Raw genomic sequence first — 70,837 nt, 5'->3', positions numbered from 1 at the left:
TTTTGAAATACCATTATTTTCCTTTTAGATAGTAGGATTTGCTTTACTGATGTTACCATAAGCTGGTACAGACCCATGACACCAGCCCTCTCAGATCTGGGCTGCTGGTGGCATATAAATAAGCCAGGCATACCCCTTCTAGAAACACTTTTACGGAACTTATCAAGGATATTTAACTAGAAAACTTAAAAGTCTTGGAATTTCCTCTGAGGAAATAATTCAAAGAAATTCAAACAAAAAATTATGGACAAAGATGATCAATAAAGGGAATGTTGAATAGCAAAAATATGGACGTCCAGATGCTCCAAAATAGGTGAATAATTAAATACATTACAATACAGCTATGTGATGACATAGCCCTTCAGTATGGTATTTTTGAAGAACGTTTATGCAAAGGAAAAAGAACTATAAAATATTAAGTGAAAAAAGTAGGCAGCAAAGCAATTGTATGATCCCAATTTTAGAAAGCATATGTACATATGAATGACGTGGCCGTATAGAAACATGACAACCATCAACCAGGTACATCTGTGGCAGGGGGGAGTAAGTCGTGATGCTTTTCCCTCAGGCACAATCTCTAAAGCATGTAAGCTGGCACTATCCCCTGTCCTCCCGAGGAAGGTGGGCATGTCATGAGACCATTTAATGTTTAAGAGGAGGGAGGTGGGGCTGGGAATGGGGGAGGAGCTTGAGGAAAGTTCCAGGGTGAGAAGAAAGTGCCTGGAAAGCAAGATGTTTGGGTGCCACCAGGGATGGTGATCCAGGTCCCAAGGTAGGTCAGGAAATGTCAGGACCAGTGGATCAAGAATAGGACCACTTTGAGGGGCATGATCCAAGTGGCCAAGAGGTAAGGGGGGCCTGACCATTGAGCTCAGGACCAGGCTTGGTCATAACAAAATGTCCTCAGCCCAGTGCCCCAGGAAGCAGGACACCTCAGAGTGGGAGTGGGAGGTATTCTCATACCAGTTCTTGGGGGCCGGATTGTGAACATAAGGGCAGCCCAAGCTGGTGACCAAGGGAAATGGACATGTCTCTCCAACATGTTAAGAAAAAGAGACCAAACTATAGTTATAATGGGTGATAGGATGAAAAGTGATGTTAGTTTTCCATGTGCTTTTCTGTATTTTCAAAAATTTATATAACAGGTACTTCTTGGCTTGGCCAGCTAGCTGCCCACCTTACGATGAGGAATTTGGCCCCCAAGAGAGGGGATCAGATTGCACATTCCAGAGGCCACCAAGGTCTCAGCCGTTCTCGGGCTGCCCCTACTTGAACCCCTCCCCCTTTCTGCATGACACCATACTCACCCTGCGACAGAGCCCCTGAGTCCTGGCAAGCATGGCAGCTCCTATCAGGGAGAGCCTGAGGGAGGAACGCAGGGACAGGATGGCCACACTGAGGGCCTGAAGCCAGCCAGCCAGGCTCTGTAGTTTACAGCTGCTCTCACGAGGCAGGAAGCAGAAGCCAAGCCTGCCCCATCACTGAAGAGCGATGTCTCCATCTACCCCCGTGTCCCTGTGATGCCATCAGCCCCTCCCTCCATGGGAGCTGCCAAGGGAAGAGAAACCTTCACCATCTTCCCAAGACAAGAAACAGCCCTCCTGTGGCACACCATCTCCTGCTTTACAGAAAAAGGACCAAGTCTTGTTTGAAGCCACCGACCACCACAAAGAGCCTCAGACATGAGCATGGCCACTGGCCCCCAGAGAGCCACAGCCACTCAGAATCTGGGAGCCCTGAGAATCAGAAGCTGTCCAAGGATTTAATGCTGGAGTGTTTGCTGTCAGACTTTTGCCGGGCTGCACATGCGGCCTGCTGCCCTCTGGCCCCTTGGAGCCACAGACTGTCAAAGGACAGCACAAGTCTGGCACTGAAGCCACACTCCCACCAGAGGCTGTAGGGGAGAATCCTTTCCTGCTTCTTCCAGCTTCTGTGGCTCCTGGTGCTCTTTGGCTTGTGGCGGCATCACTCCAGTCTCTGCCTCTGCGTTCACGTGGCCTTCTCCTCTGTGTCTGTCCTCTGTGGGTCTCTTATAAGGATACTTATTGAATTTAGGGTCCACTTGGGTAACCCAGGATGATCTTATCTCAAAATACTAATTTAATTACCTCTATAAAGACCGCATTTCCAGATAAGTTCACGTTCACAGGTTCTGCGGGTCTAGGATGTAGACTATCTTTAAGCCGGGCTGGGGGCACAGTTCAACCCATGACAAGTCCTTACATTACACATCCCAAGTCTTTACACAGACCCATGAGGCTCTGTGGAATCCGGTCCCTATCCAACCTCTGCACCTCCCATCTCACCTCACAGCCCCCAGACCTCAGCCCACCACCTTCCACCCTGCGGCCCCCTCTCCTCACGCCCCAGGGCTCCAGCCCCTCCTCTAGCATACCAGGCTCGTGCCTGCCTGGGCTTCACGGGTGCTGGTCCCTCCATCTGGGATGGTCTTTCCCCAGAGATCCACAGGGTTTTCTCCATCGCTTTCTGCAGGTTCAGTCAATGGTCTGTTACTGACGGGACCTTCCCTGGCCACCTCGTCTAAACTGTGACCCTCTCCAGAATGCTTCCTCTCTCTCTCCTGCTTTATCTTTTCCAGCACTTATCACCATTAAACATACATGCATTTCACTCATTTATCTTATTTGTCAGCTGACCCCTTTACTAGACGCCAGGGAGGTTTTTGTCAGTTTTGTTCACCGCTGTATCCAGCAGCTAGAACAATGCCAGGTACAAGTAGGTCTGGGTTGAATGAATGAATGAATGAATGAATGCGTGAATGACCAAGCCTCTGCTCAGGCTGAGTTGTGAGCTCCCGGAAGCCATCATGGAAACCCCCGGGGCCATGCTGACCCCACCTTCTTTGAATTCCTGGAACGCCTAGACTCTCATGAGGGCCCCGCAAGCCAGCCTCTGTGTCCTTTTCAATGCGTGAGTCTAGAAGTGGAGCATTGTTGGGTTAGCAAACGCTCCCTGAGCCCATCCCGAGAGTCAGCCCCGGGCCCTGGCCCCTTCCTGGCGCCTCCTCCCCCGGCCTGGCCCACTGTTGCTCTGGTCACATTCAGCCATGTGTGCACAGGGGCCAGTGCGGGAAGGGCAGGTGGGCCCTGCTGCCCCTGCCTGTCTCCAGAGCTACCATGGGGGTGGGGTGTCAGGCGGGGGCGTGTCGTCTTTCTGATGCACTGACGCCTGGGATGAGGGCCTCCTAAGGTTCAGGCCTGGCCCTGGGGCCCTGCAACACTAATTGTGGGAGGACCCCACCCCCAAAATACAGCCCCGCACATTTTTACACATTTGGAAATCCTTGACTCATAGCACCAGGCTGCCATTTCAGAAGAGGTGGATGAGAGGGGCTTCCCCGGTGGTGCAGTGGTTGAGAGCCCGCCTGCTGATGCAGGGGACACGGGTTCGTGCCCCGGTCTGGGAAGATCCCACATGCCGCGGAGCGGCTGGGCCCGTGAGCCATGGCTGCTGAGCCTGCGCGTCTGGAGCCTGTGCTCCACAACGGGAGAGGCCACAGCAGTGAGAGGCCCGCGTACCGCAGGAAAAAAAAAAAAAAAAGAAGAGGTGGATGAGAGAGCCCTGGGCCTGGCGATAGAGGGGACGCCACGCCTCTGCTGGCGACTGGCTATGGGGCTCGCACAAGTCCCCTCCTGCTGCCGACCTCCTACTGCCTCATCTCTAATCCTGGGCACTGAACACATCAGAGATGCTTAAAATAGGTGCCTCCTAACTACTGACTCAAATAGCTCTGTTGTGGCTGCCTAGAGCACAGTGTTGAGAAGGATTCTGAGGTTCAGTCCAGGCATAAAAGGAACCAAATGCAGTGGTCAATCAGTGATGTCTGCCACGGAGGCTGGGGAGAAGAGGGAGTGTGGAGGCATGTAAAAGCTCCATGAGATAATTTGGGAGGGTGCTACAGGCCTCTGTGAGTCTAGGGATGCCTGTGGTAGAGAGTGAATCCTGTGGAGGAGGTGAAGGGCTGGAAAAGAGTAGCTGGTGGCACCAACAATCCTTGCTGAGTGTAGATGGTGACTCAGAGGCAACTAGTGTGTGCTGCTGGCCAGGAAGTCCTCGATGACCCAGTGGAGAGACTGCTCCTTCCCTAGGTTGGGCTGGAGCCCACTGGACAATCAGCTGAGAGCCCTGCTCTGCATCTTGCTTCCCATGTGGCTGTGGTACTCGGCGGCCGAGGCTGGTCCCTGGCTCAGGACTTGAATCAACAAGGCCTGGAGCACTGGCTGGGCCTGGCCGGGTGCCGTCCGCAGCTGCTGGAAGTGAGGCTTCCCCAGAACAGCCGTGGACCCCAGCACAACCCTTCCCACAGCATGATGATAGCCTCACTTCCCCACCTGTGAGGTAGGGGTCATACCCGCCGTCAACTTTTCAGGCGGGACACGTGTAGCTGTGCTTTGCAGAAAGGCAGTGACTGCGGGGCCGAGTCGGGGCCACTCACCCTGGGGTAAGGCTGTGCACACCCAGAGAAAGGGGCGCCTATTCCCAATTTGCACAAAGGTTCCCCGTGAGCCAGTGGCATCTCTGGAGTTTCACGTCACACAGAGCCACTGTCATCATTACAATTACTCATGCAGGTAGGCCCAGTAAGAGGGAGTCATTCCCACTCGGCCCCAGGAGAACTGCATGGAAGAGGCAGGATTTGAGCTGGGCCTCACAGGGCCGTAACAACCAGTGATTCCATCCACAGCCTATGTCTGGCGACTGACTTCTCCCAGAGGGGCTGTGGTCTGCTCTGTGCAGCATGACTGTTTTCTTTCCTAGCTCTATTTTTTGGTTCCTGCTGACTCTTCTGTGATATAAATGCAAATGAGACAAGAGACACACCAACTTCAAAGCCAAGGGAGCCAGCAGCTGAAGTCATCCCCACCGGACCCTGCTGGGCAGGGAAGGTGGGCGAGGCGATGGCCACATCTGTTCATCAGTGGCTGCCCTCCAGGGCTCGGCCAGGTAGGGAGGAGGGGCCCTGAGTCTAACAAGAGGCAGCGGCCAAGAAGTAGAGCCCTGGACTAATCAACAGGAGCTTCTAGCCTGGTTTACAGCAGATTTCTCAGGTTGCGTTTTTAACCACTGGGAACTTAGTTCAGAGCGTTTCCTGTGTGGAGGCCCAGAATATAGAAGGAGTGACCCAGCTGTTCCCCCTGTCCACCGCTTCAGGGCCCTGAAGCACTCCCACCAAACCCAGGGCTCCAGTCGTTTGATGTGACCCAGATGTCTACAGCTCTTCATGACTTTCCCCTCCATCCCCCCCCAACACGGCTCCAACCCCACCTCTGGCCACTCTAGCTTCTTCCTGGTCCTGTCCTGGCCCTCATGTGTTTTGACACTCTCTGCTTTGTCATCCCGGAATGCCCAGTCTCTCTCCTCTCCTTCCCCTCTTCCTCCCATTCTCCTCATGGAAAACTCCTAGGCATCCTTCAAGACCCCAGCTCCTCTGAGAAGCTTACCTTGATCTCTCTCCTCCATGCCACCCACATACACGGGCAAAGTGGTCCCTTCTTTCTCTTTCTATATTCCATCATCCCTACCATAGAAGGGTTCCTCTCACTGTGTTGAAGTATCCAGTTCTCTGTTTGTCCCCACATGTGTCTGGGCTCCTTCAGAGCCTGGTATCTTCTCATCACTGCATTCCGTGGCTAGGTCCTCAAGGTGCCCCATTGGTGACGGCTTAACGCAGACCTGAGGCGTCACCAGGGACCTCAGCAAACTGGACTCTGGGTGGGATGTGAGCCACTTGAGTGTGTCTGGGGTCCAGCTCAGGGTCCCCCTCATGGTCACATAAAGGGGCTGAGCCTGTATCACCGCTCATCTCCACCTGAAGAGGGAGGCCCAGAGGAGGCAAGGCTGTGAGACCCGCCCCTCAGAGGTGCCTCATCCCCCCATCCCAGGGCCCCTGGGCTCCCTCTATGTTCATGGCATGGCCTTAGAAACATGGGATCCACAGGCCGTGTGCAGCACGAGGCCCTTGGCCTCAACCCCAACCATTTTCCCCCAGCCCAGCAGTAACTAAGCATTGGTTCCAGCACTCTGGAACAAAGGGTCACTTCCTGGGCCAAGGTAACCATGACAACATCTCTCCCTGCCCCCCATCCTTCCCCAGCAGCCTTGGATGAGCGAAGTGTCCTCCTAAACCCGGATTTTGTCTAAACTTACCGTTTCAGGGTAAGGAAAGTCTCGTGCTGGTTTTTGAGTGCTGGACAGCTTTCCAGGAGTCCGGGGCAATCTTGGATCTGCCGCCGACTTGCTAGGGGCGTCAGCAAGGCCCCGAGCCTTCTGTCTCCATTTTCTCAGCTGCAAAAGAAGGAAATTGATCTTGATGAGAGGTGATCAAAAAAGGATGTAGGCAGCTTGGGGATCCCCCAGACATTAGAGTCCTTTTGCCAAACAAAATACTTTGCCTGGAGAAAACTTCTCTGATTGATTTTTTTATGTCAAAACTCTGGGCAAGATTCTTTGCTTGAGAAAAAAAATTAAAGATTTTCATTGATTAAAAAAAAAATCCTAAAAACTACTGGATTTGATTCTATGCAATTGAGATACCTAAACAGTTTGCACTGAAACTGCGGTAGGTTCTCAAAGGTTAGGACTGGGAGAATTCAGGGGAAGAGAGCTGCTTTCCGTTTTCCAGCCCATAAACTGTTGTTGTTGTTCTCATGACACATTATCTTTCCCAGGCATGGCTAGAGGTCCTGCCATCCTCCTTAGCAGGGGCTTCACTGCCTCAATGCCTGGAGCAAGGCTTGGCTCCAGCTGGTTAGGGAGACAAAAATGGGGACCCCCGAGGTCCCCCACTTGGTGTGAGGTTAGGTGTACCAGGAAGGCCTCTTTCCACCCTATACTTGTCTTGAATGTCGGAATTTCTCTCATGTTAGACTAACTGCTTCGAATATATCATTGTGCAATTTAAACTCTTCTTTTAAACCTCCCTCTTCCTTCTCCAGGGGGTACTGAGATGGTCAGCTGAGCTTCTCCCTGGCAGAGGGTCCCTGATGCCTGAGAGGGAGGGAACTGATGCTGGGGAGGCAAGTTGGGGGGTGGGGAGTGGCGGGAATGGGTAGGGGTGGAAATGCAAATGGGCCCAGGAACCCAAAGTTTGAGCACTGTCCCTTGGGGCCTGCGGTCTGCCGGAGAGGTTGCTAAACCTGGTAGAAAAGTTTCTATTTTTCAGCTTAGACTCCTGGCATCCAATCCAGGTCAGCAGCAGAGGCTGTTTGGGTTCTGAAACAGGAAATGGGGAAAGAAGATGGGGGAGTGTCACAGCCCAGGGCTGAGTGAGGACACAGCAGTACCAGCACGTCCCACACTCCCTGACACCCTGGGGCCAGGGAAGTACATCCTGTGTGGGCAGTCCTGCCAGCCACTGCGAGCCACCTGGACTCATGCCCAGTTGGGGACATGGGTCTGCGTCACCCTAGCTGTTCTGGCCACCCAAGTCAAACAAATGAGATGTGGGTACTTTAAAGTCAGATTTGGATACCTACCAAACCAGGACGCTGTCTCAGGGAAGAGAACTGGGATTGGAGACAGGCCAAAAGGGGCTTTGTGCCTCCTCTGCAATGTTCTATTTTGGTTTTTTTATTTTTTCAAGGAAAATGTATTCATGGACTATTTGGGTAATAATAATAACGTGTACTATTTTTTTTAAAGACCAAACCTAAAAAACTTACTGTAAAAATATCAATTGTCCTACAAGAGATGTTCCTTTCCAGAACTATGGGTGGGGACTGCTTGGTTCAGACAGTGCTCCTGACTTGCCAGATGGTTTGGAATCAGATCTGGCTCCTTGGGCCTCAGTTTCTCCATCTGTATGAGGGGGAGGTGGACCCGATAGTCTCCAAGGTTGTTCAGCCCTGACATCAGGTAACAAGAAGCTTTGCTGTCTGGCTGGGTTGCGCAGGGCCTTCTCTGATCTGAGAGTTCACTTCAGAAGCAGAAGCTTGGGCCATCGTTTGGGAGTGGTCCCAGGTCTGTGGGGGGACAGCAGAGCAGCCCTGGAGCTCTGTGGACAGGTGAGCTGAGCTGCCTTCCTGGGGAGAGTTATGCCAGGCTCCAGAAAGCCTTCAGAGTCCCCAGGCCTCAGGGCAGTCAGACCAAATGCTGGCATCACGGCAGGGTTAGTCATGTCTCTCTCTGAGTTTGGGATTGAACAGCCGTGACCTGAGTGTGTCATTAAGACAGAAATGGTCTGGTTAGGGACGTTGGCCCAGTGACCCTGCCCCCGGCACCAATCACTATGACAACAGCTCAATAGGGTCCCAAGGGCTTAAGAATCCTGCTTCTACTGAGACCGAAGTTGGCTGAGGTCAGACAAAGAGGGATTAATAGAGCCCTGCTCTCATTAAGCCACAAAGCGCCATTATTACCAGTTGCAACAGCCCAAGAGATGCCATCATGCTTTCAAGTCACAGAGAGCCCAGTACACTAAAGAGAATGGTTCCAGCGTCAGCCTCAAAGTCACCCTGAGTGCAGAATCAGAGGAGGAGGAGGAAAACTAGAAACAACCCAAATGTCCAACAGATGGTTACATAAAGCATGGGACAGCCGAACGATAGCACAGATTTGTCATTCAAATGACGATGTCCATTATATTTATTACATTAAAGTCCTCATGATTGACAGAAACAAGGTCACAAAACTGTCAATAAGATGTCATTTTTGTAAAAAAAAAAATATATATATATATATATATATATATGTATGTACCCAGTAAAAATATAGAAGAAAATATTTCAAAACATTAGCAGTGATTATCTTTGAAAAGTGGGATCATGTGTAATTTTCTTTCTTTTGTTTTATCTGCATTTTCTCTGAGGAACATATAGTTCTCTTGTACTTCTAAAAACTTTATTTTCTTAAAAATTGGTTCAGAGAATTAGAGGGTGTTCATTCCTTCCCTCTGTAATCAAACTTCAGTTAATAAAACTCATGAGGGGGCTTTGTTTTGGAGAATCAAGTTTTCTTGATAACTAATATTTTATTAATTCAAGAATAAATGTTTTTTTAAAATTTTTACATCAACCAGTATATAAGAAAGTTATTCTAAACAACACCATATTCTCATGCCTTCTTACAACAGAGTACAACGAAAATAATTTATCATTAACTTCATCATTGTAAAGGGTCCAAATTCCAACTTATTATATAATAGGCTGATCTTCAGGGCTGTTGGATGAGCAGAAGTGTTTGTGCCTGCATTAAATGGCCTCAGATTACTCAGCTTATTGTGTATTTAGATTTGCTTTTCATAATTTTTCAATGTCTTCCACTGCTGATGAATTGGCAGTCTCAGTATCCCACCTGTGGCAACTCTTTTACACTGTTTTTAATTTGGTGCTTCTAATCTACTGTCATCTTGATAAAAACACATATACTTGTTAGAAGTGTGAGTTAACTAAGAGAACATAGATCTGAGTGAGGGCTTCACGGTGGAGGCACTGACAAGCTGAGATCCAGAGTGGGGAGGGGTTCAAAATTAATGGCTCTTGTAGGCTGGGGTTATATCACGTAATACCATGTAAGTCATGTTAAAGACTTTGAACTTCATCCCGAGGGCCATTGGGAGCTATTGAAGGATTTCAAGAAGGGAAGTGAAGTGCTCATATTTGTGTTTTTAAAAGATTATTACAACAGGGACAATTTCATTTATGGCAGAACTGATGTCAGGAAGAGATGTGGATCTGGAAACAGAAAGGGAAGGAAATTGGGCTGTGAAGAGAGAGTTTATTGGGGATTTTATATAAGTGGTCTCTTCTAGTTGATAACCCAAACATATTCTCCCTTTAAAAGGAGCCACAGGGGCTTCCCTGGTGGCACAGTGGTTGAGAGTTCGCCTGCCGATGCAGGGGACACGGGTTCGTCCCCCAGTCCGGGAAGATCCCACATGCCGCGGAGCGGCTGGGCCCGTGAGCCATGGCCGCTGAGCCTGTGCGTCTGGAGCCTGTGCTCCGCAATGGGAGAGGCCACAACAGTGAGAGGCCCACGTACCACAAAAAAAAGAAAAGAAAAAAAAGAAAGGAGGGCTTACCTGGTGGCGCAGTGGTTGAGAGTCCGCCTGCCGATGCAGGGGACACGGGTTCGTGCCCCAGACTGGGAAAATCTCACATGCCGCGGAGCGGCTGGGCCCGTGAGCCATGGCCGCTGAGCCTGCGCGTCCGTAGCCTGCGCGTCCGTAGCCTGCGCGTCCTGAGCCTGCGTGTCCGTAGCCTGCGCGTTCGGAGCCTGCACGTCCGGAGCCTGTGCTCCGCAACGGGAGAGGCCACAACAGTGAGAGGCCCGTGTACCGCAAAAAAAAAGATAAAATTAAAAAGGAGCCATAGGAGAAATTTGTTTCCAGACTCTGTGCCAGGAAAAGTAATGCTTCCCCTAAGATATAGATATATTTTTATCTCATGGGCCTGTGAATCTTATAAATAATTGCATTTTCCTCTTTGCTTTGGTCACTAGGAAGCTCTACATATGTAATTCTACACACTGACCTTACCCTTGGCTTCATTTCTGATACATATTTTCCTTTTGCCTAGAATTTTTTATTTATGGTATCCTTTTGTATTATTTGAATTTTCATAGGTGGCATCAAATTATTTTTGGAATGAAGTGGAGAATAATAAGAGAATTATTTAAAAGTCTGAGCTTGAAAAAACATAAAAAGAATCAATATCTCTTGCTATTTTGGTATGGCCGTATTTCTCTATGTTAAATGTTGCTTTTAAAAAGCTGGGAAGTCTATGACACCAAAAGCATAAACTGCCAAAGAAAAACTAGGTAAGCTGGATTTCATAAAAACTTAAAACTTTTATGCTTCAAAGGACACAATCAAAGAAGAGAAAAGATAGCCCACAAAATGAAAGAAAATATTTGCAACTCATTAGCAAGGGACTTGTATCTAGAATATATAAAGAACACTTAGGACTCAATAATAAAAAATATAAAACCCAATAAAGGGGCTTCCCTGGTGGCGCAGTGGTTGGGAGTCCGCCTGCCGATGCAGGGGACACGGGTTCGTGCCCCGGTCCAGGAGGATCCCACATGCCACGGAGCGGCTGGGCCCGTGAGCCATGGCCGCTGAGCCTGCGCGTCCGGAGCCTGTGCTCCGCAACGGGAGAGGCCACAGCAGTGAGAGGCCCAAGTACAGCAAGAAAAAAAAAAAAAAAAACCCAATAAAAATGGGCAAAAGGTCTGAATAGACCTTTATTGAAAAAAGATATAAAATGGCCAATAAGCACATGAAAAGATGCTTGGTATCATTAGTCATCAGAGAAATACAAGACAAATATAATGAGATATCACTTCATATTCATGAGGATGGCTATAGTCAAAAAGACAGATATTAACAAGTTTTGGGGAGGCTGTGGAGAAAGCAGAACCTTCATACACTGCTGGCAAGATTGTGAAATGGTGCATCTACTTTGGAAAACAGACTGGCAGTTCCTCAATAGAACTACCATATGATCCAGCAATTCTACTCCTAGGTATACACCCAAGAAAAATAAAGGCATGTCTGTACAAAAACTTGTACATGAATATTCATAGAAACATTATTCAGAATAGCCAAAAGGTAGAAACAACCCAAAAGTCCATTAACTGATGAAGAGATGAACTGTGATATAACCATACAATGGAATATTATTTGGCCATAAAAAGGAATGAAGTAGCATGATACATGATACAACACAGATGAGTTCTGAAAACATTATGCTAGTGGGAAGAAGCAAGCAACAAAAAGCCATATATTTTTACTCCACTGATCTTAAATGCCCAGAATGGGCAAATATAGACAGAAAATAGCTTAATGATTGCTTAGGGCTGGAGGGGCTGGGGGGATTGGACTGTGATAGCTAAGGGCTATGGGGTTTCTTAGGTGCTGAAAATGTTATGAAATAGATTGTGGAGGTGGTTGAACCACTCTGTGAATGTAATGAAAACCACTGAATTGTATACTTTAAATGGGTGAATTAGGCAGTGTGTGAATTATTTCGCAATAAAGCTGTTTAAAAAAAACTGCGGAGTCGCTGTGCTTGGTCCACTCAGTAGACTGAGTGTTAACGGAAACCCAGGCCTACCTACATGGCAGCACAGAGATGCGTTCAAACTCCAGCTCAGCCACTTCCCAGCCATGCAACCTCCTCAGACAAATAGCCTCGCCTCCCTAAAATGGAGACAGTGGTATGTGATGCACGGTGGGCTTGTGCTGGGTGGAAGGGGGCTGGCAACTCAGTAGTAACTGAATATATTGCTCCCCAGAGGGCCCTTCAAGGCCCCCGGCCTCAGAAGGTGCTAAACTTCCTAAATGAGTGGGACTTGCAGACTCTCTTCATGAGAATTGACTGCCATTGGCTTTGCTGATGTTTAGATGTTTAAATAATTCACCAGACTTTACAGGTCTGAGAAACTCAGGGAGCATGCTGGAAGGCAGGAGTGTAGCTGGGGCTGGCCCAGAGTGGGACTGGGTCTTGCTCTCTCGGGGATGGCCTGAGAGGAGCTGTCACTTGTACCCCCAGTGGTCCTGTAACGGCTTGACTCTCAGCTGAGGAATCAATAGCTTTTCAGTCTATACCCTGCACCCTGCTTCTCTCAGCTTGTGTACAAGCCACCCTTCTTTTAAACAATCCCCAGAGACAGCCCTGGATCTGCAGTTCTTAGTCATAAAATCACAGAAAGTCAGTTCCAGGCCCCCTCACGTTCAAGACACAGAGACTGAGGCACAGAGACGTGCAGGCCAGGCTGCAGGGCCTCTCCATCTCAGTTCTCTGGAGGATTCAGAAGCATTTACTAGCCTCTCCAGCGTGCCACACTCTGTGCCATGGTTCACGTGCAGCCCCTCACTTAATCCCAGCTACACACTTATGAGGTAGATATTATTTCTCCCTTTTACAGATGAGAACACAGGGAGTAAGGTCAAGGTCACGCAGAGAGTATGCAAGCTGGATTCAAACCCAGTTTGTCTGATGCCAAAGCCCATGCTCGTTCTCCTGGAACGAGTCCCCCAGTTTCTCCATTTCAGAAGTGGAGCAGGTCACAAAGAACAGAAGCCTCCTCCACCCCCTTCCCCTAAGAGGGACCCTGCTCCCAGACTCCGGATAGTCAGGACATTCTTGCGCGCCTCCTGGTTGTACTGCCTGCTCTCCTGCCCCCCTCACTTTTGCTCATTTCCCTCCCCAAATGCTGGATTCTCGGCAGCTCAGCCGCCTCCGGTTTGACCCTCTCTAAACACGAGCTTGGGAGCGTCTACTTAAACTCCTGTGGGAGAAAAGGAGAAAGAATTCTGGATGCTCCCAGTTGTAAGCCTTGAGTCTATCTCTCAGGATGCATTTTGTTGCCAAAGAAAATGAAACAGATGTCTTGGCAATAGTTTCAAACGTATCCTGCCAAACCAGGGGAGAGCTTGTCTTCAGTTTAGAAGCAGCCACGAAAGAGAAGTCGCAGCCCTTATCATTCCCAGGAAACAGGCAAACACACACGGGCTTCTTCAACCTGGGAGGCCTGCACTCCCAGCAGCCTCTCTCAACCAGATTCAGCATCAGCTGTGGGAGCATGCTGCCTTCCATCCTCCACTGCCCCCCAGGTTTCACATCAGCCCCTGCTCCCCATCATCCGGTGACTCCTGGGCCTCTTGGCCTGGCAGGGCAAGGCCACCTTCCTCGCTGGGCTTGCTCCCCATCATGTCCTAGATACACTTGTGTGTGTGTGCGTGCGTGTGTGTGTGTGTGTGTTGTAAAATACACACGATGTAAAATTTACCATTTTAAAGTGTACAATTCTGTGGCATTTCATACATTCACAATGTTGTGTAATCATTACCACCATCTACTTTCAGAAGGTTTCATCACCCCGAAAGGAAAGCCCATACTCATTAAGTAGTGATTCTCTATTCCCCCTGTCCCCAGCCCCTGGCAGCCTCAAATCTGCTTTCTGTCTCTTTGAATTTGCCTGTTCTGGGTATAGAACATAAATGGTACCATATAACATGTGGTCTTTAGTGTCCGGTTTCTTCTGCTCAGCTTAATGTTTTCAAGGGTCTTCCATCCTGGAGCATGTATCAGTATTTCATGTGCTGAGACTTTATGGCTGAATAATATTCCATTGTGTGGATATACACACAGTGTATATTTTGGTTTTCATTCAACAGTTGATGGACATTTGGGTTGTTTTCTATCTTTTAGCTATTGTGAATGGTGCCACTATGAACATGCTTGTACAAGTTTTGTTTGAAAATCTGTTTTCAATATGGGGGGCATATACCTAGGAGTAGAATTGCTGGATCTTAGGCTAATTCTATGTTTTAACTTCTTAGAACAACCAAACTTTTTTTGGACAGCAGGGGCACCGTTTTACATTCCTACCAACAGTTTATGATGGTTCAAATTTCTCCATATCTTCATCAACACTTGTTATATCCCAATTTTTAAAAAAATTATAGCCATACTAGTGAGTATGAAACAGTATGTAATTGTGGTTCTGCTTTGCATTTTCCAGTTGGCTAATGACATGGAGCATATTTTCATGCACTTGGCCATTTGTACATCTTTTTTGGAGAAATGCCTATTGAAGTCCTTTGTGAATTTTAAAATTGAGTTATTTTATTTTTGAGTTGTAACAGTTCTATATATAACCTGGATACTAGACCATTATCAGATAGATAGTTGGCAAATACTTTCTACCATTCTCTGAGTTGACTTTTTACTCTCTTGATGGTATCCTTTGAAGCACAAATGTTTTAAATTTTGATGAAGTTCAATTTATTTTTTCTTTTGCTGCTTGTGCTTTTGGTGGCATATCTAAGAATCCATGACCAAATCCAAGGTCATGAAGATCAATCCCTACATTTTTTTCCAAGAGTTTTACAGATTTAGCTCTTATATTTAGGGTTTTGATCCATTTTGAGTTAATTTTTGTACATGGTGTGAGGTAGGGTCCAGCATCATGCATTTGCATGTGGATAGCCTCTCTGGCACCATTTGTTGAAAAGACTGTTCTTTCTAAATTGAATGGTCTTGGCACCCTTATCAAAAACCAATTGACCATAGATATATGGGTTTATTTCTGGTCTCTCAGTCCATTCCATTGATCTATATGTCTATTTTTGTCCCAGTACCATACTATTTTGATTATTGTAGCTTTGCAGTAAGTTTTGAAATCAGGGAGTGTGAGTCCTCCAGCATTGTTCTTGTTTTTCAAAATTGCATTAGCTATTCAGGGTCCCTTGCAATTCCATATGAATTTTAGGGTTAGTGTTTCCATTCTTATAAAAACAGTCATTGAATCTGTAAACCAATTTGGCGAGTATTACCATCTTAACAATATTGTCTTCTAATCCATGGACATGGGACATTTTTCCATTTATTATTTCCATCTTCTTTTTTTTTTTCAGCAATGTCTTATAATTTTTGTGTACAAGTCTTTCACTTCCTTGGTTAAATTTATTTCTAAGTATTTTATTGTTTTCGATGCTATCATCTATGGAATTATTTTCTTAATTTCCTTTTCAGATTGTATATAGAAATACAACTGATTTTTGTATGTTAATCTTTTATCCTTCAACTTTGCTGAATTCATTTTTTAGCTATGATGGGTTTTTTTTGGTGGATTATTTAGGCTATTTTATATATAAGATCATGTCATCTGCAAATATAGTTTTACTGCTTCTTTTCCAATTTGGATTTGCTTTATTTCTTTTTCTTGCCTAATTGTTCTGGCTAGAACTTCCAGGACAAGGCTGGAAGAAGTAGTACAAGTGAGCATCCTGTCTTGTTCCTGACTTAGTGGGAAGCTTTCAGTCTTTCACCAAGTGCTTTCTTGACTCTCATTGGCTCATCTGCCCACTCTGTTCAGGGTGTCTGACTCCTTGCCCTCGCCCAATCTGCTGCCCCAAGGGAAACCACTCTTCAGCCTTTGTCACATCCTCCAGTTCCCACCTCTGCCCTCTGCAATCCAGTGAATTTCCCCATCCTTCAAATCAAGAGTTTTTTGAGGAGTTCTCTGAACCTCACCCATGTGGACCCAAATAGTCAATGTCTCTCCTCCTTGGCCTTCTCCCTCAGTCCTGACCATGAAGGAGACAGGAAAAAACCTCATAAATGCTGGGGTCTTGAAAAGCACCTGTTTTCCAAGAGCCTGAGAGGTCAGGCTTGCTGAAAAGAGCTATGTCTGGGCCTGCCTTGCCACAGGAAAAACAGATCACCGATTCCTGCTGGCCCGATTGGCAGGAGCCCAGAGAGAACTGATTACCATCCAAGAGGCACAGGTGTTCCAGGGCACCTGCTCCATAGCAGGTAGAGCCTGCCAACTTGGCACGGAAACCCTTGTTTGTGGGCTGGACCCTTTGCTCTCTTAGCTGAAGGGGAATCCTGTCAGTGACCACCCTGATGCCCATGCCCATGAGGCCAAGCACCTCTGTGAAGACAATAGCTTGAGCCACAAAAAAACATGCTTGGAACATAAATCCAGAGACAGAAGCCAGGCAAGCCCAGGATCATGAGCTCCTTTGGCTAAGGTGAGGTCATATCCTCATGAGAGCTCTCAGCCTCTCTGAGACCAGGCTAGAGGCTGCTGGGGACCCTCAACCACAACTGACATTGAACAATTCCCAGGAGAACTGCACAAAACCATCGTGACAGTGGGAGTTTTACAATCCCCCCTCAGGGTCAAGTGCATCCAGAGTAAATAGGGATACAGAATTCTGAAAAATATAATTAATACTTTCAAAATTATATATATATATATACATATATATTTTTTCCACAAATAGAATAAATATTTTAAAATATCTGTTGAACATTTAAAATTTGGTTATATCCTAGATGCCAAGAAAGATTTTTAAATTACAGAAATAGCAGCCAAATAGATTCCCATTCTCAGATCATAATGCAATAAGACTAGAAATGAATTACAAAGAGATTGGAAACTTGGAAACAAGTTTCTAAAACTTGGAAACAAAAGCACAAACATACCAACACTACTAGTATGTAGAATAGTTTTTCAGTTTTAAATAGGAAATAAAACTACAAATTTAACTTCTTGAAAATTAACTAAAATGAGAACTTTATGTGATAAAATCTATGGGAGGGGGCCAAAACTCTTCTAGAGGAAATTCTGTAGCTTAAGTGTTTTTAAAATTAACAACTAAAAGGAAAATAAATTAAAAATGTGATTTAAAAAAACTAAAAGGAGAAATGGATAAAGTTAAAATAGAAATGAATGAATTAGATGGAAAAAATAGTAAAATAGATCTTTAAAACCCGTAACTGGTTCTTTGAGAAGATGAAGAGGATAAATTTCTGATGAGTATAACCAATTAAAAAAAGAGAGAGAAAAACCCTAGAAATGAAAATTGGACTATAACCACAAACATGATGATAATTTTTAAAGTTATAAGAGAGTATGTTATGTATTTGAAATCTGGATGGAGTAGACAATTTTCTAGAAAAATATAAAGGATCCAAACTAACTTGAGGGGGCGGAGTCAAGATAGCAATGTGGGAAGACATGGAGTTAGTGTCTCCCCACAACTAGGGCACCTGCTGGACACTGATGGGGGACCCCGACGCCCAAGTAGATAGGAAGAACCCCCAAGCGAACTGGTAAGACGTGGGGGGACTGAGTGGTGAGGAGAAGTGGGGGCTGGACAAGACCAGTGCCCCTGAGGGGTGGCTGAGAGGGGGAGGGGTTCCCACACCTGGAGGGACCCTCGTGGTCTTGGATCAGCGGTGAGCTTGCCCACCGATTCCCCTGCCCATTCAACCGAGGAAGTCTGCCTGGGTCTCCAGCCTAGGCCCTCAGAGGTCCCCTGTGGGCTGGGTTGGCCCTGGGGGCATAGGAGGGAGGCAAGGAGAGGCCGGCGGGAGGGGTCCTCCAGGATGGGAGGAGCAGGAGAGGAGTGGAGGGGGTTTGCCACACCCACTAAGGCCTAGGGAGCCTGCTGGGCACCCAGGTGGGGTCCCCCACCCTCTGAGACCAGAGGCTGGAGGAACGCCTGGGCCCCTGCTGTTCTGTTGAGCCTAAGCCCCACCCCGCAACCCCCCCCCCCCCGGGCCGTTTCCAACCCTGTGGGCTCTAAGCACAGGCCCTGCTCAGCTCACCACCCAAACCTTGCCCCTGCTTAGGCCCCGCCCTCCACAGCCAATGCCTTTTCCACTTCTTTTTTTCCTCCTCCTCTTTTTTTACTATTGTGGTTCTGTTTTACCTTCTGGTTGTTATTTCATCAATATTTTTATTTTTTATATATTTTTAACATATCTGTTAGTTTCCTAGTCTAATTTTACTTTTTACTTTGTTATTTTTTCTCCTTTTTTTTTTATTGGCCCCCCAACATGGCTTGAAGGATCTTGGTTCATGAGCCGGTGGTGGGGCCAAAGCTCCTGCGGTGGGAGCTCCAAGTCCGAACCACTGGACTAATAGAGATCCTCAGACCCCAGGGAATATTCATTGGAGTGAGGTCTCCTGGAGGTCTTCATCTCAGCACCAACCAAAAGATACAGACTGGCTGAATGGATACAAAATCAAGACCCATATATATGCTGTCTACAAGAGACCCACTTAAGACCTAGGGACACATACAGACTGAAAGTGAAGGGATGGAAAAAGATATTCCATGTAAATGGAAATCAAAAGAAAGCTGGAGCAATACTCATATCAGATAAAATAGACTTTAAAATAAATACTGCTACAAGAGATAAGGAAGGGCACTACATAATGATCAAGGGATCAATCCAAGAAGATATAACAATTATAAATGTTTATACACCCAACATAGGAGCACCTCAATACATAAGGCAACTGCTAACAGTTATAAAAGAGGAAATTGGCAGTAACACAATAATAGTGGGGAACTTTAACACCCCACTTACAACAATGGACAGAAAATAAATAGCGAAATACAAGCTTTAAATGACACAATAGGCCAGACAGATTAAATTGATATTTATAGAACATTCCAAAAGCAGCAGAATATACTTTCTTCTCAAGTGCACGCAGAACATTCTCCAGGATAGATCACATCCTGGGTCACAAATCAAACCTCAGAAAATTTAAGAAAATTGAAATCATATCAAGCATCTTTTCTGACCACAACACTATGAGATTAGAAATCAATTACAGGAAAATAACTGTAAAACCCACAAATACATGGAGGCTAAACAGTGTGCTACCATATAACCAAGAGACCACTAAAGAAATCAAAGAAGAAATAAAAAAATACATATAAACAAATGACAATGAAAACACTACAACCCAAAACCTATGGGACTCAGCAAAAGCAGTTCTAAGAGGGAAGTTTATATCTCACCTCAAGAAACAAAAATCTCGAATAAAAAAATCTAACCCGACACCTAAAGCAACTAGAGAAAGAAGAACAAACAAAACCCAAAGTCAGTAGAAGGAAAGAAATCATAAAGATCAGAGCAGAAATAAATGAAATAGAAACAAAGAAAACAATAGCAAAGACCAATAAGGCTAAAAGCTGGTTCTTTGTGAAGATAAACAAAATTGATAAACCCTTAGCCAGACTCATCAAGAAAAAAAGGGAGAGAATGCAAATCAATAAAATTAGAAATGAAAAAAGAGAAATCACAACTGACGCAGCAGAAATACAAAGGATCATCAGAGACTACTACAAACAACTATATGCCGATAAAATGGACAACCACAAAGAAATGGACAAATTCTTGGAAAGATACAATTTTCCAAGACTGAACCAGGAAGAATTAGAAAATATAAACAGACCTATCAGAAGTAATGAAATTGAAACTGTAATTAAAAATTTACCAATAAACAAAAGTCCAGGACCAGATGGAGAATTCTATGAAACATTTAGAGAAGAGCTAACCCCGATCCTTCGCAAACTCTTCCAAAAAATTGCAGAAGGAGGAACACTCCCAAATTCATTCTACAAAGCCACTATCACCCTGATACCAAAACCAGAAAAAGATATCACAAAAAAAGAAAATTATAGGCCAGTATCACTGATAAACATAGATGCAAAAATCCTGAACAAAATACTAGCAAACAGAATCCAACAACATATTAAAAGGATTATGCACCATGATCAAGTGGGATTTATCCCAGGGATGCTAGGATTCTTGAATGTGCAAATCAATCAATGTGATACACCATATTAAAAAATTAAGGGATAAAAACCATATGATCATCTCAATAGATGCAGAAAAAGCTTTTGACAAAATTCAACACCCATTTATGATGAAAACTCTCCAGAAAATGGGCATAGAGGGAACCTACCTCAACATAATAAAGGTCTTATATGACAAACCCACAGCAAACATCAGACTCAATGGTGAAAAACTGAAAGCATTTCCACTAAGATCAGGAATAAGACAAGGATGCCCACTCTTGCCACTCTTATTCAACATAGTTTTGGAAGTCCACAGCAATCAGAGAAGAAAGAAATAAAAGGAATTCAAGAAAAGAAGTGAAACTGTCAATGTTTGCAGATGACATGATACTATACATAGAAAATCCTAAGGAAGCCACCAGAAAACTACTAGAACTAATCAGTGAATTTGGTAAGGTTGCAGGATACAAAATTAATGCACAGAGATCTCTGGTATTCCTATACACTAGCAATGAAAAATCAGAAAGAGAAATTAAGGAAACAATCCCATTTACCATCACAACATAAAGAATAAAATACCTAGGAATAAACCTACCTAAGGAGGCAAAAGACTTGTACTCAGAAAACTATAAAACACTGACGAAAGAAATCAAAGATGACATAAACAGATGGAGAAATATACCACGTTCTTGGATTGGGAGAATCAATATTGTGAAAATGAGTATACTACCCAAAGCAATCTACAGATTCAGTGCAATCCCTATCAAACTACCAGTGACATTCTTCACAGAATTGGAACAAAAAATTTTGCAGTTCATATGGAAACACAAAAGACCCTGAATAGCGAAAGCAATCTTGAGAAAGAAAAACGGAGCTGGAGCAATCAGGCTCCCTGACTTCAAACTATACTACAAAGCTACAGTAATCAAGACAGTATGGTACTGGCACAAAAACAGAAATATGGATCAATGGAACAGGATAGAAAGCCCAGAGATAAACCCACACACATATGATCATCTAATTTACAACAAAGGAGGCAAGAACATACAGTGGAGAAAAGACAGCCTCTTCAATAAGTGGTGCTGGGAAAACTGGACAGCTACATGTAAAAGAATGAAATTAGAGCACTCCCTAACACCATACACAAAAATAAACTCAAAATGGATTAGAGACCTAAATGTAAGACTAGACACTATAAAACTCTTAGAGGAAAACATAGAAAAAACACTCTTTGACATAAACCACAGCAAGATCTTTTTTGACCCACCTCCTAGAGTAATGGAAATAAAAAGAAAAATAAACAAATGGGACTTAATTAAACTTAAAAGCTTTTGCACAGCAAAGGAAACCATAAACAAGACGAAAAGACTGGGTGAATGGGTGAAAATATTTGCACATGAAACAATGGACTAAGGATTAATCTCCAGAATACACAAACAGCTCATGGAGCTCAATATCAAAAAACCAAACAATTCAATTAAAAAATGGGCAGAAGACCTAAATAGACAATTCACCAAAGAAGATATACAGATGGCCAAGAGGCACATGAAAAGATGCTCAACATCACTAATTATTAGAGAAATGCAAATCAAAATTATAATGAGGCCATTCTCACCTCCCACCCGTCAGAATGGCCATTGTCAAAAAAATCTAGAAACATTAAATGCTGGAAAGGGTGTGGTGAAAAGGGAACCCTCCTGCACTGTTGGTGGGAATGTAAATTGATACAGCCACTATGGAGAACAGTATGGAGGTTCCTTAAAAAACTAAAAATAGAACTACCATATGACCCAGCAATTCCACTACTGGGCATATACCCTGAGAAAATCATAATTCAAAAACAGTCATGTACCACAAAGTTCATCGCACCACTATTTACAATAGCCAGGACACGGAAGCAACCTAAGCGTCCATCGACAGATGAATGGATAAAGAAGATGTGGCACATATACACAATGGAGTATTACTCAGCCATAAAAAGAAACGAAGTTGAGTTATTTGTAGTGAGGTGGATGGACCTAGAGTCTGTCATACAGAGTGAAGTAAGTCAGAAAGAGAAAAACAAATACCGTATGCTAACACATATATATGGAATCTATAAACAAAAAAATAAAGGTTCTGATGAACCTAGTGGCAGGGCAGGAATAAAGATGCAGACGTAGAGAATGGACTTGAGGACACGGGGAGGGGGAAGGGTAAGCTGGGACGAAGTGAGAGAGTGGCATGGACATATATACATTACCAAATGTAAAATAGATAGCTAGTGGGAAGCAGCCCCATAGCACAGGGAGATCAGCTCGGGGCTTTGGCTTTGCGATGACCTAGAGGGGTGGGATAGGGAGGGTGGGAGGGAGGCTCAAGAGGGAGGGGATTTGGGGATATATGTACGCATATGGCTGATTCACTTTGTTCTACAACAGAAACTAACACAGTATTGTGAAGCAATTATACTCCAATAAAGATCTATTAAAACATAATTAACTTGAAAAAACTTAGAAAAACCTGCGCAGATGAATGTTCATAGAAAAAACAGAAATAATTATCAATGAGCTAAGTCCCTCCAAAGACCAGGCCCAGGAAGGATTACCTTTGAGTGGCAGGTGAAGATGAAGCCCCTGAGGGGGAGGAGGGGGAGGGGCAGGCTGGGGGAGCTGGCTGGAGAGCTTGTCTCCCAGCTCTGTCTTTATTATGGTTGGTCTGCTGTCCTGTTCTCCACATGAGCCTGGAGCCCCAGTTCTTGGATTCAGGCTCTGGGATCCCTCCTCTTCCCTCCCTAAACTTGGAACCCTTGAACCTCAGGGGGTCCTCCTCAAGCCCAGCCCAAAGGCACCAATGTCAAGAAAAAAGTTGCTTCAAGAAAAGGCAGGTGACTCAGCAGGACTGCTTCCCATTGATTAGCATTAATAACGCTTTAGACTTAGATTAAGGAGAAATGAGGTGCTGTGTGTAAAGCTCCTAGCAGGTAACCATGCAGTGCGTCTATTCTCATGTCACCATGGGACAACACAGAACAACTCACCCATCTCTGATCAAAGCCTGCAGCCCGATGAGCCCCTGCCCCACACCAGGACCCCGATCTGCTGCTCTAACAGGGCTTCGTGAGCAGTCTTCTGGTCTCTAGCCCTCGAGAACCCTGCAACAGCACTTCCTTATTCCCAGTAAGCAAGGATCTGTGCACTTTCCAACCCAAAGGGAGAGCTGGTGGACAGCTTTGGCAGCACTGAGACTTCAAAGCTTCTCCAGGGGTCCAGGTGGACCATTGGGTCTCCTCCCAGGAAGCCTCGTTCCCTTCAGAGCCCTTGTATCCCAAGCCCCTGGAGCTTGATGAGGCCTTTGGGAGCACCCTGGGTGTGTTTTCCTGATCCTGAGGCCCTCAGCCTTGTTCCACGAGGGAAGGGAAGAGGGAATCCATGGATCTGTTGAGGCCATCTCACCTACCCCCAAAAGGTACCACCTTGCAATAAGTCCTCTGCATCTGCCTGCCCAGGACAACACAGGGCAACTACAGGAAAGAAAAAGGAAAGTTGGAAATCATGCAGTGGAGAGAGGTTTTCGATGAACCAAGGCCAGTCAATGCCCGGGGTTTCCAGGGCTTGAGGATTTGGACCCCTCATTTCCCCAGAGGACTCGGGGGCAGGTCCTCCTTTTCATCAGGTGTCCCCTGCTCCTTCCCTCCGTTTTGCCCATCTGCTGGACCAGAAACCCCTTCCACCACCAAATGTTTGCTGAGCCCCAGCTGGAGCCCAGGGCACCTGAAGGCTATGGGGGGAGCTCACTGAAAATAGGGCATGGTCTGCTGAGGCAGAGCTGGCCTCCTGGTGTGCTGAGTATCTTCTGGGCTAAGGAACTTCCTCACTGTGGCTCCTTTTTAAAAAATAGGTTTTATGTTTATATGTTATAAAAGCAGCAAACAGTAAAATTGAACAGAAAATGCAGAGTCCCATGTACCTGCCGTCCGCGAACACTCCCAGCTTCCCCCACGATCAACATCCTCCACCAGAAAGCGCATTTGTTATAACTGATGAACCTACACTGATACATCATTATGATCCAAAGTCCATAGTTTACATCAGGGTTCACTCTTGGTGTTGCACATTCCATGGGTTTGGACAAATGTATGAGGACATGTATCCACATTATAGAATCATACACAGTATTTTTACTGCCCTAAAAATCTTCTCTGCTCCACTTACTCATCCCCTACCTCCCAGACCCTGGCAACCAGTGATCCTTTTACTGTCTCTGTAGTTTTACCTTTTCCAGAATTTCATAAAGTTAGTATCATTGAGTAAGCCATCTTTTCAGGCTGGCTTCCTTTACTTAGCAATATGCATTTAAGGGCATGTTATGGTTTTCTTCGTGGCTTGATAGCTCATATATTTTTAGCACTGAATAATATTCCATTGTCTGGATGTACCATTGTTTATTCATCCATTCATATACTGAGGGACATCTTGGTTGCTTCCTAGTTTTGGAAATTATGAATAAAGCTGCTATAAACACCTCTGTGCAGGTTTTTGTGTGGATGTAAGTTTTCAACTCATTTTGGTAAATACTAAGGAGCATGATTACTGAATTGAATGGTAGAAGTATATTTACTTTTGTACTGTGGTTCCTTTTTCAGCAGCTTTGTTTAGGTAGACTTTACAATAAAATCTCCCCATTTTAAGGGTACAGTTCAATGAGTTTCTTTTATGGTCATGCTCAAATTTTAGAATATTTCTGTCACCTCAGAAAGTCTCCTCATGTCTCCTTGGTGCCATTCTTCCCTCTCCCCTACCCAGCCCGAGCCCCTGGCAACCGTTGATCTGCTATAGTTTTGCCTTTGCTAGAATTTCATATAAGTGGACTCATACAGTATGTAGTAACCGTGTTTTGAGATCCATCTGTGTCATTATATCTACTAGTAGTCTCCTCCCCATTTGCTGAGTACTGTTGCACCGTATGGATGTAACTGCTGGTCTATCCGTTGCCTAGTTGATGGATATTTGGGTTGTTTCCTTTGGCTGGGGGTGAGGGTTGTTTTGAATAACGCTGCTATGAACATTTGTGTATAAGCCTTTGTGGGCGTGGCTTCTTTTCAAAGCGGGTGCTGGACACCCTCTGCCCCACTGCGGCCCGGAGTGAACAGGGGATGATGAGAAGTTGGAGTAGCCCCAAGGTGAAAAGAGGAAGGGGCATGAGTGCTGAGGCACCTCAGTCAGTCCAGTCAGGCCACAAGGCTGCCAGAAAACTCCCCTTGACCTTCCCTTCCCAGCTCCGCCCCGCCAGTTGCTCTGAACAAAAGGTCAGGGGCCGGGAGAGGGAAGCCAGTGGTGTTTATTTCCTTGTCTCCATGGTGCTGGGAGAGCTGCACCAGGTCTGGAGTGTGGGGGGCTGCTGGCATGAGCTCCCTGGGGCCACAGCCCCACTGGGGTTATTAGGAATATTCATCAGAATGACATCTTTTTCAGCAGCTCGTTTCCGGCCATTTCCATCTTCCTTCACCTTCCACGGCCCATCCAGATCTAGGGACCTGGTCACCTCCCTGGGGCCGCAGACACCAGGCCCCTCAGCGCCAGGGCCCTTTAGTGGGTCTCCGATGGTTTTGCATGTGTCATCTCTCATGATCCCCAGCCCGTGAGGCAACAGGAGCAGGCTGTGTTCGCTCCCTCTGCACACCTCGGCTCAGAGAGGCCGAGAGGTTGACATAGAGTGACCCACCCTCACACATGAGCCCCCCGGCGGCTTCCCTTTCTACCCAAAGGTCTGGCTCTCGGTCTTAGATCAAGAGAGGAATCCTAGAATTCCTTACAGCACAATAAACAACTAACAACTCAATGGAAGTTTGATTATTCACATATAATGTGTACCAGGTACTGATCAAAGAACTTCACAAACATTAATTAATTTTCTCCTTATAACTACCCTAACGAAGCAGGTACAATTATTACCCTCATTTTATAGGTGAGGAAACTGAGGCACAGAGAGAGTAAGTAACTGGCCTGGAGCCACACAGCGAGGAGGCTGGAGAGCCAGGGGTTGGCCCACCCTTCCAGCCGCTGCCCTCTGCTGCCCAAGGATTTTTTATTTGTTAGTTTCATTTTCCAGTCATTAATTTTCTTAACAGTTTTATGGGGGTAGAATTTAATGGTATAATTTAAAATTCACCCACGTAAAGTGTACAATTAAGTGATTTCAGTAAATTTACAGAATTGTGCAACTATTACAACAAACCAATTTTAGAACATTTCCCCATCCCCTCCCCAGCCCCAAAAAAGATCCTTTGTGTCCATTGGTCACTGTTTCAACTTCCAACTGAAGGCAACTTTTAATCTACTTTCTGTCTCTGTAGATTTGTCTTCTGGAAATTTCATATAAATAGAATTATGCAATATGTGGTCTTTTGAGTCTGGCTTCTTTCAGTGTAATATTTTTGAGGTTGATCCGTGCTGTAGCATGTGTCAGCACGTCGTTCTTTTTGTTGCTGTATAATATTCCATTGTGTGCCTATTCCGCATTTTATTTATCCAGTCACTAGCTGATGGACTTTGTGGGTGTTTCCACTTTTTGGCCATGGCGAATAAAGCTGCTGTATTTGTGTACAAGTCTTTGTGTGGACATGTTTCCCTTTCTCTCTGGGTACATTCCTGGGTGGGGAGATGTTGGGTTGTATTGTAAATCTATGTTCAGCTTTTTAAAAAACTGCCAAACCTTTTACACGAGGTGCTGCAGCATTTTCCATTCCCATGCCTGTGGCTTATATTATATAGAGAATGAGGCCAGTGTTCCAATCCTAGGGCCACCCATACAACCAGACTGAGCCTAACTAGAGCCCTCAACTGTCTGGTCAGTAGAAGGAAGCCCTCAGACCAGCACTGGGTTGAGCTGAGCCTCTGCTGCTCGTGATGGTCTGAGAGACAGGTAAACAAGAAGTTAGTTGTTCTACTTTCTACTCTAAAAATTGCCCTCTGGGACCGAGAGCACTTCTTAGCAGGAAATGAGCCGAGTGACTATTAAGCCAAAAGAAAAAATAGAAACACATGAATGGAGAAGCCAAGAGCAATCTTGCCAAGGGAAGAAAACCAACCTGAGAAGGCCGAGGCCTTGGGAGGCCCCCTCGGGCGCCTGGGAGTTGGCCCGCAGGTCTCACTCTCTGGAAGCCTTTTCCATCTTCCTCAGGGGCCCAGAGAGAGGATGGTGGGTGTCGGGGGGAGGGCAGACACCTGGGAAAGCCATCAGGCCACTCCTGAGCCAGGGCTCCGAGCAGGAGGCAATGTGGGTCCCCAGAAAGACCTCTAGAGCCCTGCGACCCTCCAGGGAGGGAGTCACAGCCCCCTGTCAGCCAGGACGGCTCTGAGCCCTGCTGAATCTCCATCTTGTGCTACATGTTGCTCTAAAGAGTCATTCTTACACTAAGATTTGAAGTGAAGCGGTTTCGGCGTTTCTGGGGGCAGCTGTAAATGAGAGGAATCTAACCCTGGCACCGGGTAAGTGTCCAACAAAGATACCTCTCTCCCAGCTCCCTCCCCGACCTGTCGCCTCCTCAGACAGGGTGTGGGGATGACAGGGTATTGCTGAAATAAAGCCCAAGGGGCCACCACAGAGGCCATGGCGTGGACAGGACAGAATGGGACGCTGCCTGCCTCAGCTTACTGCTGAATCGCATCCACTCAGACCACAGGTCATCAGACCTATTTGGAGCCTGCCATTACCCTGGGGAAGGCTGTATAATGGCCCAGAGGTGTCAGGCCCTGGGGCTTCACCAGGCACATGCTCGGTGTGTCCTGCCCCCACCACTGGACACAAGCAATGTACAAAGTCCGGGGACTGTTAGTAGTGGGGTGATTTTCCCAAATTTTGTATGATAACAAGACCACGTGGTACCAGATGGCACCCAATAAGCGTGGAAGCTGATACAGGAGATATGAAAGTCATCACTTCTGCACTCAAGTAACTCAGCCTCCTCAAAGGTACCAGAGCCTGAGGCACTGAACTGGGGGGAACAGTGTCCCCCAAAATTCTTGTCCACATGGATCCTGTGAAGGGGACCTTATTTGGAAATAGGGTCTTTGCAGATGTAATGAAGGGAAAACGAGGTAATACTGGATTCGGGTGGTCCTAATCTAATGACTGGTGTACTTACAAGAACAGGGAAATTTGGACAGAGGCACAGAAAAGACACAGAGGAGATGACTGTGTGAAGACAGATCCAGAGGCTGGAGGGATGCAGCTACAAGCCAAGGAACTCTCAGGATTGCCAGCAACCCCCAGAAGCTGGAAGAAGCAAGTAAGGATTCTGCCCAGAGCCTTCAGAGAGAACATGGCCCCGCCAACATCTTGATTTTAGACTTCTGGCCTGTGGAAATGGGAATAAATTCCTGCTGTTTAAAGCCACCCAGTTTGTGGTACTTGCTACAGCTGCCTTAGGAAATTAACACAGTGACTAAGAGCTGGGGTCACATTGCATGTAACACTGTATGTGCTGGGGGTGGGGACAGAGAGGGCTGCGTGGGAGGAGGTGCTTTTCCTAGTTGTGTCTGCTGCTTGGGCAGGAGGCCCAAAGAACAGAACAGAACCTACAGTTCAGCGTGGCTCATGGCAGACCTGGCTTTGATGACTCATGTGTTATCATCTTTGTGTCCTCCATCGTGCCTAGAACAGGTACTGCACCCAGAGGTGCTCAGGAAACATCCATTGGCCAGGCTGGCCTTGTCTCTCTTGCTCTGTGTCTCTTTGAGCACCAGAGCTGTGCCGCCTACACAGTCCTTGCCACCCGCTGCTTTGCCCTGTATTGTTCATGCGCTTTTCTTGCTCCTTGGGGGAGCTTCTAGACCAGAAGGGCTGACCTGCATTTTTCACTACGCCTCACCCACCTGATTCCCCGTGTTCCACATGTCATGGTGCCTGCACACAGTAGGTGCCATTAAATGCTTAGTGTTTTTGGATGAGTTCGGCATGTGAGGAAACAGATGGGATTGGCTGGCTGGGCTGGAGAAAGCTACCCCAGCTTTACTAAAAAAGGAATTTAGAGGCTGCTGCTATTTGCCGAGTTAGCAGAGAAGCCTCCGCACCTCTGAAAGTTGTCAATAGGGATTCCTGCTTACTGAGGCCATGCGCTGAGCCCATAATCCCCGCTCCAGAGTGCGGCTTTATCCTGAGTGTGACCTGAGAAATGAAATCCCTCGGCTCTCACCGGCGGCCAGGGCCGTGATAAGCCAGAACCAGAGGTTCAAGCCATGAGAGGGATGAGCATCTGTGCTCTGGGTTGTACGCACCATGCTACACACCTGGGTCTCCTTCACCATGTCGCACGTAGCACAATACCTGGAAGTCAGTGTCAGTGCCCGGGGCTGCAGGCAAGGCTGGGCTGAAGCTGGCAGTGCCTTCTGACCACCCATCCTCAGCCTGCCCCATCTCACTAGCAGGCAGCTTGTCCTGGGCAGGGGTCCCTCTGGGATGAACTGTAGTGACCAGCCCAAGGAAAGTCCTTCAGGCACGAATAGGACATTACAGCCTACCTGGCCCTTCACATGAGCCCACGGAAGTCTCTTCACTCGGCACTGCAGGGTGAGGGGACATCGGATAGCCGAGCTGGACCGGAACCTAGATCCCTCCAGGCCCATGGAGCCTGGTCCTTTGGTCAGCTACCCCCAACCGTGAGGCCTCAAGGGAATCCTTTAAGTGATGAGGGTTTGCACTGAATGGCACCATCCACAACTTGACACTGAAAGGTCATCCACTCAAAGGGGCTCTGAGTGTCGACCACGCCTGCTCTGGGTGGCCTTCAACCCACACAAAGACCCGGCAGCACTGGGGGGTGCCTGCTGTCCAGCCAGGGCCACCATCCAAGGGACGTGTTGGTAGCTCTCCTCCCTTCTCCCATCCACAGGATATGCTCACCTGGGCAGCTGGTGAGCTGGAGAGCCGAATGTGACTTTCCAGGCCAGGTCTCCCCAGAGACAAAGGAAAGCCTAACACCACACGGACTGTATCGACAACACCAAGCTGGCAGCTGGGCATGAGGGCCATAGGGCCCCCAAATCACCTGGACCTCTGCTGACTCATCTGCATCTGGTATGAGGGCTTGAGCCTCGGGGCAGCCCCAGAGCACACAGAGGCAGGCTGGGTTCCAGACTTGTGGCACTGATACGGTCACGGGACACCAGAGTGTGGAAGGGTGGGTTCCCCCAGCGGAGCTCACCTCCCGGCCCGGCCGGGACAGACAGTAGGATGGGGACTTTCCAGGAGAAGTGGCTGGAGTTCCCGGCTTCCTGAGAGGAAAAATAGGGGATGGGCCCCCCCAGAGCAGCTGGCACATCCTGTCCACGGGGCTCACACAGCTGCATAACAAAAAAACGCCGCCCGCAGTGAGCCTCACTTTCCTTCCACGGTGAACTCTCTGCTGCAGCCTTGTGGGCTGCGTGGTCCTTCTCAGAACGACCCAACTGCTTGTCCTTGGGAGCCAAGACCCCCATCTGAGCTTAGCTGCGATCTCCAAAACCGAGTGGTGAGGGAGGCCGGCGTGGGCTCGCAGACTGCCCTGCACGGGGCTCCCGGGGACCCATTTCTAGTGCCCTGGGGGATGTTGGCTTGCAGAGCCGTCTGCTAAGAACCTCTGGGTCCCGGGCAGGAAGCAGCATCTCAGAATCTGACCCTGGCAGGAGAGTGGGGGCTAGGACAGGTTTGGAAGCGGGTGGACGGGTTTATTCGGCGGGGCTGTCTTGTGTCACAGCTGAAAGGACTTCAAGGCCAGTTCGAGCCTAGACCAGTCCCTACCCTGAGGAGACAGAGGTGAGGTCTGGAGAAGGGAAAAGTCCTCTTTCCAAACAGGTCCTGGCTGAGCAGTTATTGACAGATGACCCCACCAGGCCGGGGCCTCCGGCCCCTCTGCCTCAGGTCACACAGCGGAATCCTCCCTTTGTCCTCACCCTGCCCTATCCGGCAGCAGCCTGGGAGGCCTGGCACACCCCAGGTCCTTCGAGGGAAGCGCCCCTTGTTGAGCCCCACCAGCCCGGGGCTGTAAAGGCAGTGCCCCACACTGTCCCCCATCAGCCCGGGGTCAGAAAAGGCCGCCACTAACAAATGCGGGAATGAGCCACTGACACGGACTTTATTGGATGACTGGAGGTCACAGATTGGCTGGTGGGTCACAGACCTGCGGCGCCGTGGAGCATCAGTATCTCTGCTGAGGTGTCCAAGTGCCAGGCCGCCAGGGAGGACGCCGGGCTAGCAGTGGGCGAAGCCACTCCGGAGTGGCAGCTTCCACCTGTGATCCCCCACCAGAGGATCAGCCCCCCACGGGCACCTGCCAGCTGTACCCTCTCTCCTATGTCGCAGGCAGGGGGCGGGAGGGAGCGGCCCAGAGGAGAGAACAGGGAGGAGAGAGAGGCCACGGCAGCCCATCGCCTCGCCACCTGCTCCTTCCTTCGGAGGCCTTCGTGCAGTCAGCAAGGGCACGGAGCCCCGCGTGGCACGCGGGTGTGAAGGCCTGGCGGTGAAAGAGAAGAGGGGCGGCTTGTGCTGGGGGCTGAGGCTGCCCTCGGGGCCCGGATAAGGCAGAGGGGGAGGAGGAACTAGGCTCTCGTCCCCGGAGCCGCCTATTTCCTCTCACGCTGGCACCAGTGGAGGGGAAGGTGGACGGCCTTTTCGGAACTGGACAGCTGACGAGGTGCGTGAGACACGGGACAGACCAGGCTGAGCGCTCCCACCCGCCCTGCAGGTCCCGGCACTGGGCAGCGGGTGCTAGAGACTCTGAGGGCAGCAAACACCAGCCTGGCTGCGGCAGAGTCCCTGAGGGATCAGGGTTGGCTCCTGGCCCCGACGGGGAACGGCCTGGGGTCCTTACCCCACATCCTCCTTCCAATCCTCTCTGTCGAGCAGCACAACCCAAGGGACAACAGCGGTTGCATTTTCCTAAAAACCTGTGTTTCCTTAAAAACTAATTCTGAACATGAAGACTGTATCAAAAAAACAACAACAACAAAAGAGGCATTCTCTGTTCCATTAAACAGCCCTCATCCACTGAGAGTTTCCTGAGCACTGCACGGGGCTCAGACCCGCATGCCGGGGCAAGGGGGGCAGGGAGAAGTCTAAGGCACTGGCCCTGCCCGGCACAGGGCTCCTGCTCCCGGGAAGGAGGCTCCCACTGGGGGAAGGCCAGTGAGCAAATCCAGATCCTGAGGACAGGGAAGGCCTGGCAGCATCCACCGCTGGACAGGCGGGGCCCTTCAAGTAGCGGCCGAAGAGCATCCAGCCCAGGCCTGCCGTGAGAAGGAGGGGCACCTCAGCCACAGATGTCCCTGAAGGATGCAGGGACACCTGTGCTCAAAGCTGTAACCGTGGACATCGGCCCTACGGCCAGAGGCCCAAGGAGGCCGTGGCCTGGCCAGGCCTTCCCTAGGAAAGGAAGAGAGAGGAAGACATGGGGACTGTCAGGCCATCTACACACCAGAGGCAGGGCTGGGCCTGACGTCTCCCTTGAGCTCCGACACTTGGGAAGGCACCGTGCTTAGCACCTGGTAACCGGAGGTGGCTGGGCCAGCCCACCTAGCCAGGCTCTCCTGGGCACCCACTCAGCATCCCTCTACTGGGGACCCTGCCAGGGCCTGCAAGCCTCCAGGAGTCATGGTGACTAGAGACTCCCACCCAAACCCCAGGTTGGCCAGGCCCTCCCTCCCGTGCTGGGGCTGGCAGAGCCGGTGGGCACAAGTGGGCACAAAGTTTCCAGCCCCGAGTGGAGCCTCCCTGGCCCCCCGCGCTCCCAGTCTCATGACATCCTGGGGGCTGGGCTCTCCCCTCCACATCCACGTGGCTGAGACAATTTAGGCTCCAATTCCTATGGTGACCTTGCTCTCTGCATCTTGCAGGATTCCATGAACCCACAGGCCTGAGGAAAAGGAAAAAGGCAGTACAGGGGTCCTAAGACCCGGCTTCCACCCTCCCTCCCTTGGGAATAGAGGTTCTGGCCCTACAGGTCCAAGCCTGCACCTTACTACGTGCCCCTCCACAGGAGACAGTCTGCTGGCTCAGGGACAGCACAGGGCTTGGGGGCGGTCAGAAGAGGCTGGGGGCAGCCTGGCCAGGCGCGTCGTGGTCCCGGATGTACTGTAAGATGTCCGTCTCGTCCATGGCTTGGATCTGCTGCTGCTTCTGCTGCCTGGCCGCAGCCTCAGATGAACCCGCTCTGGGGGGAACAGCTGGTTTTCTGAGTAGCGCTGGCTTAGCTGTCACCGGAGGCTTGGGCTTGGGCTGGGGCTGAAGCTGGGGTTTGGACTCAGCCCCCAGGTTCAGAATCTGGTCCAAGTCCTCTTCGATTCTAGAGAACCAGGGGGAGAAGCCCTGAGCACAATCTCCTGCAGAAGGGACGAGGTGCCCCCTGCCAAGGCAGGCACCCCTGCAGGGCACTGGGCTCGGTGCCCCCGCCTCCCAGCCTCGCCCTTCCACCCATCCGCCCCCGGGGAGGAACTGTGGGGCAGGGCTCTCCTTCCCTGCAAGCCCGCAGCCCAGCGCGAGCAGAGCCGGCCCCTTGGCAGCCTCTGCTGCCAAGGACTGCTTTTCGGGTGACCCCACTCCAGACAAGCTGGCTCCTTTAGGTGACTTTTCCTTCAACCCTTCAAGAAATAGCAGTAACAGCTGCCACATACGGAGCTCCTGCTCTGGGCCACGCACCTTAGACCCATTATCTTTTTCTCTCCTCAACAACCCTTGGGGAGGTATAGCGCAGTCTTCACCCTCCAGAGGCGGACGCTCAAGTCCTAGGAGGCCGAGCCACCTGCCTGCGGTGAAAGCATGTGGCCGGCCTGAGTTGGAACCAGTAGGTCTGACTTGAGACGCTGGGATCCCACCCAGGCCAAGTTCAGCCAGAGAAAGAATGAATGAGGGGCTCTAAGCCATCGTGGGGTGGGGTCTGCCGGCCCCCAGTGTCCCCTGGCGGGCCACCCGGCTGCTCATTAGACACAGCCCACCGAGGGCTGAAGCCGGCCTCGGCCATCACCCACCAAGACTCTGCCACGCCCCGGACCTGACAGCCTGTTGGTGGAACTGAAGGGCGCAGCAGTGTGACGGTCACACAGGACCAGCCCAAGTCCTGAACAGCAGGAAAGAAAGGCAGCCCTGCTCTGCCTTCTGCCCGAGGGAGCTCTTGCTGCCAGCTCCTTGTGCAAGGACTCAACTGCAGACCAGACTCGCAGCGAAAAGACCCATTCAACCCATCCCCCGACCCGCCCACCCAATCAACGTTGGGCTGGGTACCTACCATGGCCAGCCTTTTCCGCATCCGTTAATTCATTTAGTAATCACAAGACACTGTCTGGTAGCAGATGTTAGCTCCATTTTACAGATGTGAAAACTGGGGCACAGAAAGATGAAGGCCTGCCCTGGGGCCCACAGCTAGCTGGGGACAGGGGAAGGAGGGCAACGGCGCTGCAGGCAGAAGACCGGGGGGCCTCGCGCAGGCCACTTGGCCTCTCCAAGCTTTGGCTTCCCATCTGCCAAATGGGAACAGCAGCATCACCGCACAGGGTTACAACCCCGTGTACAGAGACACGCAGTGCGGCAGGCGGAGTGCGGTTCCCTCCCTCATCCTGCTACTCCTGCAGTGGCCTCAGCCCACCCCACCTGCCTGGTCCTCCGTCTCCCTATCTGTGAACGGGCTCCAGCTCAGACAGCAGCACGGCTGCGTAAAGGCAGGAGCAGAGGGGAGGCACCTCTGGCCAGAACAACTCCCGGCACCACAGGGCCTGGCAGAGGTCTACCTGAGGGTGGAGGTGCCCTTCCCGGAAAGGGCTGCCTGCCAGGTAGCAGCTACCGAAAGGGCAGTGGGTCACCCTGCCTGCTTCCTGGGTCAGCCTCCTGTGACGGGGCACAGACCCCAAGGGGAGACTTCAGAGCCTCCCACGGACGGCAGAGAAGTGAGCAGAAGGTGTCCCTCCACACCCGGAGGGATGGGCCCAAGCCAGGCCTTGAAAGAGTGAGTTCCAGGCAATCCCAGGAGGCACCAGCCCGGGACAGGCTGCTCCTGGGAAATCCAGTTCAGCTGTGTCCCTGTTCCTTCCAAGTGGCTCTCCTTCCTCGAGCCCCCCCTGGGGCAAGTGCTGACTTGTCCTGCATCCTCCACTGGAGGCTGGGTACCCAGGAAAAGCTCTGAGGGACTGAATTATCCTCCAACAGGGGCCCTTAGGGAAATAAAGCAGCAGCTAAAAGCTTGTGTCGGAGTTCAGGATTTATACTGCTTGGCAAAGCGATGACTCTTTGGAGCGAATCAGGAGCTGAATTTGCTCTGAGGAGGAGTGTGGGGCAGTCACACCCAGGATACAGGTGGCCACACAGCATCTCTTGCCAAGCACCCTATTTCCAACTGGGCTCCCTGAGTCATGGGTAAAAACAGGTCCCACTGACACAAGGTCCAGCTCCCCTCTCTTGCAGGCCCTGCAGGTGTAAGGTCAACCGCCGAGGGGCTGGAGCGAGGTCTGAAGATCCCAGGTCCACTCCTCTCCCCCAGGTCCCTGCAGAACTTGACTAAAGACCAAAACTGGGGCCCCAGAGCAAGAGGGAATGGGGGCTTCTCAGACTCCATACCCGGCTCAAGGGCCCCTCCATGCTGCCTCAGGATGGCGGATGGCAGATGCCAGTGATGGAATAAAGGGATGATGAAAGCACTGATGGATGGATGAATATTAGGAAGTTTATCATAAGGAAGCCCGATTACCGCCTGGATAGTCCCAGGACACACACAAAGAAAAATAAAATATGGTTCCTGCTCTCAAGAGGGTAATTCTACCAGATGTCTGGTAGAGCAAAGGCAGGGTCGCAGGACTCACGTTCTCCAAGGCAGTGGCTCCCAGAGAGCCCCGTGGGATGTAGGAGGCCTTACAAAGGAAAGGGTCCCAGGGGCCAACCGGAACGTGAAATGCTGCGTAGCATCGCCCTTGAGCCACGCGTGCCCACACACTAAAGGCTTGGGAAGTCCTGCTTAACCCGGCCATCTGGCCACAGAAAGCCTTTGAAGGTAACACCTTTCAAACCCCCCAGACCGGCGTTCCATAGAACACGGGCTGGAAAGTGCCAGTGTAATGGATTTAATATAAACAATGTCCAAAGGTCCCACTGGTTCTGCCCCGCTAGGACATGCTGAGTCCTGGAAACGGCAGAGGCTCCCCGGGGCTGACCTGCTTCCCTGGGCCTCAGTGTCACCCCGAAAGCACATAACAACAGTCCCAGCTTCTCCCAGGGAGTACTGCTGCCTGGATGTCAGCGGTGAGGACACAGGATGCGCGTGAACAGCTGCCAGGGGCCGTGGGGAGATGTAACGACAAGGAGCCGTCGCCGTGACTCAGGCTCGGCGGGCACTCGGAAGGCTAACAGCCCGCGGTTGCTAACGAGGGGGGCTGGTGACAGCCTCCCGGGATCGCATGTCCAGCACCACGTAACTCTTCCTGGAAAGAGAGAGCTCAGAGTCCCGTAGACGGCCAGGCTCGGCCTGCCTCCTGGGGACACAGATGATGCGATGCAGGGACGCACAGTGCCCAGCGTGCTGAGGAAGCAGCCGCAGGAGCAGAAGCCCAGGGAGAGCCTGCCGCCCCGGGGTGGGAGGCGGAGCTGCCAGCCTCTCCTCCTCCACGCGCTCAGAGTCCTGGAAGGGTGGGAGGACGGGACACAGGCAGGCTGACCTGGGTCCCAATCACCGCCTGTCACCTGGGAGCTGGGGTCTTGGGCCAGTTACCTCTCCCACCCTCCATTTTCCGTAAAAAGGAGATAATAGCGCCTACGTGGAGGGTGAGGGTGGGAGGCGGTGCTGCTGTGAGGGTTAAATAAGAGAACATGTAAAGAGCCCAGCATCCGGCTTGACACACGGCACACACCTCGCGGCGGTCAGGTGTGCACACGTTCTGTCGATCGACCTCCACATAACCGGCTAAGCCTCTCTCCCCTCCACGAGGCCTGCCGAGGGGTACCCGCCACTGCCCAGAACATCTGCACTTCGCTCCCCCGACGGGAGCTGCGTGCTACCAAGTCCGTTGTCTATATCTGTTCCCAAACCTGTTCATGCCAGTTATACTTGCTCGCGCAATTACATCATTTATTCTTTATATACACTATTTGTATACATGAAGTCCTGTCTTTCTAGAACCTGCTGAGCTGCTGACAGCCCCCCACCCCACCCTTTCATCGCACCCCATTTGCTGCCTCCTGGTCAGCTCCCACCCACAGGCTCCTGCCTCTGATGGGTCGGGATTCCCTCCCTCGGAGCCCAAGGGTGGTGAAGCGCCCCCAGACTGGATGGGTCCCTGGCTCTTTCCAGGCCACTCTCAGACCTGGTGAAGCAGCACTGGGGACAGGTGGTACCTGAACAGCTCCTCGGAGGCCTCCCTGCAGCCTGGGCGGGACGGGGGTCCTCCACTCCCGTGGGCAGCTGGCAGCAGTAAGGGGTCACCCAGGGGGACGGCTCCGCCGAGGTCAGGATCGTCAAACAGCTTCAGGGCTGCAGAGGGGTCAGAAGAAGTCCTAGCCTGTCCTCGGCTGCCTGCGGGGTGCAGGGTGGAGAGAGTCTGGCCCAACCTCCTGGCACAGCCAGGAGAGAGGGAGCAACATGGTCACTTCGGTCTGCAAGGCAGATTGCGGAAGTACCAGAGGAATGGGGCCACGTGGGGCAAGAGACAGGTGCTCACGGGGGCCTGCAGCCCTGGCCCCCGCCTCCCTCCACGCTGGGCCAGAGCCACCTGATGGCACCCCTCCCGGTTTCAAGTCCTTGCGGCCTCCCCACTGCTTTTAGGAGGAAACAGCCTCTTCAGCTCACACCCCGGGCTCCCCATGGCCCCGGCCAGTTGGATCTCTTAGCTCAGCCCCCAGGGCTGCACCCCAGTCTTCCTACAAGCGCTCACTGAGCGCCAACCACCGGCCCGGGGCTGCCAGCTCTGGGATGCAGTGGAGCAGACATGGCTCTGACCACAGCCTCTGCCTTCGAGGAGCCGGGGTCTACTCCCCACCCTCTCCCCATCTCCGCTGCTCAACGCTGCCCTTTGTGAAAGGTAACCGCAGCTTCTTCGCCTGGAATATGCTTTGTCAGCAGCCCTGGCAAACTCCGCTGACCTTTCAGGATCCAGCTCAGGTACCGTTCCTCCACTTGACCCTCACCCAGGAAGCCTTCCCTGGGGTCCCCACAGGCACGGACGTCCTGCTCAGACCTGTTACAGGCCCAGGCTAGCCTCTAATGGTCAGGAGATGTCCTGTCTCCCTCAGGGAGGCCCTGAGGCCAGAACTGTGATTCACTCATGCAGGTGTTCTCGGGCCCAGCACAGTGCCTGGCCATCAGTGGGCGCCTGGTGCCGGCTGAATTAATGGGTGACATCAGTTCCCTACCCTGGATGCAAACCCGGGCGGGGGTGGGAAGGGTCAGATCAGGCACGAGTGTGGAAGTCCCAAGGCTGCTCAGCTTCCCTGTTCCAGCTCTGCACTGGACCCTCCCTCGGGGTCTCTGCAGGGGACACAGAGCCTCTTGTTAGACTCCAAGTCATGCAGAGTCCCAGCAGGCCAGGGGCTGGCCAGCGTCCACTCTCCACCTGGTGCCCACATCTGGCTGCAGAGGTAACAAAGGTACTTCTACACCAGTCACAACCCACACTTCTCAAAGAAGCAAAGAAAACTACTCTTTGCTTCTGAGGGATGATTAGAATAAACATACAGCCCTGGAACATTCGAGGCTATGGCGACACAAGGTGTGAGACTAGATTTCTCCAGCAGAAAATCTCTGCACTGACTGCATCTGCATCGTGTTAACACATGAGCCGTCCTGCTCACGTGTGGGGGGTCCAAAGCCGCTCGCAGAGGTTGGCTGGGTCACCCGGGAGACACCGAGAGTGAAAGGAACACCCCCGGGGCTCTACTTACAGTCCCTGGGGGGTGCGTCCTCTGCAGGGCTCCGGGGAGAGGGCTTCCTGCCCGGGCCAAAGAGCCCCTCGTCGGGGTCCACCTCCTCATCAAAGATGGAGAGACAGGGCGAGGGTTTGGGCTTCATGGCCACTTCCTCCGGGCGTTTCTTGGGCTTCTTGGAGCTGGGGAATCACAGACAAAATTCGAGGTTAGCACCTCTCACAAGAGCTCTGCTGGCCAGCCACACAGGCACTGGGCAGGCTTGAGCTTGTGTCGCAAAGGAGCTTTCCAAGGAGCGACAGTGAGCTGGGGACACGCTGCTACGGAAGCAGCCCAGCCCTGCGCCCAGGGAACGGCCGCTGTGGGGTGTGTGGCAGGCAGGAGGCTGTCCGGACTACAAAACTGACTGCAGACGACTCCAGCCCTGAAGGGCCAGCAGCACGGGCCACAGGCCACAGGACGTGCCCTCCTTCCGGAGCTGCAAGGCCACACCACCTCAGCACCCCGGGGGCCAGGCTCATCACAGAGCCACCGACAGCCGCTCGGACACAGGGATGGATGCACATGAGGCTGCACACCGCAGGGCCTGGACCCAGGGGAGAACAGAAGGCAGCCTTGGTCAATGCTCCCGTTTCCACCCACACGTCCCCCCTTCCCTTGAGCGGTCTAACCTCCGTCGTTCTAGAAAACACTTCAGTCCCACTGAGCCAACCTCACCTCCTTCAGGAAACCCCTCTGGCTACTCAGAGCCCCAGTCGCCTGTGCACCCCTCGGGTCCCTTTGCGTCTCATTCATCGACTGGCCAAGGTCCTGATTTGGGCCAGACACTGCTGCGGGAAACCAGGAGGGGACTCGAGGAAGCTTCTGGGCCCCGGGAGGGCTTTATTTCCTGATCCGGGTGGTGGTTACGTAGCGGACATGTCAGCCTTCAGGGACGTGAAGACTGCAGATCTACATGTGTCACTGGAAGTTATAGCGCCAGTAAATAAACAAACTTGGTTTTATTTTAACAAGGTGATCCAACCCCTGCTGGTGGTGCCTAAATTAGCCATTTTAAGGTTTCTGCAAACAACAGAAATAAGCTTTTAACCGGAAGTGGGGTTTCCCTGCGCCTGTCTGCCTGGAGGGCCATTCCACTGGACCGAGGTCACCAGCTGAGCAGTTAAACTGCGCTGATACCACCATAAACAACGCACAGATTAACCAGCAGCAGATAAAAATAGCAGCAGGGTGGCCCTGGGTGTAGGAGGCCAGGGTGCTCAGAGGTGGCCGTTCCCACGGTCTGGATTTAGATGTCTGCTAGAATTTCAGGCTCCCGGTGGAGGTTGGGAGAAGCTAGGAAAGGTGAAGCTGCACCTGCTGGAAGGGCGCGGGACCAACACTCCTCGGCGCTCAGGCCCGAGGCCCCAGCGGGAAGCTCTCTCTCAGCAGACGAGGAAATGGTGGTTCAAGAAGCTGGGTGTCTGCTCAAGGCCACACGGCAGGCAGGGCCAGGGACTCAATGGCCACACCCCAGTCCCTGCACTTTTCTCCATTTTGGGCACAAGCCACATGGGTTCAGGCCACAGGCCACCAGGGCCACACCTCCGCTGTGGTGCCATCCCCAGGCCCTGCCTGTGGTGCTGGGCAAGGTGAAGGGAGCCTGGGCTTCTCCAGAAACTTCGTGTGCGCTTCCTCATACGTCTTAAGGAGTCAGGGGGTTCTGCTCTTCCTGGGATGTCTTCCCTTTCTGCTTCACAGACCAGGCAGAGACAGCGCCGCTCTAATGACCCCTAGTAAGTGGGTACCGACGAGGCCCTGGCCTTCAGGGCAGGCCAGCTGGAGATGGCCATAGCCAGCCAAGACCCGCTGAATGAGAAGCCCAGCGGCAGGCCCCGGGAGCTGCTTGTGTCCCTGTGGACTGTGATGACCAGCCACGTTCGGGAGCCACTGGACCAGTCAGGGGCCTGCGGGCTGTCCCACGGCTGTCCCTCCCTTACCCGTCGCAGCCGCCCTTTGCGTGGCTCTGTTCCTGCACCCGGCAGGGGCTGCAGCAGTGAGGGGCGGGGAGCCCCCAGCAGGGAGCTCGCAGCCAACGTCCGCAGGTCCACCCTGCTCGGAACCGGAACCGCCCGTGGGGAAGGCACACACACCCCCTCCCCAGCAGACTGGCCCCCTGGGGCAGGGGCTGGGGGCTTCCCACCGACCAGAAATCAGAGGGAGCACAGAGAGAAGGGAGGGTCTGAAGAACAAAGGAAGTGAACGGACAGACGTGATTAATTATCTCCGGAGAAGCCGGGCAGAGATTTCAATGATTTCCCCTCTCGCACCTACTTCTGGTTCGGAGAGCACAAATGAGGCCTGGCCTTCCTGCTATGTGAGTTCTCCTCTCAAATCGGATGAATGCTCCTGTTTTTCTCCCTGGAGACATTTTTTATCTTCTGTGTCTTGAACTGAGATAAAGCGACTCTACAGCCCATGGGGCTGCTCAGTCAGGCATCATCTGAACCCCACCCCGTTCCTCCCGGGCCATCCCGTCTCCCCGACTACCCCCGGCCCGTCTCCAGGGGAGACAAAGAACAAGAAGGAACGTGGAGCTTTGGTGGCTGAAAGCCCCAGGGTCCTGTCCTGGTTAGCCCCAGATTCTGTCTCTGGGGACTCAGTAGTGTGCCTGGTCCAGAGCAGACGCTCAATAAATATTAGACGAAAGAACAGATAGATGGAGGGGTGGCGGAAGGATGGACAGACAGACGAACGGATAGATGGATGAACAGGGTGACAGTACCTCTCTAATCCAGACTTATTTCTACCTCCTCCCCCCAGGGAGGGGGGAAAGGGAGTAGAGAGAGAGGGGCAGCCAGCATCGTCTCAGACAGAGGCCTTCCACCCCGTGGCTCCTCCTCCAGGGATCTCGCAGGCACCCCAACTGGTCTCTCCAGCAGCCCCTCGGCCCTCCCGTAAGAAAAGCTCATCCTTTCACTCGGAGTGACTTCTATGAGCCAGTGCTTGGGAAGTACCTCCCACGGGCAAGAAACTGTGCTGGGTGATGAGGGCACAGACGTGAGGAAGACCTGGCACTGTCCCCAGAAGCTCACAGCCGAGCAGGGTCACAGGCATACGCCCGTCATCACCACAGGGCACTCATTCCGTGATAGCCGGAGCCCAGAGGAAGGAGCCAACGCAGCCTGAGGGCTTCCTAGGGGAGGTGGCGTAGAGGTGGGCAGTGACCTGGGGGGCTGAGGGCAGAAGACTGACACAGGCAGAGACCCTCAATCTGTGAGGGGCTGCGGGACTGGGCACCACCGGGAACCCAGTGCCCCGTGGAAGCTTTGCTCCTGGTCCATGGAGAAACGACCAGGGCCCGGACTGGGGAAAATGAGAGCAGGGAGGCCGTCAGAAGGCAAAGTGCTGATAAATGTGGACTGCTGCAGTGAGCCGTGGGCACAAGGGACAAGTGTAGGACGGTGCCAGATTCTGACTCAGGGACAGGACAGGCCTTTCAATGTCAGGTGAGTCACTGAGACTCCAAGCCCGTTCCCTCCCTTCCCTCACACGTCGTGTGAACGTGGACTCAGACCACACACACGGCTACGGTCCTGGCGCCCCCTCTGTACCCCCCCAGCTCCTTTCCACCCGCATCCACCCGGCTGCCCGCAGCACACACCACCCAGCTCTGCTGTGCCCGCCACCAGCACACCCTCCGCACGGAGCCATAAAGGATGCCCCCCTTCTCCCTCCTCTAAAGGAAGGCTGGTACGATCAGACTCCTGTCACCAGGGATGGGGTAACTGAGCATCAAACAGTGGGGTCTGCAATGGACGGAACCGCAGCTCCGGACCTTGTGCAGGTTCCCGCACAGCACGGGTTGCAGGAGGTCGGGGTGGGGGTGGTGGTGGGGGAGGTCCCTGGATGGGTGCAGGCACATGGAACCGTGCTCCTGCAGTACACACGCATGTGCACGCACAGACGTCAGCTTTCCTGCTGTGTGTGCCTGATAGAAGACAGATGTCCGGGACAGGCCACATTCTGCAGGCGGGCGGGGAGCGCACATGAGTGAGAGGCGGCAGGTGCCACAGCTGACAGCTCTGAAAGGCCAAGGAGCAGCCCTGCTCCACGGGGCTCACGCAGCTCTGGTGACAGGGACTGACACAAGAACGTCCACCCCTCCGGCCACCCAAGGGGCTTGTGTCAGTGTTCCCGGATGCACCTGCCCCTGTGACAGATCCCCAATGGGGACCAAGGGCCCAGTTCCTGAGTGCACTTGAGTTGCAGAGGCATCTCCTAGACTAGCCAGGAGATGGTGGATCCTTCTGAAGCCAAGACTCACAGACAACATGACTGTTACCTTCAGAGCCAGGGCGATACTAAACCAGACACGGAAATCAACTCTTTTCCAAGCATGTAACGTTCTTGCTTCAAAATACAGCACTTTTCATTTTTTAATCTTAAGTTCACTTTTTTTTTCCATTAGCAAAAATTCTCGGAGTGCCAATAAATGAACTGGTGACATTCATTCCAGGACAATGTGATTTGCAGCAGCACTAGGCAACGGGCTTTCACCACGACCCGATCGCAAGAGTCACGCAAATCACGGAGGAGAGGCATTCACCCTGTGGGCCCACACCAGCCTCGCTGGGCCAGGGGATTTAGGGGATTTAGGGGAGCAGCGGAGGAAGGGTGAGCAGGGTTGGGAAAGCTGTGCTCCAGGCAGAGAGAAGACCCCTGTGAAAACGCTGAGGTGGGAAGGGCTTGGTATGTTCAAGTGCCCAACAGCTGGACGACAGGTGCATGGAGGGAGGAGGGGGAGGGTCTGAGGGGAAGTCGGGCCACATCCCGCAGGGCCGGGGATGGGGGCATTCTGACCTGTCTGAGGGAGGACCCCCTGGAGGGGGATGCAGGAGAACCTGTGTACGACCCCAGGCCAGTCATTTCACTCTCTGAGTGTCTCCTTATCTGTTCAGTGGGAATAAGGAATGATCTGGAAGCTGCAATGTGGAGCCCGTATGCTGCTGAGGTGGGCAAAGCCGAGGCCTGTGATCACAGGTGCTGCTTGAGGATGTCTAGCTCACATTGTGTTTCGACCCAACTGACTTCGTTCTGGGCTCTAAAAAGTAAACTGGCCAGTCCAGGTAGCTGCCTTGGATGCCCATCATTTGCTGTTTTCCCAGAAGTCACACTCTCAACAGCCCCAGCCTGACTCTCCAGGCCGCTGAGCCCCACCCCGAGGGACCAGGACCTCAGGGACCTCTCTCTCTTCTCAGCTTGTGGGGGAGGACATTTCTCCTTCTCCGCACAGGGGCGGCCCCTCACCTACCACGGCAGCAGCACCAAGAAACCAGGGCGGCCCGGCTGAAGGGGCTCTGCCACCCCCGGCTTGAAAGCAAAGCTCCCAACCCTGATCACACCCACAGCGGCCCCGACAGACTGTATGAACAAACAGGCAACCACCAGGCCAGATACAAACAGAACCCACAACCTGCAGTCACCGGCCCAGGAAGCCACACCGCAGTCTCTGCAGCTGTGGCCCCAGTGGCCGGGCCTTGATCGGTAACTGCCAGCTTCCCTAGTCTTTACCCTGCTTCCCATTTATCAGGCCCAGCGACAGAGGCAAATATGCTCCCCCAACCAAACACACAGGCTGCAGGCCACCCCACTTCTCGTTAGGCCTCTGGCTTTCGCATGCCTATAGTCTCCAGTCAGGCAGACCCGAGCCTTCCCCCTTTGCCACCAGCAATCGTTCCCGCTCAATGCCTGCCTGTGAGTTTCTGCCCAAACGCAGGTGATGGTGGCTGAGCCCCCCTGCTATGGCCTGCTCTGAATAAGTGGCCTTTGTGTGTTCTCATCTCGGTGGTCTTCGTTTATTCCAACACCCCCAACGAGACTCCAAATGCTGACGTGACCAGTGGACGGACGCTGGTGGTCCCTGCGGTGAAGAACACCCATCCCCCACATCACCCGCCATGGAGAGCAAATGGACCGGGGCTGTGAAGTGGGCACCTGGCACAGGTGGGGTCTCGGTCTGGGGGTGATGGGGTAAGTCCTGGGCCAGTAGTCAACACGGCGCAGCTCCTGCTTGGACCACGCCCCAGACTGTGTGATCTTGGAAAGGTTCCTCAATTATAGCCACAAAGACGCTGGAGGTGAGCTAAAGGCCCTTGTGTGCACAACACACAATGCTGATATTTGCATGACAACAGGAAATGGAAAAGCTGCCTTTTCCATTTCAATTGTGTACTTTAAACACCCAAGGGCTTTTTCAGAGCAAAGTAAACCTGAAGTAGTGATAACATCATACAAAGGAAATTTCCTGTACTTCACCCCGTTTTACCCTTACAATCACCGGGTCTGGACTTTAATTTACAAAGAGAGAAACTGTGGCTTTTGAGAAGCTCAGCAACCCCGCCAGGGCCCACCAGCTGCTAAGTGGCAGAGCTGGGACTTGAACCTGGGACAGTCAGCCGCTAACCCTGCTCTGGGGTGACGACACATCTTAGGTTTTCCTGCTTTGCCATCCAGTGGCTTTCAAACCACGCTCAGGGGCCCTGACCTTCTGCAAAGCTGCCCAGGGCCGCCACAGAGGTGGGCTGAGGCTGAGGGGCAGAGATCCAGTCCCCACTCCTGTCCCAACCGGGCCAATTTTCCTTCTGTCTGTTTTATATATCAGGGTCCTGTATGAGATTTCTCTAGAACCAAAGCGTCTTGCTACTCAATTAGAAAAGTGGAAGGCACTGTTCCATGTGTTCGTCCCTGACAGTTCTATTCACTTAGGACAGACTCTGTGCACTGCCGTGGATGGGGAAACCCATGCCTGTAGGGGGTGCTGTGGTCACCCCCAACGGTAGCTGATGCTACAATCACCGTGACAGCTCTAGGGTGAGACGAGGGGGCCCGCCGTGCCCCCTGCATGTTCCTTGTTTGGACCCAGGATGGGCCGAGGCTAAGTGCTGCGCGTGGAGGTACAGCGCGAGGCCGCCAGCCCTGGCTCACAGCCCCAAGAGCGATCAGGAAGAATGGCCCTCCAGCAGGAGACGAGAGGGAGACCCGAGAGACAGTGGTGGGCCGGGGGCTGAGAGTAACAGGAAAGGCCCCCCTGAGCCCGCCTACTGGAACCCCTGCTAGTGGCAGAGCCTGGCGGCTGGTGGACCTGCTCTCTGTATCGCTGTCCTCCTGCTTCTCCAAGACTTCTGTTGAGCTCGGTTTGGGGGCTCCTCAAACATGAATTTGCCTGTGGAGCGCGCCAAGAGCTCGTTAAAACACAGGTTCTTGGGCCCCAGCCAGGCTCGAGGGGGCCTGAAGTAGAATCTGCATTTCTAACCAGCCAGGTGGTGCAGAATTCCCGGCTGGGCTCTGCTATCCTAGGTGGGGGCTGGAACCCTAAAGGGGCCCTAAGCCCAAGAGGGACAGCCGGGATACTCAGCAAGAGGCGTCCGAGGAGAAGCAGCTCCTGGGGCCCCTCATGAGGTGGGGTGAGGCCAAGCTGTCCCCGCAGAGCTCCTGTCCTTGGGGGTTGCCTCGCTTCTCTATCTTGGAAATGGTGGTGAGGCGATGGCTGACCTTACTGTGGTAATCATGTCACGCAATGCAGGTGTATCGCATCATCACATTGTGCACCTTAACCTTACACAATGTCACACGTCAATTTTATCTCAATAAAGCTGGGGGGAAAATAAGTAAATCTTGGGTTAGTAGATCTGGGGGCACCTGGCAGCATGCCAGAAGTGTTCAGAACCACAGAATCATCCCAGAGTAGCAGTTCCGTCCAAATAGAGGAAGCAAGATATTTTTATACTAAAACACATACGGTTATTTTATGAAAGGTCAAGCAAAATTTGTATAAATATTTATGACAAAACACATGATTCACGTTCCAAAGAAACGTCCAGCTTCACCACTTGAGGCCACGGCACAGGGCCCTGGGTGCTGGTTCCCCCTCCTTTTGAGCAGACAGCAGGAAGCCCAGTCTTACAGGAGAGCGTGTTCCTGCAGGAACCAGCCTGTCCCTTGGGAAGCTGAGGGTCCTCAGGGACCTGGGGCCTGGAGGTTGGGGAGCTCCCTGGACACTGGGGGAAGAGGAGGGGGCAGTGGACCTTGTGGATGGGCAGGGTTTGGAAAAGCAGGAGGACTTCCCAACACAGGGGAATTAAGCCCTTAAAGACCCCTTCACTGGAGAGGCACAACCAAGACCCCCCAGCAGAAGCTTTCAGGACCTTGCTCTGGGTCAGGTAACTGGTGGGGGGGGGGGGAGGAAACTCAATAGAATAAACACTCCATACATGAACAAGTTCTTTTGTTGCCTGTAATAGCACAAACCTATGGAAAACACCACAGTGTCTCCCAGCAGGGGCCTGGGAATGCCATTTACAGCACATCAGCCTGATGGACTAGCACCAAGTTAAGAATGTCCAAGTCTATTTATTGATCCGGAAAGACCCAGTATGTAAGCTGAAGAAAAGGAAATTATGGAATGGCGCACATAACACAGTTCCATTTTGGTAGTAAAACATGAATATCCAAAAGTGTACACCTTTCATGATGAAAGGGCTTTTAATGGTGTTTTCAATATTTCTATACTAATCATACATTATTTGAGTTACAATTTAAAATGTTCCTCGCAGAGTATTTCCAGCAGAAGGCAAAACTATTATGGGAGAACTTCACCTTTCTCAGGACTGTGACGTCTCTAAAATAGAAAGTTAAACATGAAAACTGTGTTCTACGTGGAAACCGATCGTGAGGACATTCAGTGCAAGAGCAGAGTGCAAAAAGGCATGTGTACTATGTCTGTGGTCACATGGACTGGGCCGGGACAGGGACACACAGAAATCCCGAAAAGAGGAGCGCGTGGGATTTGGAGGTGGTGAGGGCTTTGTCTATCCTGAGGCACTTTCTAAGGGTGCAGCAGTGCGTCCTTCCCTAATCAAAACCAGGTTTTACAGACAAAGGAAAGCCAGGCTTTGTGCCGTGGCCCCCACCCGCCCAGCAATCCCACAGTGGAGAAACAGCGCCCCGGCGCGGCCACGGCAGGAAAGGCCAGCGCCTGCCGCCTGGAAACGTGGCCGCTTGGGGAAGGCCGGCATCCGGCCCAGATGGGCGCTCGGGAGGTGGGGGGCTGGGAGAGCAAGGATGCCGCAGCCGCAGCCGCAGCCGCAGAGGAACTGAGGGCACAGGATGGAGAAATATGCACGCCAAGCATAAGTCTCCTGCAAAGAACAGAATGTTCCTCACCAGAGGGTCGGGTAGGCAGCCTTGTACAAAGAAGTCAACAGGCGCACCTGGGTGTCCCAGGAGAGGCCAAGGGGACACCCTCACTTCAAGGCAGGGCCCTGCCACACACAAGGCACTGGCCAAGTCCCCGCACAACTCCGTCCTCAATTTTCCCATCTCTGAAGGGGGGATAATCCTAGGGCCCTGCCTGCCTCCCAATCTGCTGGGAGACTGGAATCCAGGGACAGGGCAGGGAGGTGACACCAAGTCCTGACTCTGCCATTTGGGGCTGGATGAATTTGGATGAGCTACTTGACTCCAAATGTCAGCTTCCTCACACACAGAATGAGCCCGATGCCAGAACCCGCTTCCTAGGGCACCATTTCCCAAACCAGACCCACAGTGGATCTGGAAAGCAATTTGGTTGAGTCATGACCTTTAAAAAAAAAAAAGAAATAGAATGGAAAATATCTATTCATGTAAATGCTAATCAGTTCCTGGCATTTAAAAAACTCTCAAAAAATGTTAGTTGTTATTATTCCCAGTGTAGACAACAGCACCGACTATTGTCACATTGGTATTAAAAGAAAGACTGGCCAAAGGTCAAAAGCCTCCAGGATCCCTTTTAGGTGCTCAGCTCTCCTCGGATTCAGAAAGGAGGCCCCCGAGTGCAGAGCTGGGGATGGCGCTGGGGCGCAGGGGGTCCCCAGACAGCCAGCACCTCACCCAACCATCTGCTACTGGAGTAAACAGGGGATTAAAGGCGGCCCTTGCCAACCCCAAAGAGCGTTTTCCTACCCAAAAAAGGAGCTGCTTTGCTAAGCATGTCCTTTAGCCAAAGGCTGGCACAAACCACGCAAGCCCATAGCAGTCTGGCAGCAAGTAACATGTGGTTACTCAGACCAACAGAGAGGCTGAGTTCAAACAAATACAGCCCAACAAGGCCCTCGGGTCGCACAAGGTTGATAAGGAGCGGCCATTACGAACTTCTCCCGACATAACCTCGCTGTCACTCCCACAGGCCGCTGACCCCCTTCTAGGACAAGGCCAGTAGGGGTGGGAGGTGCTGGAAGGGCCTGACACCTGGCACCAAGGAGCTGCAGGACCTCCGGCTCCGGCCCCCATCTCCCCGAGCCCCTGGGATCTTTCCTGAGTCTGACTCCTCGTTCCCTCCAGGCTGGTCTCACGGCGACCCTCAGCCACATGTCCTCACGTGCCCACCCTCACACACCCCACTAGGAGGGGAAGGCCTGTGGGTGGTGGGCAGTGCTTCCTGGACTGTATTTTTCATGCTGTTTAAGGTGAACTTGTCCCTGCCTCATTTCTCTTTGGCTCTAATTTCTCTCTGGAACAGGACCTGCAAGACAGGCAGAGAGAATGTCACTCTGGGTCTGTGGTCTGTCCACCCCTGCAGAGGCGGTGGGGCAGAAAGATGCGGCCGTGACGTCTAACTCACTTAATTTTCACGAGAGCCACAAAAGATGGGTGCTGTCATTATCCTGCTTTCCTTGCAGAAAACTGAAGGAAAGGGGTAAATTGCCGGGATTCTGGTCCAGGGAGTCTGGCTCCGCAGTCCAGGACAGGACCCTGAGCTCGGTTTGAATCCCAGTACCATTATCCACCAAGCCGTCTGGCCTCGGGCAAGGCACCTGGCCTCTGCAGACGTCAGTTTCTTTAATCTGTCAAATGGCATAGTAACAGCTATTCGCGGGGCAGGCTGTCAATGAGACACAGTAGACAAAGTGCAAAGTACAATGCCAGGCGCGTGTTAGGTGCTCAAAATCAACAGTTCCCACCTTGTTTCTTGCTCATTTGGGCCACGAAGTGAGGGTCCTGGGAGGCGGGCTGAGTCTGTCAGGCTCCCCCTCAACTCCTTCTGGTCGGGAGGTCCTGCCCAACGCCTCAGCCTGTGCCCATCGGAGGGGCCTGGGGAGCAGATGTCTGGCTCTCCGGTCTCATCTAGCCTGCAGCCCCTCCCCCCAGCTCAGGTTGCTCCCCCAACGGGGGCTCAGGAGCAGCTCACTGACTGGCTAAAGGCAGGCAGAGGGACAGGGAAGGAGAAGGAACAGGAAGGTGACAGAATCAGGCCACCGAGGGGCCATCAGGACCACAGCTAGCTGCCTCTTCTTCTCCAGTGTACATGTGTGTGCATGTGTGTGTGTGCAAGTGTGCGCGTGTCAAGGGGACACAGTCTGCCCTGGGGCTCACTCTACCTCCTTCCATCACAGTCAGCGGCTTAGGGGTCACCAGTCCGCCCCAGCCTTACAACCACCTTGGGGAGGCAGGGCCAAGGTACCCAGCCCTGTCCCCAGGGCAGCGGGACACGGCCCAGGGAGCTCCAGTCATGCATCACAAGTCACAGGCTGTCAGCGACGAGCTGGACTGAGAACCCAGGCCTCCTGGGCTGCTGAACTGTCACGGGTGGGGGCAGCCCTGTCTGGTCTCAGTGCAGAACTGGGGGGCGGGGGGCCACCCTGTGAGCAGGGAGGGGCAGGAGATACCTGGGCCGAGCCCCAAAGACCCAGGTGATGTTGGCACGAGCAGAGAGCCAGTTCCCTGAGTACCAGGCCCCCAGGGGCAATAACCCAGGGATACCGGTTTTCTCAGACTCCTGGGAGGGAGGGAGGAGCCTGGAGAAAGCCAGACGGGGGCCCACCCAGAAGAGGAGACGTACCGCATGATGCCCAGAGGGTCCAGGGCCTCCTCCGCCTCCTCCTCTGAGGACTTCCCTGCATCCTGGCTCTTCTGGTCCAGCGTGGGGAGACCCTCACCCTCCACTTGGTCCTGCTGCTGGAAGAAGTCGAAAGCATCCCCGTCGTCCCACCCTTGGCTGTCTGTGTCCAGGACACAGAAATCTCTGCTGCTGAGATCCGCAGCCCCGGGGGATCTGGTACCTGTGGAGGGAGACAGAGAGGGTGCCTGACACCCACTGCAGGGGGACACGAGGAGGCACTTCCGGGCGCGCAAGCTCCTGTGCCAGCACCCGAGGCTGGGGGCTTCCTGCAGCATCCTGGGACCAGGATGGTGGGTCTGGACTGGGGTGGCAAAGCCTGGGGTGGAGCAGTTACAAGCGGGAGCTTCAGAAGACAGAGGGAGCAGTTTCTGAACCTCTGCAGCCCAGGGCCTGTTGGGACGACAGGCTACAGTCCACGGGCTGATGGCAGAAGCCAGCCAGTGTATGTGGGTTCCCACAGCAGCTCCAGGAACGTTTTGCAGTTGCGGACCCCATCGGGGAGCTCTGTCAACCACGGATAGAGACCTGCTCCGAGGGTCTGGGTGATTAGACTAGGAACTCAGTGACTGCACAGCGAGCACATGGAAGATTCAAGAATGAACTGTGATGGCTTCACTACAAACTGGCTTACATAAGCACTTCTCAAAGTGTGGTCCATAGGCGGGTATCCACAACAAGGTAACTACAGAAAGGTGGAGCAAACATCCAGAAACTTCCACAGTACCTTGGAATGCTGTTTGTGACAGATTGGGAATAAAAAAGTTAGTCCTTCCCCAGAGTGGTTTGAGAAGCGTGGGTTTAGACTACTTGTTTATCTCTATCTAAATAGTTTACTGAATAGTATATTTTTGAAAGCAGTTACTTACAAAGTATATGACCCTGTGGGTAAAGAAGCCACCTATATGCCACAGAGTCCCTGGCCATAGGATGTGATATATATACTGACACAGTATGTAGAACTAAGTGTTAATGATTACGTTGCATTATATTATGCTTTGTTATTTTATTAGGACAAATGTAAAAATCCCATTCAAAACCTCATGAACCTTCAATTTCATGGAATAAGCATCATGTAATAAAAATTTTTACTGGTACAGATTCATTTAAATATTGCAAAAATCCCACGTGAGAGATCCTATCTGTACCTCCATTTTACAAATAAGGAAACTGAGGAACGGAGAGGCTAGGAAAGTCAGACCCTCCTATCCTGCTTCCCCGTAACAGAGAGGGCCAGGAGATGGGGAGTTTCTTCCAGCTACGGATAGGCTGGGGCCCCCTTCCTACAATCAACGCAGACCCAGAGAGAGGCAAAGGGCGGAGGGCTGTGACCTCAGTAAACAGGAGGGCTGGAGAGACCCCAGCCCGAAGACCCTTGTGGGGGGCGTGGGAAAGTAGAGAAGAAAACCGGTGCTGCAGTCTTAACCCAGGCTCGGCTTTCTGTGCATTCACCCGTTCCGCTTTTATTTCCCCACCTTGTTTTTTTTCAAAATTGGTTTATTTCCTGTTAATTTTCTTTTGAAAAATTCCCGTCTTGGGAAACTAGGAGATTCACGGTACTCGGGAAAAGAGTTAAATGGGGTGAGTGCCCCGCACCCCCGCATGGGAGCCCTCCCCACGCTCCCCCTGCCCCGGGGTGTTGGTGCAGGACGGGGACGCGCCCAGAGCCTTCTGAGTCCAGTAGGTGTGAGTGGGGGTGAGACGTTAGCCATCACTTCTACAGTGCCTCCTGTGTGGCGAGCTCTGCTCTGGGCACTCTGCGTGTGTTACCACACGTGACTCTCATAAGCGCCTGTTAGCCAGGCTACTCCCATCCGACAGACAGGACTAGCGGGAAGACAGGAGGTTGTGGGACCTGGACTGTGAGAGCTCGAGGCTCCCATCGCTGGGTGGGAGGGCTGCCTGGAGCCATGCACAGAACCTCTCAGTGAGGGGTACCAGCTGAGTGAGGTGTCCCCAGGGGCCAGGGCACCAGCCTGGCTGTGGGAGCACAGCCTTCTCCGGACTTTGCAGGCCCCCAGGCCTGGCTGGTGGGAGGCGGAGGCGTGTGTACGGGTGGGGGGAGCTCTGGAGGGGGCTGGCCAGGAGGGGAGTGGGTGGGGTCAGAGTACAGAGAAGGGCCCTGGGTGAGCCCCATCCAGCACCCAGATGGTCAGTCCTCCAGGGCTGGGTCCCAGGCCTCTCCCACCCACCACCCTGGCCCAAGCACGGCAGTAAGGCCCGTGGGCCTCAACAGCCTGGCTGAAGCTTCCGGGCTGCAGGGGGTACTGTGGACCCCGCTCCCGCCAAGCCAGGGCAGGGAGGTCTAGTTCTGGGCCAGCGGAGACCTCAGGAATTTGGGACAGAGCCTCCCGTACCTAAGAATTCTAGCAGCTCAGGGCTGCCTGCCAACTCAGCATCCTTCGAGACGCAGCGCAGGATCTCATCGAACATGGCTCTCCTCTCCCGGATGTCGCACTCCCCAACAAACAGCACCTTCCTGGGGAGCGGGGGAAGGCTGGCCGCTGGATAGCGACTGCTGAGTTTCTGGTAGAACTCCTCGATATCACTGTACTTTCTGGAGACCTGGAATGAGAGGAGCACGTGGTTTCCTGAGTGAAGAGGGGAAGGAGAGAAGGCTGCTCCTCCGGCCCCAACAGAGGTCCCAAGGGCGCCGGGCTCTTGGGAGAGTCCTCCCCTAGGACTGGCCCCAGGAAGCTGTGCCTCCCTCTGGACCCTCCGCCCAGCTCCCTGCCTCAGGCTCCACTTCCTAAGCCTCCTGGTCAACGCTGGGTGCTAATCCTGAAAGTCCTAGCGGCCCAAAGGAAAGATGCAATCATGGCGGGTTCCAGGCACCATCACAGGTCTGGGTAGAGACAGTTGATACAGAGACCTGGCCTGCAGGTGACCGTGACTTATACCTCCATTCTGGGCCTTCAGTGCATCAGCAGGGTGACCTCATGGTCTGGCCCCTGTTAGGTCACCTTCCTGAGACAACGGGTCAACGTCTTGCAGGGTCATTATCCTGTGAACTAGCAGCTGCCTCTGACAAGGCCACACCTTACAGTGCTCAGGTGGTGGAGAACCAGACACTGCAAAGCTGGTTTCTGGCCCTGGTGCCAGCCAGGACCCTGGGGAAGCAGACCAGGGGGTCCGCTGGAAGGTGGTCCTCGGCCGTCAGAGTCATCCTGGGGCACCTGGCTTCCTGCAGAGCTGAGAGCTGACTGCTACGGCCACTCTATCTTTCCCCAGAACTCCCGCCGCAGCTTAGGGCTCGTCCACTCACTATCAAGCGCTTGCTGTGCGCTTACTCTGCATGGGCACTCAGTGTGGTCTCTGCCCCCGAGGCTCCAGGGTTCCAGTTAAGGGAGCAGCGGTAGCACAGCGGGCCGATGCCATCACTGTGGTCTGTATAAGCCAACACAGGCGCTCAGAGAAGAGTCACTCACGCCACGTCACGCCCCACCTACAGCCCAGCATCCTCCCTCGTCTTAGACTCCTCTGTGCTCTCCCCGCATGACTGTCCAGTCTCCCTAACTCTTCCGTGGGAGCATCGATGATGAAGACAGATATTCCCACTTCTCCCAAGCCAGGGCCATGCCCACAGCACACCACTGAAGCACTGGTGTAGCTGATGGGCTGTGAGGCGTCTGGATGCGTTCCGACAAGGGACACCTGGCAGTCCCATCGCACAGCTCTGCTGGAGCATGCGGCCCCGGCTAACCTGCATCATCCTCAGAGCCCCCAGCCAGCCCGTGCGGGTTCCAGATGCTGGCAGGTGGGTGGGGCACTGGGGGACTTCAGGAACCCCCCCTGGGGAGTTATCTGGGACAGGGGACTGTGGCCTGCAGTTGTCAACACAGAGCCTGGCTCGGGAGCTTTCCTGAGAACAGCTCTCAAGGAAAGGTAAGAGCGTCCCGAGAACCCCAGACTCCACCAGGTGGGGGCGGAGCGCCCTCTGCTGGCCTGACTGCTCCATGCAGGCCTGGCCACCAGACCCACCAGGACCCCGCTTCTGGGAGCTGTGGGTCTCCAGGGCACCGGCAGCATAGGCAGCCGGGGAGCTTCAAGTCTTGGGTGCCACCCCACGCAGGGCCCACATTCACCAGTGTTCCAAAGCACGGGCTTCTACTCCTTTTGAGGAGTAGAACGCAAAATGCTCATTCGTTTTTTAAAGCTAAATCGTGAAACTTCAAAGAAAGTTCAGGTGTGGGGTTACACCCCTAGACCTCACAGGGAGTCAACGCGTTCGTTGCCCTCGCAGGTGGTTCAAAATGTTTGGGAAGAACCTCCACGCACAGGCACCTGTGCACACAGCTACCCGCAGGGCAAGGCAAGGGGGTCACTGGTCAGGAGAAAGTGGCACTGGTGTGGCACGTGGAGGTGTCAAAGAAGTCCCCACACACCCTCGTTCATAAGGCCGGCCAGCACCTTATCAAGGGCCCCCGAGTGCTGCCTCTCTGTCTCGCCCACAGACTTGGGTCTCAGATATTTTCCTCTTTGCTCCTGTCCCTGAAAAACATGGGTGCGTTGAGCTCCATCTGGGTCAAGTCAGATTACCAGGAGCTGCAAATCACCCATTAGAACAAAGCAGACCCGGAACCATCACCTGCCATTACATTACACCTTGGTTCTCAACAAGAGTCTGTCCAAGAAGCAAACGAAAAACATCACACTCTTTTAGACACTTTCCAGGACATGTTGAATGTCTCTTAATGAAAGAACTGTGCCATAAACTTTTATCCCTTAGAAGCTGGTGTCTCCAAACTGGAAAAGGATATTTGTCATGCAATAAATATAAAGAATATATAAAGAATTCATATACATAGTAAGAAAAAGACAGCCAATGGTTCAAAAGGAATTCCACAGAAGAAACAATGTTTCACAAACATTTGAAAAGATATTCAACCACATTAGTAATCAAGGAAATGCAGGCTAACACCTATCAATACAAGATTCACAAAATCAAAATGTCAGACAATACCAAGTATAAATGAGCATATGAAACAGGGGCATTACACTATCTGCTAGCTGGTAGTGATCTCTGGAAAACAGTTGGCCTTGTTTGATGAAGTTAAAAGTGTGCATAGCCATATGGATCTTTTGCCTAAAACATTATGTATTTTCTTAATCTTACTAAAAATATCTTTTTTTTTCTTTCTGAATTCTCTCTTCCTTTAACTACAACATTGACTTGTTCATTTCAATTTTAACTCCATCCTTCTTATTCTCTTCTGATAATGGGATTTCACTTTCTCTTTTTTAATGGGGATTTATCTCATCCAGCTGACCTTAAACATTTTAGTATCAAGATCCCATTAAAAATTTATTGAAGACCCCAAAGAACTTTTATGTGAGCTGTAGTTATTGCTATTTCCCATATTAGAAATTATAACAGAAATTAAAAAAAAAAAAAAGAATCTTGTGTCTCTTCTGATAGGTCCCCAGGCCCGGTAACTCGCTCTTTGCCTTTCTGTCTTGGCTGCCAGGAGACTCAGAACAAACCAGCCGGTTGCTCTGCTCTGACCCGCAGGACCCTTGCTCATTTTAACTTTCTCTCACAATCCTGTGGCCCGTCTCTCCTGGGCACGTCTCCGGACCTTTTTACAAGAAGCCAAAGGTAAATACTAAACGAGTGAGTTTGTGATCTTGCCCCTTCCTGAAATTCTCAAGCCCCTGAGCCCCCTCTCTTCCCTCGGCCTCGGCTTCCCCTCCCTGACTGTTGCCAGGTGCTAGCGTCCCCAGGCTTTCCTCCTCAGCCAGAACCTCCACGCCCACATCCACTCTCTGGGCAACTTCATCTGCTCCCAGCCTTTCAGCATCACCTGCAAGCTGACACCGCCCAAAGCAGCCCCTTGGGCCTGACCCGGCCCCCAGCCTCATGTATCCATCAGGCAAACACTTCACACTGGAAACGTCCTCCTGCCACCTGCCCCTCCGCTGGAGCCCTTTATCTCAGTGGGTAGGAACAATCAGCCAGTTAATTAAGTGCATGTCACCTTGGAAATACTTCCAACTCTCTCCCTCCCTCCTGTACCACCCACCGCTGGCCTGCCCCCGGCCCGTTACTCTGCCAGCCTCCTCACCGGGCTCCCTGTCCTCTGCCTTGTTCCTTCCAATCCAACTCCACTCTCCACCAGACAGGCAGTGAGAGACAACAGGACCCTGTCATTCCACTGCTTAAAGCTCCTGCCTGACTGCCAGACAGGTCGGGCTCCCTGCACGCCCTCTACGACCTGGTGCTGCCCGTCATCACCCTCCTCTTCTCCCACTTCATCCAGGACGATACTCGGCTGCTCCCAGCTCCCCACACGATACCGTTTCTAGCCTCTGTGCCTTTGCTCAGGCTGTGCCTTCTGCCTGGGGCACCCTTCTCCCCTTCTGCTCTTCTTAGCTCCGTCTGCTCGTTAAAGTTTTTTTTTTCTATTGCAGTGACACTGATTTATAACATTATACAAGTTGCATGTGTACAACGTTACATTTCTACTTCTGTATAGGCTATGGTGTGCTTACCTCCAAAGGTTTAGTTTCTATCCATCACCATACAGTTGATCCCCTTTACCCATTTCACCCTCCCCTCTCCCTTCCCCTCTGGTAACCGCCGCTCTGTTCTCTGTATCTACGTGGTTTTGTTTGGTTTGCTCACATTTTATTTTTATTTTTTATATTCCACACATGAGTGAAATCATACGGTATTTGTCTTTCTCTGTGACTTAATAGGATACCCTCAAGGTCCATCTGTGTTGCTGCAAATAGCAAGATTTCATCTTTTTATGGCTGAGTAGTATTCCACTGCATATAAGGACCACAACTTCTTTATCCTTTCATCCACTGATGGTTGTTTCCATGTCTTGGCTATTGTAAACAGTGCTGCCATGAACATAGGACTGCATATATCTTTTCAAATTAGTGTTTTTGTATTCTTTGGATAAATATCCAGAAGTGAAATTGCTGGATGATCTGTGGCAGTTCTGTTTTTATTTATTTATTTTTAGCCATGCCATGCGGCTTGTGGGATCTTAGTTCCCCAACCAGGGATTGAACCCGGGCCCTTGGCAGCGAAAGCGTGGAGTCCTAACCACTTGACCGCCAGGGAACTCCCTATTTTTAAGGACTCTCCATACTATTTTCCATAGTGGCTGCACCAATTTACATTCCCACTAACGGTGTAGGAGGGTCCCCTTTTCTCCACACCCTCATCAACATTTGTCATTTCTTGCCTTTTTGATAATAGCCATTCTAACGGGAGTGAAGCAATAGCTAACTCTGGCATTTCCCTAATAATTAGTGATGCTGAGCATCTTTTCATGTGCCTGTTGGCCATCTGTATGTCTTCTTTGTAAAAATGTCTATTCAGCTCCTCTGCCCATTTTTAACTTGGACTGTTTGGTTTTTTGTTGTTGAATTCTATGAGTCCTTTACATATTTTGGATACTATTAAAATGCGTAATATCAGGTATATGAGTTTTATCTTCTCCCATTAGGAAGCTTGTGTTTTTGCTTTGTTGATGGCTCCCTTTGCTGTGAAGAAGCTTTTTAGTTTGCTGTAGTCCCATTTGGTTATTTTTGCTTTTTGTTTTCCGTGATTGAGGAGACATATACAGAAAGATATTGCTAAGACTGGTGTCAAAGCTAATCCTGCCTATGTTTTCTTCTGAGAGTTTATGGTTTGGGTCTTACATTCAAGTCTTTAATTAATTTTGAGTTGATTTTTATGTATGGTGTGAGATAGTGGTCTAGTTTCATTTTTTGCATGTGGCTGTTCAGTTTACCCAAAACCATTTATTGAAGAGACTCTCCTTTCTTCATTGTATGTTCTCTGCTCCTTTTGTCATAAATTAATTGTCCATTTGTATGGATTTATTTCTGGGCTCTCAATTCTGTTCCATTGATCTATGTATTTGTTTTTCTGTCAACACCATGGTGTTTTGATTACTACAGCTTTGTAATACAGTTTAAAATCAGGGAGTGTGATACCTCCAGCTTTGTTCTTTTTTCCCAAGAAAAAAGATTTCTTTGACTATTCAGGGTCTTTTGTGGCTCCATATAAATTTTAGATTTTTTGGTTCTATTTCTGTGAAAAATGTCCTTGGGATTTTGATAGAGATTGCACTGAATCTGTTGATTGCTTTAGGTAATATGGACATTTTAACAATGTTAATTTTTCCAATCCATGAGCATGGAATATCTTTCCATTTGTTTGTGTCTTCTTCAATTTCTTTCAACGATGTCTTATCGTTTTCAGTGTACTTGGTTAAATTTATTTATGGGCATTTGTTGTTGCTGTGGTGGCTGTAAATGGGATTGTTTTCTTAACTCTCTTTCTGCTCACTCATTGTCAGCACATAGAAGCACAACTGACTTTTTTTAAAAAATAAACTTATTTATCTATTTATTTTTGGCTGCGTTGGGTCTTCGTTGCTGCACACGGGCTTTCTGTAGTTGCGGCGAACAGGGGCTACTCTCCGTTGCGGTGCATGGGCTTCTCACTGCGGTGGCTTCTCTTGTTGCAGAGCGTGGGCTCTAGGCGCATGGGCTTCAGTAGTTGTGGCACGCTGGCTCAGTAGTTGTGGCTCACGGGCTCAGTAGTTGTGGCTCATGGGCTCAGTAGTTGTGGCTCACGGGCTTAGTTGCTCTGCGGCATGTGGGATCTTCCCAGACCAGGGCTTGAACCTGTGTCCCCTGCATTGGCAGGCGGATTCTTAACCACTGCGCCACCAGGGAAGTCCACAACAGATTTTTGTGTGTTGATTTTGTGCCCTGCAACTTTACTGTATTCATTTATTAGTTCTAATAGTTTTTGGTGGCATCTTTAGGGTTTTCTATATGTAAAATCATGTCATTCACAAACAGTGAAAGCTTTACTTTTTTCTTTTCCAATTTGCATGGCTTTTATTTCTTTTTCTTCCCTAACTGCTGTGGCTAGGACTTCCAATACTATGTTGAATAAGAGTGGAAAGTGAGTGGAGCCTGGTGGGCTGGAGGGAGGAAGGGAAAACAAGGGGCAGAAAAAAAAAAAGAGTGGCGAGAGTGAGAATTCTTGTCTTCTTCTTGACCCTACAGGGATAGCTGTAGGTTTGTCAATATATGGCCTTTATTAATGCTGAGGTACATTCCTTCTATACTCATTTTATTGAAAGTTTTTATAAATGGGTGTTGAATCTCTCTCTCTCTCTCTCCTGCTTCTGGGATACCCATTATCCTAATGTTGCCCTTCCTAAAAGACTTTGATAATTCTCGTAGAATTTTTTCTCTCTCTTTTTTTTTTTGGATCTTAATTTTCTCTCCTCTTCTAACTGTATCATTTCTAGATTTCTATCTTTGAACTGGCTAATTCTCTCTTCCATATGGTCTGCTCTATTACCAATCCTTTCTGATGCACTCTTCATCTTGCTTACTGAGTTCTTCAGATATAGAATTTGTTTGGTTCTTTTTTAGAGTTCCAGTCTGTTTGGTAAAGTATTTCTTCTGTTCATTAATTTCATCCCTGACGTTCACTGAACCGCCTTTCTGATTTTTCTTATAGCCTGTTGAGCTTCTTCTTGACAGTTATTTTGAATTCTCTATCAGATTGCACTGTTCTATGACTTTAAATCTGGTTTCTGGAGAATCACCATTTTATTTTTGTGATACAGTGTTACTGTGGTTCTTTATGGTGCTTGAGATGAGTTGTTCCTCTGCTGGTACATATGAAGCAGCAAACACCTTTCTTCTTTAGGTAAAGCTTTTTGTTTTTTTAAACTTGATTCCAACTATTCAACAGGTTAGAGGCTTTTGTTTTCTTTTCTTTTCTTTTCCCTTAGGTGGCGCTACAGCACAAGTTTTTGGTTTCTCTTACCTGAGCTGCCTCTGGTTATATTAGAGGATTAGCAGTTTCCAGCCTCCACTGTCCTTGTCAGAGGTGTTGCCTGGTGCCCGCATTGTCACTGCTTGTGCCTTCATGGTTGCTGCTGTCACTGTTGTTGCTGCCTGGGTCAGCGGGGTGGTGGGCACTTCTGCTGTGTCCAGGATCTTGAGTCACAGGCTCTGCTTCCACTGGATGCGGTGGAGCTGGGGTCTCGGGCACCTCTGCCGTGTCTGGGGTTGTCAGGTTTAGGGATGCCGCCACTGTGGGTCGGGGAGAAGGGGCCAGACTTGTGGGCAGCTCTACAACTGGAGGGACGGTGTTGCAGGCCTCGCTGCCCAGTCCCCTGTGGCTGCAGGCGCGGCTGAGGCCCGGAGGCTGGTGTTGTGCGTGCCGCCTCCCTGAGGCGGCTGGGTTCTCTGGGGCCGCGGGCTCGGCCTCCGGGGCTGGGGATCTGGGACTGCACACACCACCTCCACTGTTCCCTCAGTTCCGCCTCTGTTGTATGTTCCAGTCCGCCCACCTCTAGATGGACAGATGTGCGAGACCGTTTGGGATGTTTCACTGGCTGTAGACTGAAGCGGGGGTGACAAGGGGAGGGTCTCATGTGCAGTGATGCTGACGTCTCCACCTGCTCTTCAAAACACAGCTCAGCCCTGACCTCTTCCAGAACACTTTCCCTAGGATGGGTTAGGTGCCCCTTCTCTACACTACAACAGTCCTCCCCTCCCCTTGGGCTCCTATCTCTTTACAGGTCTGTCTCCCCACAGACTGTAAGCATCTGGTTCACCGGTGTCCTTACCACCAAAACACTCTGGCACTGTCAGGCCGAGTGAGCGTTGGCTAGAGCACTGCTCGCACCCCGATGCTACTTGCACCCTGGCAGCAGGTGTGTCTGCCCAGCTGGACCCCGGACCCTGGGCACCCTCGGGAGCATCCTGGCAGAGCCCCCAGCTCACCAAGAACTGGACGACATCCTCAGGCCTGTGTTTGGCTGACTTGAATGCAGCCAGCCGGGTTACCACCAGGATCTGGTACTCCACATGCCCTGACATCATCTTGCCCCGTACCTCCTGGTGCTGGGGCACGGTCAGGTCCAGGCCTGTGTGGACATTCTGAACTCGCCTGCCAAAGGGAAAGAAGGCAAAAGAAGCTCAGGTTCAAGTCAGCAGGCTTCTTGAGCGAAATGCAGGCCAGACCTCAGGTGGCCCAGCAGGCCTGGGTGCAAGGCTGCTCCACTGGCCGTTCTCTGTGGTCCCGGCTACCCACCCCGCCGCGGGCCAGGCCCTCATAAAGCCTGGCTTCCCAGGCCCCAAGCCTGGGCCCTGCCTTTGGGTCACTCAGGAACAATGGGCTGTCCCCAGAAGGAAAACAGGTGACAGCAGAGAAGGTGGAGCTCATGGAAAATCACAAACAGCTAGGTGTCTGACACAAACCCAGCACAAGAGCTCCTGCAGGGTTTGTGGGGATGGCATTCCAGGGGTTCTATTCAAACCAAGGGAAGTGCCTGGCTTTGGGCACACAATGCAGGAATGAAACCACACCAGGAATCCAGAGAGAGCAACGCATCTCTTCCGCTAACCAGAGAGCAGCTACAGAACCTGCCCAGCTGGGGGAAGATGGAAAGGGCACTGGATACCAGGCCATCATTTGTCCTGGGGCCTCTGCAAGGCACTGATAAGGCCTGCTGTATGAGGCTTTGAGAGGATACTCAGCAAAACATTACAGCTCTTGAAGGATTTTTAAATGCTATACAAACGTAATGAATCACATGATGAGCAAAGAAGTTATGAAATGTTTCCTCCGAGGTGAGAAAAAAGGTTAAATGTATTCCTCATTCTATGTAAGGGTATAATGGAGACCCACGCACACAAACATACATCACACAAGCACCTATGACAGGATATGCCCAGCATACAGTTATCAGGGTCGAGACCTACTATGTGCCGGGCGGGACTTTCAGAAGATAGGAAAGGGGAGGGCCCGAGGGGTGGGGCTACTGGCGCTAAGACTGTGTCTGGGGCAAGGCCCTTTCCCTCTCTGCAACTACCTCCCAATCCATCAGATGACACCCTGCCCCCAGCACTCCTTCCACACAGACTCCTCCCCCTTCCACACCAAGCATGTGACACTGTCACCATGATGCCATTTGTCACCAACTGGGAGGACAGCCCACCACGTAGCCACATACTACTAAGCATTCAAACCCCTACACACACAAACATTTTCACAGGGTGTAAGGCATGCGAAAATGAGCATGAATTACTTAGAAAGACCCGGGCAAACCTGCCTTCAGGCAGGTGTTGAATGAACCCAACATATGGGCGGGACGGAAAAACACCAATCAGCCCTCTTTTCCTTTGGCCAGTAACCAAATGAGCGTCCCTGGCCCTGCACCAGGTACAGCCCCGCTGGCGCTGTGCATCGTGTTACCATTAGGAGCGCAGGAGAGCGGAGGGGACTGAAGTCGAGAGGCGGGCGTGAAGCGGCTGCGCCACCACGGGCTCTGTTCTAAGCACCTGCCTGTCTAAGACACTCCCGCCTCCCTCAGCCCTACCGAGGGTCACTACCACTCAGACCCACTTAAAGTCAGAGAAACAGGGCTTCCCTGGTGGCGTGGTGGTTGAGCGTCCGCCTGCCGATGCAGGGGACACGGGTTCGTGCCCCGGTCTGGGAAGATCCCACATGCCGCGGAGCAGCTGGGCCCATGAGCCATGGCTGCTGGGCCTGCGCGTCCGGAGCCTGTGCTCCGCAACAGGAGAGGTCACAACAGTGAGAGGCCCACGTACCGCAAAAAAATAAATAAATAAATAAAATTAAAAAAAAATAAAGTCAGAGAAACAGACACAATAGGGGAGTCACCTGTGCTTGGGCCCAGCAGGTCAGAGGTGGAGTCAGGGTTCACTCCAGGCTGCCGCCCCCCTCCCCGCTGACTGGCGCCTCCTATCAGCCCAGCTTGCTCCTCCGGGACCGGCTTCCGTGACCCCTCCCCCTTTCCACTGTCCCCCACCTGTCGCGCCGCCCCGCTGCTGGGATCACGCCCTTGGCCTCAGCTCCCCTGCCCTCGCCCCTAAACCCTCCAGTTCTCCGCGTCCCTCACACCTGTGTCCAGCAGCTGCACGTCACTGGGATAAATGCACAGACGTGCTGACTGGTCCCACCTGAAATTCACGGCCACAACCTGCAAGCTCCAGCGTGGGGCCTGGCAACCCCACCTTGGTCTCGACCTGGGGGTCTCAAAGTGTGTCCCCTGCAGCATCAGCATCACCTGGGAACTTGTGAGAGCGGCAGATCCAGGGTGCTGAATCAACCTTCAGGTTAACAAGTCACCTGGGCCTAATCTCTCTCCCACTCGCCTAGGCCCCCAAGGAAACTTTTCCTGTAAAGGGCCAGAGGGTAATTGCGGGCCATAGGGTCTCTATTACAACTACTCAACTCAGCCATTGTAGAGCGAAAGCAGCTGAAGACAGTACATAAACTTTATTACAAAAGTAAGTGGTGGGCAGGATTTGGCGCATGGGTGTAGTTTGCCCACCTATGCCCCAGACCAAACTTCTCAAACTGTAAAGTGCATCCAGGTTGCCTGGAGATCTTGTCAATGTGCAGATTCTGATCCAGCAGGTCGGGGGCAGGGCCTGAGAATCTGCATTTCTAACAACTGTCATGTGATGCTGATACTGGTCCACGTGGTTAAACCCTAAGGTTAATTCTCCCTCTCCTCTTACTCCAGGGGCACCTGACAGTCCCTCTCTGCTCCTTGAAGCTCTGTCTTCATTGCTCCCGGGACCCCCATTCTCCCTCTGTTCTCTGCCCTCCCTGGCCATTCCTGCTCAGCTTCCCTGGATGGTCCTCCGTTCCTCTTTCTGCTCTGGACTCTCCCCTCAAGGTCACACTCCTTCTCCCAGCTGCCTGCCCGACATCTCCACCTGGCTGTCAACAAGCTTTTTTTTTTTTTTTTTTTGCGGTACGCGGGCCTCTCACTGCTGTGGCCTCTCCCGTTGTGGAGCACAGGCTCCAGACGCGCAGGCTCAGCGGCCATGTCTCACGGGCCCAGCCGCTCCGCGGCATGTGGGATCTTCCCAGACCGGGGCACGAACCCGTGTCCCCTGCATCGGCAGGCGGACTCTCAACCACTGCGCCACCAGGGAAGCCCAACAAGCTTCTTCATGAACGTGTCCAGACATATGGTGATTCTCACGTTCCTACACCTGCTCCCTCCATAGTCTCCCGACTCGGTCCATTGCAACCTCCCTCTTTCAGGAACTCAGGGCAGGTCTTACGGGTCAGTCTTGATGCCTCTTTCCTGTTCTCGCGGCCCACGTCTAATCATCAGCAAACCCTGAAAACTGTACCGTCAAAATACAGCCAGAGCCCAAACATTTCACACCCCCTCTGCCACCATCAGCTCTCACGTGGATCACTGCCAGAACAGTCTCCTTGCTGCACCCTGCTCACCTACCTTCTGCTCAACACAGTGGCCAAATGACCTTTGTGAAATCCAAGCCAGGTCCCACCTCGCCCAGAGCCTCACCTCAGCCTGGGAGGCCTGTCCCGACTGTCCCCTGCCTCCAAGCCCCCAGCTCTGCACCACATCACCTAACGCTCTCCACGGTTCACGGCACTCCAGCCACCCTGGCCTCCTCGCTGGTGCCCAAGCACCTCTCTGCCCCAGGACATTGGCTCCTGCTGTCCCCTCTGCCTGGTACACTCTTTCTCAAGATTTCTCTTGCGTTTGTCAGGAGTCTGCCCAACTGCCACTCTCTGTCAGAAAGACACTCCTGGACCACACCCCATAAAACAGCATTCACTCCTCCTAGCATCCTATTTCCCTACCACTTTATTTTCCTTCATACCAGTTATCATCCCTGACACACCATATATTTACGTATTGTCCGTCGGCCCCAAGAAAGCTCACGAGAGGGACTTTGTGCTGTTCACTACTGTATCCTAGAACCACTCTCCTGGCCTTCACCGCCAGCACCCGCATCTGTTAAGAAGCCCTGCCCAGGTGTGGCAGTGAGGGAAGCCACCCACGCCCTTCCCAGGCTCCCAGCACCAAGGTCACACCCCCACTGGTCTGCTGCTGGCCCTGCTCACACCTGCCAACCTCAAAGCTCCTTTTTGCAGAAAAGGACACTGAGGCTCAGGGAGAGGAGGTGATTCATGCGGCCCTGGGGAAACCTGCCAGCGAGGACACAACCAGCAACCATGCAGAGACCGAGCAGCTTCTGATATCAGGGTTCACTTAAAGAATCACACATACTTTTTTAGACCTGAAGCCACAGGGATGTTCAGATTACTGCTGGAAAAATAACATTCATTTATGTAAGAGACTGATGTCTTAGCCCAAGATTCTGGGTAGGGGGAACAAGGGTGGAGTGTATGACAATACTTGCAGTGAGTCACGTGACAGATGTTAGAAAGGGGGAAAGAGTCAAACCATGACCATCCCAGCCTTTCCAGGATCCGTCTTGCACTGCGTCCCCCAGGCCTGGGTCAGGGTGGGGTGGCTCACCCTGCATCCTCTGCCTCCAGGCACCCTCCGCAGGCCTTGGCGGTAACTGCACGTTTCCTGAGCTACCTGGTTGAGCAGTGCCCCCTCTTCTCTCCCTTCACCTGATTGACCTCCACTCCTCCTGCAGGAGGGGGGCCTCATGCACCCCCTCCCAGAAGCCGGGGTTACCTCCTGCCCTGTGTTCCCATGGCAACCTGAACCCACTACCCCCCATTCAGCATCTGTCCCCCGAGGGTCTGCGTTCATCCCCGTTTCCCCTGCAGGGCCGAGCGTTGCCTGATTCACCCCATCCCCAGTGCCGTGCCCGGGGCCTGGCGCACGGTGAGCGCGGACAGGATGCATAACTAGATCTTCGAAAAGAAAGGAAGACAGGTGGACAGGAAAGGGGGGAGGAGAGCCCTCTCTTTGCCTGCTGGCCGGGACCAGCCAGTCCAGGCCTTCCACTGGGTTTTGGGTGAGTTCGTTACCCTCTAGGGACCTCAGTTTCCCCATCTGTAAAACGGGGGGGGCGGGGGGAGGGGACTCGCCGCCGCCCGCCTCTCCCGCTGGGCGGTGGAGGGGCCGAGCCCAGGTCAACGGCCGCCGCGCTGGGGACGCCGGGTGGCGGGCGGAATCGTCGGGACCGGCCGCCTCCGCCGGCTCCTCCGCCCCGGGCGCATCGGGCCACGGCTCCCGGGCACCCGACTCCACGTTGCCCGAGACGCAGCGCCGGGCGCGGGATCTGGCTCACCTGGAGGTGACGAGCACCGCCGGGGACTGCATGACGGCGAAGCTCCGGGTGGGGCGCGCGGTCACGAGACCCGCGGGCGCCGGCGTCGCCGCGTCCGGGGCCCTGGCCCGCCGCCTAGTGGCCACCGCGGCCGCGCGTTTCCAGGCCTTTCTGGAACTCTGGGCGGAGACTCAGGGCTGAGAGCCCTGCGCGGGCTCGTCGCTGCTGGGGGCCCCGGCGGAGCTGAGCGCGTACCCCGCGCCCGAGTGTCCTGAACCATCCAGAGGTTAGGGTCTCATGTCCCAGCGTTGTTAGTGACAGCGCCCGTTTCACTCTTAGGAGTGCCCAGAGTGTCCCGGTTCAGACACTCCTGAAATTATTTAGTTCTCCTTCCTTGGGGAGAATGCCGGGGAAACAACGCAGCGGTGCTCACGGCCACAGGGATGCTCGGAGAGAGGTTAGGAGAGTCCAGAAAACAAGATAAATCAGACCCCTCTGTGGAGCGAGGGGTGGTGATCCAAAGAAACATCAGCCTGACCCCTGAGGCCTTCCAGTGGCTTAACGGCCTACAGGGCCTTCCCGACAAAAGCTTCGGAGAACTCTGTGTCTTTCATCTCGAGCACTAAGGAAATGTTGTTCTGACGCTTGTTAAAACAGTAAGGAGGACTTTATTCAAGACTATGGCAACAGGGGTCAAGACTGACCCAACGGGTCTGTGTCTTTATTCCTGTCTTACCCCTAGGTTCTTCATGACATTTTTTTTTCTTAAATTCCATATATATGTGTTAGCATACGGTATTTGTCTTTCTCTTTTGAAGACACAGACCTACTAGAGAATGGAGTTAAGGATATGGGGAGGGGGAAGGGTAAGCTGGGACGAAGTGAGAGAGAAGCATGGACATATATACACTACCAAATGTAAAATAGAGAGCTAGTGGGAAGCAGCCGCATATCACAGGGAGATCAGCTCGGTGCTTTGTGACCACCTAGAGGGGTGGGATAGGGAGTGTGGGAGGGAGGGACACACAAGAGGGAAGAGATATGGGAACATATGTATATGTATAACTGATTCACTTTGTTATAAAGCAGAAACTAACACACCATTGTAAAGCAATTATACTCCAATAAAGATGTAAAAAAAAAAAGTAAGTTGGTCACTTAAAATACAAATATAATGTTACCTCATTAAAAAAAAAAAAAAAAAAAGGACTGACCCAACGGGGAGAGAGTTCAGGCTCAACCCTGAATACAGCAGACACTGGGGTTGATAGCCACGGGGCAGGGAGGGGCCGACAAGGGTAGGGGGATTCTTGCTGAAAGCAGGCCAAGAGCTTAGACATCAAAGGGCGGGGATGAGGAACTTGATCAGAGACCAAGGGTGATCAGTTATCAAGGGTGGGGATCCTCTCTAAACTGACTTAGCAGGATTCTTGCTAAAACTGGGCTGGGCCGGCCAAAGACTGGGCAGGGACCAAGGTCAAAGGCCTAGCTGAGAAGAGGGCTCAGAGGAGCCTGAAGTTTGGTCAAGGAGAGGGTCTTTGTTGCCCAAAATTTCCATCTCAGAGAGCTGCAAAAACCCTCTCCCCCGCTGTGCATGCAGACCCGTCACTCCAGGTACCCACTCCTCCTGTCCTCCCCCCCTAATGACACCCGCTACCCATGCTGCTTCCTGCCCTCTGGCAAGAGGAGGTGGGGCTTCTGCTTGACTAAATTTTCCCAAAACACCAGCCCCTTGCCCCACCTGCACCGCCCTGGAACTCTGACAACCAATGTCCCAGCTCTTTGCAACTACCTGTAAAACACTTAGCTCTGGGCTTCCCTGGTGGCGCAGTGGTTGGAGCCCGCCTGCCGGTGCAGGGGACACGGGTTCGTGCCCCGGTTCGGGAGGATCCCACATGCCGCGGAGCGGCTGGGCCTGTGAGCCATGGCCGCTGAGCCTGCGTGTCCGGAGCCTGTGCTCCGCAACGGGAGAGGCCACAAGAGTGAGAGGCCCTCGTACCGCAAAAAAAAAAAAACCCACTTAGCTCCGCCTGGCCCATAGTGACATTTAATCAGTGTGAATGTTTGTGTTGCTCTAATGTTTAGCAACTAAAAGGACAGGTCTCTCTGCTCTGCTTCTGCTACTAGTCAGACTCCATCACAAAACTACTCTCCTGGCTCCCTCATGGGCTTTCCATTCATTTATTCATTCAATTGTTCGTTCATTCATTCAACATTATCTACGGAGCTGGGCCTGTGTTCTGGGCCCTGTGGAGGCTCTGGGGCCACTTAGTGACTAGGACGCTGCAGCCCTGTGCTCCCACGGTGCGCCCACGGACCTGCTCCCTCGGCTTCCCCTTTCCGAGCCTCTCTTCAGGGTCTTTGGGGAGCCACTGCCTGGTAGGTGACGGGGCCCCTGGCCTGCCTCTGACGACTGCCTTTGGGTCCACAGCTGGGGCCAGAGCGGTGAGGTCAAGGGGCCGGTTTCCCTCAGAGGAGGCTTGGGGTAGAGGCGCGCCAGACATGATAGACCCTCTCATCAGAGATTCAACTGTCCATGGGGTGAGAAACGGAGGTTGTGTCACCTGCCACAGTGGCCCAGAAAGAGAAAAGCTCAGTCTGGAAGCAGGGTCAGGAGAAAAGTGCAAATCGCCACAGGTATTCTGTGCTCTGTCCATGAGAGCCCCACTGACAGGGAACAGCAGAAGCTGGGCTTAGCGGCATCAGATGCGCGACTGGGGTAACGTGCACCGTGTTCCCTACAGGAGGGGCAGCATGGTGTCCCTGTGGACCCCGACTTCCCACCCACCGCCCCAGCAGCATTGTTATTATCTGCATTTGACTCAGATTTTCGTGAAGAAATCCTACAGTGAAAAGTTTTGAAAAATGAATCACTTTCCCCACTTTATCTCTTGAATAAATACATATGTTCATATGCTTGAATGGCTCGTTTCAAATTTGTTTGTAGACAAGATGAGCAATAATGAACAGAAGGATGAGTGAGTGAAAGGGCTGCAGGAACACCCAGTCGGCTGTCTGCTCTGCCTGCCCACCTGCCCGTCTGTCTGTCTGCAGGGCGGAGTTTGAGGTAGCAGATGGCCCCCGTGTCTAGACATGCCCCACTTCAAAGAAGCCAGAAAGGGTGTGAGCCTCGGCACCCCAGGAGTCCGGCGCAGCGCAGCCCTTGGGCAGGGCCAGCCAGTCAAGCGGTCACCACCGCACAGACACTTGTGGACCACACACCATGTGCTGGGCGCTGAGATTACAGTGAACAAGGCGCCGTGGCTGCCCTCAGCGAGCTTCTTTGCCCTTAGACCTGGGGTGGGGTAGGGGTCGGAGAGGACACTCTAAAGGAGCCAAAGTCCAAGGTGAACCTGAAGAGATGAGGAGGAATATGATGAGGGAGAAGGAATATCATGTATGAAGTCCTGGAAACAAGAAGAAAGAGAATTCAGGGGACACGTGGGGAGGGAGCTCAGGGGGAGGACAGGCATAGAGAATCATGTGCGCCAGGCTGAGGGCTTCACGCGGACCCTGAGGCCAACTCGAGGCCACCGCGGGACTGCGAACATCGGAGTGGCCCGACCAGCTCTGCCGCCGACATCGGTTTGGACCATGTGATGCTGGAGGTGGGAAGGTGAGCAGACCTGCAGAACAATCCAGACTGGGGACAATGGTGGCACGAGTGAGGGTGAGGGCCCCCCGGGTGGAGAAGAGGGCACAGGTGAGACAGAGACTTAGGAAGTGGAACTGGACAAGGCGGAATCGAGTGCACGTGGGCGGGAGGAGTCGAGACGCTGCTTCAATTCGGCTCCTGGGAGTAGCCGGACGGTGGTCCATTCTCTGGGGCAGGGCACCTGTAGGAGGGACACATTTTGGGTGGGATGATGAGTTCTGTGTTGGACAGGTGGTGTTTGAGGGTGTGGGGACATTGAGGTGACCGTGGCTCTGGCCCCCGGGAGGCAGGCCTG

General features: G+C 51.8%; 1 protein-coding gene across 5 annotated transcripts; it reads right to left on the bottom strand.

Annotated features, from left to right (window-relative positions):
- Positions 1 to 25,987: 25,987 nt before the first annotated feature.
- On the bottom strand, positions 25,988 to 69,034 carry HS1BP3 (HCLS1 binding protein 3). 5 transcript variants are annotated; one of them, XM_081254418.1, is made up of 7 exons: positions 68,680 to 69,034; positions 61,623 to 61,788; positions 53,198 to 53,405; positions 50,784 to 51,003; positions 38,945 to 39,108; positions 37,403 to 37,580; positions 25,988 to 33,374 (listed from the first exon to the last, which is right to left on the bottom strand). In XM_081254418.1, exons 2-7 carry the CDS (start codon positions 61,719 to 61,721, stop codon positions 33,113 to 33,115), a joined length of 1,131 nt encoding a protein of 376 aa, XP_081110544.1. In that variant the 5' UTR covers positions 61,722 to 61,788; positions 68,680 to 69,034; the 3' UTR covers positions 25,988 to 33,112. The 5 variants fall into 5 exon arrangements, with proteins under 5 accessions (XP_081110544.1, XP_081110542.1, XP_081110543.1 ...); XM_081254416.1 differs by lacking the exon at positions 68,680 to 69,034 and adding an exon at positions 66,909 to 67,009 and having other exon boundaries at positions 25,989 to 33,374; XM_081254417.1 differs by lacking the exon at positions 68,680 to 69,034 and adding an exon at positions 66,909 to 67,009 and having other exon boundaries at positions 25,989 to 33,374; positions 37,403 to 37,538.
- Positions 69,035 to 70,837: the final 1,803 nt, after the last annotated feature.

This window comes from Mesoplodon bidens, assembly GCF_964165515.1.
Source record: "Mesoplodon bidens genome assembly, chromosome: 14".
Lineage (NCBI taxonomy): Eukaryota > Metazoa > Chordata > Mammalia > Artiodactyla > Ziphiidae > Mesoplodon > Mesoplodon bidens.
This window is presented reverse-complemented; position numbering and strand designations above follow the sequence as displayed.

Bases quoted from the DNA above. Each gene is read 5' to 3' on its own strand.
- HS1BP3 (XM_081254416.1), bottom strand. From the start codon at position 66,940: ATGCAGTCCCCGGCGGTGCTCGTCACCTCCAG. The intron at 61,789-66,908 runs GTGAGCCAGATC...TCCCTTTGGCAG, and splicing joins GCGGTGCTCGTCACCTCCAG to GCGAGTTCAGAATGTCCACA. The intron at 53,406-61,622 runs GTGAGCTGGGGG...CTCTCATTCCAG, and splicing joins AGGATGTCGTCCAGTTCTTG to GTCTCCAGAAAGTACAGTGA.